Source organism: Mus caroli, chromosome 2 (genome assembly GCF_900094665.2).
Source record: "Mus caroli chromosome 2, CAROLI_EIJ_v1.1, whole genome shotgun sequence".
Lineage (NCBI taxonomy): Eukaryota > Metazoa > Chordata > Mammalia > Rodentia > Muridae > Mus > Mus caroli.
Genome location: NC_034571.1, coordinates 96760472 through 96832382, shown reverse-complemented (window position 1 = coordinate 96832382; position 71911 = coordinate 96760472). Strand labels below are relative to the sequence as shown.

General features: G+C 43.2%; 2 protein-coding genes and 2 long non-coding RNA genes across 4 annotated transcripts in view; 2 read left to right on the top strand and 2 right to left on the bottom strand.

Moving 5' to 3' along the window:
• The first annotated feature begins 18604 nt into the window (after positions 1-18604).
• LOC110289705 lies at positions 18605-21473 on the top strand. The gene is made up of 3 exons (XR_002377367.2): positions 18605-18755; positions 19048-19157; positions 21213-21473. It is a non-coding gene; the product is annotated as an uncharacterized LOC110289705 (long non-coding RNA).
• Positions 21474-31143: 9670 nt separating this feature from the next.
• LOC115032791 lies at positions 31144-31809 on the bottom strand. Its single transcript, XR_003838424.1, has 2 exons — positions 31642-31809; positions 31144-31537 (listed from the first exon to the last, which is right to left on the bottom strand). It is a non-coding gene; the product is annotated as an uncharacterized LOC115032791 (long non-coding RNA).
• A 116-nt stretch (positions 31810-31925) lies between these two features.
• Cat (catalase) lies at positions 31926-67563 on the top strand. The gene is made up of 13 exons (XM_021183656.2): positions 31926-32101; positions 43583-43754; positions 46008-46118; positions 47407-47537; positions 48575-48679; positions 50492-50617; positions 53096-53287; positions 53772-53924; positions 57949-58087; positions 60936-61066; positions 64259-64366; positions 66354-66437; positions 66695-67563. Exons 1-13 carry the CDS (start codon positions 32036-32038, stop codon positions 66758-66760), a joined length of 1584 nt encoding a protein of 527 aa, XP_021039315.1. The 5' UTR covers positions 31926-32035; the 3' UTR covers positions 66761-67563.
• Positions 67564-70570: 3007 nt separating this feature from the next.
• The window catches only part of Elf5 (E74 like ETS transcription factor 5), a 28627-nt gene continuing 27286 nt past the window's right edge, over positions 70571-71911 (bottom strand). The window contains exon 7 of the mRNA XM_021155866.1: positions 70571-71911. This exon is cut by the window's right edge and continues 73 nt beyond it. Coding sequence (XP_021011525.1) covers positions 71888-71911 — 24 coding nt within the window. The 3' untranslated portion in view covers positions 70571-71887.

The following is a 71911-nucleotide window of genomic DNA, read 5'->3' as shown; positions in this document are numbered from 1 at the left end:
GTTTATTCTAGTTAGGGTTAATATTGGTGGAATTCCATGGCCAAAAACAACATGGAGAGGAAGGGTTTACTTGGCTTACACTTTCATAGCACTGTGCATCACAGAAGGAAGTGAGGATAGAAACTCAAACAGGGAAGGAACCTGGAGACAGGAGCTGATTGATGGAGGCCATGGAGGAGTGCTGCTCAGTCTACTCTCTTATAGACCCCAGGACCACAGCCCAGGAGCGGCCCCACCCACAATGGGCTGGGCCTTCCCACACCAATCGCCAGTTAAGAAAATGTCCTACAGGCTTGCCTACAACCTGAACTTATGGAGGTATTTTCTCAGTCGAGGTTTCCCTCTCTCTGATGACTCTACTTTGTGTCAAGTTGACATGAAATTAGCCAACACATGGCTCTTCACTAGAATGCAACATAGTCTGGAGAGCTTTCCCAATAGCAACCTCTTTCACTTCTAGCCTACTCCCTTCTTTGTTTCCTGTGTTCTTCTCCCGCATTATTTCACTTCACAGAGGGCCTCACACACATTCCTAGGCATTTGACACATTTAACGCCTGACAAGTGTTCTGAGGTAGTTCACCATCCCTGGAGAAAACCACAGTTCTGTTGGTATGTGTATGAACAACATAGACTTTCAGTGAGAAGATGGAAAGAGGAACAAAGTCATGTTATCTTGGACAGGAACTGATGCCATTTGGGCTAAGTGCTTGGAGTATGGCCTACAAGGTGGAGGGTTAGAACTCTGACCAACAAACAGCATCCAGAAGTTGCTAAGAATGGCAGGATCTCAGGCCCCAGCATTGACCCACTAAATCAGAATCTCCCTTTTAACCCTTCCACCCCACCTCTAGGACTAGGTGATATCATTTATACCACATTGTGAGTGTAACTGCCTTAGGTCAAGGTTAAGAGTCTTGAGTTGGACTCCTCCAGCCGTGTTCATGGGCTATTCCACCATCGTCTGTTCCCTTTCTCTGCTCAGTAAGGACTCGAATATGCATCTGTGCTATCCCTCTATTCAGCATGTAACAAAATAGAAACATTTAGCCAATGTTTCTCCATGTCCTTCCCTATACTATTGGATCCCAACAAGTTATGCCTGTGAAGCTCCTTCCATTGCCCCTCGGCTCCAAGTGCCTCTCCTCATCACCCCTTTTCTTAGCTGAGGACTTATCTGTGTTTCTATTGAGCCATAGTAGGATGAGCATGGTCTTCCTCCATCACTCTCTGCTGGGATAAGGGTGGCATAGAGGCGTAATCATTCACTTCAAATGCATTGGCTCTCCATCCTCAAATTGTCTTGGGAGATGAGAGAGAAGACAAGGCTTTGAATAGTTATCTTCCTCTCTATTAAGCAGAACTCAAGCAGAGACTGCTCCACGTCAATCACGTCTTGGTAGTTTGCAGTAACTGTTTTCTTTTCTTACTACTATCCATCCTTTGAGACACAGCTTATTGCTGAATTATCATACCTACATAGTTATATTGTTCATCTTCTGGACCTCAAATGTCTCTATTTCTCTCCTATAGTCATTTTTAATTGCGTTTCTACACATACTATTTTAAAACACATTTGGTATCAACAACGTCTGTGTATACTATAGAATCAAATGATTCTCAGTCTTCAGAGTCTATGAGGGAAGTGCTCTCTATTCTTAGGGAATGAATGCTGTTGGTACTGAGTGGTTTTGCTTGACTCTATGGGAGAGGCTTTTGGGGGTGTTTCTTCCTTACACAGCTATCACTTGCTATCCAGGGATATCTGTTTTTGAGTTCACCATTTGAGTGTGTTGAGGAAGCTGGGATAACAAGGGAGAACTATTCTCATAACTCTAGAATCAGAAGCTCTGAACAGAATGCTGTAATTTTAACCATTAAAGTCTCTAATCCCCTAAACCATTTGGCAATCCAAAGTCAACCCTATGTAACTCCTGAGGGCAAAACTTTGATCCCAGCCCCAGCTTTGTCCTCCAGTTAAGTATGTTTAGAGTTTTCTGTGTTCTCATTGAGCAACCAGGAAAGGCTCAAAGGCTCTAGAGTGGAGGGATTACATAATGGCCTGTTTATTTTAAACAAGTCTATAACTTCTTTTTAAAAGAGAAGAATAATAATTAAGTAACAATCATTTTATTATTAAATCACTAAAGATTTTCTTAAAGTTTGCTATTGTCTATGAGAACTCAAGTTATTTGTAAAGAATCATTCCTTTCTCGTAACTGTAAATGTTCAGTGTATATTAATTTTGCTGTTTCTGTGACTAAATACCTAACAAGAGCTACTTGATATGGAAGTTCATTAAGATGTACGGATTTTCAGATCTGATTAATTTCAGTGTGTAGTATTTTTTATTTACAAGGTTTTTTCAAATAATGTATGCTATTTGAGGGAGGAAGGGTTTATTATTTATTTGTGTGTGTGTGTGTGTGTGTGTGTGTGTGTGTGTATGCATGCATGTACACGTGAAGGTCAGAGGTCAATATCAGGTATCTTTTTCAGCTTCTGTCTGTTTATTTTTTCAGGTATCTTCCTGAGCCTTGGGCTAGACTGATTGTCTAGCAAACCAAAGGGATCCTCCGATCTCCATTGCTGCTACCCTGGGATGGTCAGCATATGCTGCAGCATATGGTCTTTCAACTTTCGTTTGTTTTTAGAGACAAGGTCTCTCACTGGACTGAGACTCGGATATTAGGCTAGGCTGTCTGGCAGTGAGCCCCAGGGATCCTTCAGTCACCACATGCTCGGTACTGGCACTACAAGTCTGCCACTGTACCTGGTTTTTATTATGGATTCTGGAAAGCAAATTTGTGATGGGCTGGTGAGATGGCTCAGTGGGTAAGAGCACCCGACTGCTCTTCCAAAGGTCCAGAGTTCAAATCCCAGCAACCACATGGTGGCTAACAACCATCCGTAACGAGATCTGGCGCCCTCTTCTGGAGTGTCTGAAGACAGCTACAGTGTACTTACATATAATAAATAAATAAATCTTTTTTTAAAAAAAAAAGATCATCCTGTGTGCAAGGCCATCACTTTACTGAGTCGTGTTCCCAGCTGAGAAGGGTTTTCAGTTTGTGAAGGAAGCCAGCAGGGAAGGCAGGTGGAAGAAGGGTTGGGGGACGAGGCAGCTGCTCTTGTGGTTTACAGTCTGGGAGCAGAGAGAGGAGTGTTCAGTCTAGGGTGCCAGCCCAGCTGGTGAAACCATACACATGCAGGGAGTGTCTTCCCACCTTAGTTAAACCATCTGAGAAGAACCTCTAAGCACACCCAGAGGTGTGTCTTCTCGGAGTTTCTAAATCCAGTCAAGTTGACAATGGAGACTAACCATTGCAGAGTTTCTCTAGGAGTGTGTTGATGGTTTGGGGAGATAGCTCAGTGGATAAAATGCTTGTCATGCAATTGTGAGGCCTGGAGTCTGGATCCCTCTTATAAGAGGAGCTTTATCCATGTAAAAGATAGGAAGGCATGGGAACCATCTACGAGCTAGCAGTAGGTGCCTATAGGCTGCCTACCTCGTTTGGCTGATCAGTGAATTCTGAGTTCAATAAATAAAGAGAACCATTTATGAGATCCCAGTGATGACTTTGTGGTCTGTATGTGAATAAGAATATACAATGCACACAAACCACACATAAAAAAGAAGTGCTTTAAACTTTATAAAGTACTTTAATGCGTATTATTCTATATTGTCTTGGATCCGTGGTATTCAGCAGCGCTTTCTGCCATGATGGGAATGCCAAGACTACACTAGTCACATGGGCAGCACAGTGGAGGGACTGGGCTTTCAAATACAAACCCAGTATATATACAGGTTCTCATGAAACACACACACACACACACACACACACACACACACACACACACTGGTAATTAAAAGACTATCTAAAAAAAATGTAGAAACTTACAAATCCTATTAAAGGATTTATTTATTTGTTTGTTTGTTTTATTTTACAAAGGATACTTCTACCAGTGGACTAAATGGATGCTTGGGCAAAAATAGAGGATATCTACTATGAAACTAACTCCATGTGGTAGACCATGTACTCCAAAATGTAATAAAAAATTTTTAGTCCATTGATTGACAAACTTTGGTGGTTTTGTAAACTAAAACAAACAAGCTTTAACAGGATTTATAAGTTTTTACATTATTTTAGACATTGCTTTTAATCACCATAGTGTGTGTGTGTTTCATGAGAATCTGTATGTAGTATTGGGTCGTTATGTTACCTGAGTTTAGTTCATCTTTACTCAGAACTTTTCTCTGTCTAAATGATGGTAAAGTTTCCTTTGTACCAGATGTCAGCTTGCCTTCATCTGCTGAGAGCATGGCAGGTACTAAGTCTCCGTATGATTAAAGTGCTATAGCAAAATGACTTCTCTGCGTGACATTTTCACGTCAAGCCAAAGTATTCAGTGCTGTTGCCAAAGGTGACTTAGAGGTCTCTAGTGTTAGCAAAGCTGTACTTGGCCCAGTCACTCAAAATTAGCATATAAATCATACAAAATTTTATTTGTTCTTTAAGGAAGAGTCAGGAAAAATTCCTCATTCCAAGCCAAGAAAGCCATCAAAGTCTTTTTTATATAGATGTCCCACAGTTGTCTTAACATGTTTACTACCCTGATAATCTTTTGTTTATGATCTCTACAACAGGGGAATATGGTTTTATGGATAGCAATGAACAAGCAGTAATAACAACCAAACTCAACCAGACAAAAAATTCTCTGGGTACAAATGTAGGAGAGTGGCTGTCATATTGATGCGAGTGTATGCCAATCCCACGGTAGCCAAACAGGTTTGCTAGTTCATCTCAAGCCAAGTAGACACTGCTGCCATGCATATAAATAGAAACACAAATGCCTCATTGAAACATCATCGCATTCATTGGCTACCCGTCATGGTTTCTATGGATTTCTAAGTATTACCTTCAAAACAATAAAAGTACAACATTCAAAAGTCCTTGAGAGGATGTGCAGTCATCTAAGGGTCGGTCTGCGGAACCTCGGAGCCTGTCTGAGCAACTCCAGAATGATGGGAAAAGCACATCTGCACTCTGACTGAAGTGCGAGATGTGAGCTGTCTCTGTTGGGCAAAAATGGCATCACCTTTACATCAGCTCCCCCTCCTTTCTTCTCTACTCTCCTTGTTTCTTTCCCTCCCTCCTTCCTTCCTCTATCTGGTCCCATTCTACTTTTTCCTTCCTTCCTTCCTTCCTTCCTTCCTTCCTTCCTTCCTTCCTTCCTTCCTTCCTTCCTTCCTTCCTTCCTTCCTTCCTTCCTTCCTCCCTTCCTTCCTCCCTTCCTCCCTTCCTTCCTCCCTTCCTTCCTCTTTCTCTTATTCTCTCTCTCCTTTCTCTTCCATTCCTTTCTCTTTCTTCCTTCTTGCTTTAAGGTAGAGTCTCAAATAGTGCATGCTGTCTGATCTTGATTTTGAAGCCCAATTCAGCTACAACTCCTAATCCACTTCAGCCTAGCTCTTGAATGCTGGACTTACAGGCATGTGCCACCATGCCCAGCTCTGGGGCAGCTTTTTAACTTTGAAGTTGGGACTTGCATTCATGTCATGGCTGTTGTGAGAATGAGATAAAATGCTTCATATGCCACACCTGGTACAACTTGTAGAGAAGTCATGTCTAGGAGGCAAAAACATGTAAGATTACAAATCAAGAGACAGAGAAAGCAGGCTTTACAAACCTGGTCATGTGATCTTGGGCATGTGACAAATTTGAACTTCAGTTTAATATGGATATAGAAATGGTGCTAGGGCCCTCCCCACTGAGGGCTGAGAGAAAATGTGTGAACTGTGTCTTTCAGTGGCATACATATTATAGGTCGTTCCTTCCTCTCCCCTTACCTGCTTTTCCATCCTCCACCCCTTTCCTCATCCCTTGGTGTGTTTTCCTTGTGTTGCTTGAATGTCTCCTTATCATGCAAACTTTGTACTGAATCTTTTTCCTGAGTCTTAAAAAGAGATATTTTGTGCCAGGCATGGTACACTTTTAATCCCAGCACTCAGAATGCAGAGACAGATAAATCTCTATGAGTTTGAGGCCAGCCTGGTCTACAGACTGAGTTCCAGGACAGCCAGGGCCATACACTAGGACTTTGTCTGAAAACAAACAAACAAACAAAAGTAAATAAATAAAAAACAAATCTTTTTGAAACAACTAGTATGGTGGGTATGAGATAATTGTTATATAAATTGGCTTGTTCTGCTAAGTTCAATAAGTTAAAGAATATTAAATCCACTGGGTCCCTGAAGGGAATAGAGAAACTCAGCCAAGTTCAGTTTGTCTTTGGACTTCCAAATGTATTTCACAATTTCATCAGTCTATAATGTTTTTCAAACCTCTAGTACAAAGGTCATATAAAGTTCCTTTATTAATTCAATAAGCTAATAGGAAATAATATTTTATAGTTATGAAAGGTAAACTTTCATGAAGGTTTCCTTTTGTTGATTGATGCAATTATTTAATATTTGCCTTTTAATTGTATCTATCAATCAAAATTATTGATTGAAATATTTCCCATGTGTTCAACTTTCTGTTGGACTTTGATTTAAAAAAGTAGTTTCATGAAAAACAGATTTATGTCACAACTCTAGTCCAGCAGTTGGCAGGAATTCCAGATAAACAAAGTATTTCTTTTATAGGGGTGATCACTCTTATTCTTGCGTGTGTCAGCAGATACAAGCGCCCTAAAATGTGAAGTTGGGTTTTGTAGGAGAGGAAGTAGTAGGAGCCCAGAGCTTCATCAAAGAGCGAAGACCTGAGAGGGCGATGGGGAGAGTTCAAGACCTCCCTCTCAAATCAACTTTGAACTTAGACACAGAGACAGGGTCTCTTAAGAGTTGTTTTCTTTTTTGGGCTGGGGATTGCACCTAGGACTTCATAAAAGTGAATCATGGGTTCTACCACAGAGCTGTACCCTGGCCTGTAATCACTTTAAACTTGATAACATGGAGAGGGGATTGGATGATTCCCTCAAGTCCAGTGAGTTGCCCTCTGGGACAGTTGATTGACTAACTCTTGAAACTGGGAACTACAAACTGGAGGAAGACTAGAGCACACAGTCCATGGAGCAAAGATCATGACTGTCTTACTGGACATCAGGTGCCTGTTTGTGTAGATACCCAGTAATATTGTGTGGAACGTGGAACAACTGAGGATTGGCAGAATTTGATTCCTTCCCATTCAGAGATATATCTACCTAAAAATCTTAAGCTGTGAATCTAAAAGTTAATAACCACTACATTTTTGGGGAAAGCAGAAAGGAAGGTAAAAAATCTTCAATGATAGCTTCAGTTGATGGTAGGCATGGGGTGAAGATTCGAACACTCCAGCTTTATAGTCATAGGTTAGATCACATTGTACTATACCAAACTATACCTTCTGCAAACTCCTGAAACAAAGCAGAGGCTTTGTTTAAGTAGAAAGCATGTCTATTGTATAATAGACTTTTTATTTTAGGGAATCCTGACCTCTCTTTCCCCTTATTCTGGACATCTCCTACTGTCACCATCACAGTATGCCGGTGACAGATCAACCCTCACCCCAATATAGATAAAGAAAGATTTGTGCAGTAGGTACAAACTGTTTTCAGGTTGGAAAAAATTCATCACCAAAGATCCAGTTTAACTGGATGTTCTGGAACAAAGCTGCTCAATGGGCTGGACCCATCCCAGGAAGGGTGGGGAGACTTACAAATGCCATTCTGACCTCCATCCAAAGCAGGCATTAAACAAGAATGGAAGTGTTTCTTCCCCCAACACACATTTGATCCTTAAAATATATGAAATCCATTTAGTATTTAATAAGATTCTTTAGTCCACTATTGCTTTCCTTGCCTTGATCTCAAAACATTTACACTCAGTGTCCTTCAAGTTGGCTATGTACTTCTTACATTCCTAGCTAATGAAAAGCTGGAAATCAGTGCTGTAATTATCTTAGGAGGCCTTAAAATGCCTCATCAAGACCGCATCCAATCTTTGTATGATGTTTGGCAAGGTAGAGGTTGAGCGATCCAATATGCATGTTAACTTCTCAACAACATGACTCATAGTTAATGACATTGCATTTTTCCTTCTTTGTTTTCCTAATACCCACCTTTAGAAGTTAACATGCAGGTGAATCATTTTGACGTCCCATAAACTAACTTCCACAGTGACTCAAAGGCAGCTACCATCTCCCTTAGCACCAGCTTACAGATGAAAAGGAATTAGTGTGAGCAATATTCCTCAGGTCTTCAGTTCTATTCAGACCTTTCACTTAGTAGCATGGAAACCATTTCCTCAAGATTGCATTGCTAGGAGGCAGCAGAGTTAGCTAAAATCCAAGGATCATAACTTCCAACCCAGGGCCCATTAGTCTGTTCCACAAATTTGATCTACAAAGTATGATTTGGGAAATACTGTTGAGCCTCTCTTGCAGCCTCAACAGGTCAAAACCATCTCACTAGACAGCTGTTATCTGCATTCTTATTCTCACTCACTTGCCCATGTGTGGAGTTCTCCAAAGTTACCTGACACGATATTGCAAGAGATGGAACGTAAAGGCTGAGATGAGACTCTTTTTTTTTTAAATTAGGTATTTTCCTCATTTACATTTCCAATGCTATCCCAAATGTCCCCCATACCCTCCCCCCCACTCTCCTACCCACCCACTCCCACTTTTTGGCCCTGGCGTTCCCCTGTACTGGGGCATATAAAGTTTGCATGACCAATGGGCCTCTCTTTCCAGTGATGGCCGACTAGGCCATCTTTTGATACATTTGCAGCTAGAGTCAAGAGCTCCGGGGTACTGGTTAGTTCATAATGTTGTTCCACCTATAGGGTTGCAGATCCCTTTAGCTCCTTGGGTACTTTCTCTAGATCCTCCATTGGGGGCCCTGTGATCCATCCAATAGCTGCCTGTGAGCATCCACTTACGTGTTTGCCAGGCCCCGGCATAGTCTCACAAGAGACAGCTATATCTGGGTCCTTTCAGCAAAATCTTGCTAGTGTATGCAATGGTGTCAGCGTTTGGAGGCTGATTATGAGATGGATCCCTGGATATGGCAGTTTCTAGATGGTCCATCCTTTTGTCTCAGCTCCAAACTCTGTCTCTGTAGCTCCTTCCATGGGTGTTTTGTTCCCAATTCTAAGAAGGGGCAAAGTGTCCACACTTTGGTCTTTGTTCTTCTTGAGTTTCATGTGTTTTGCAAATTGTAGCTTATATCTTGGGTATTCTAAGTTTCTGGAGACTCTTAATTGACTCTTGCAAAAAAAGAAAAATTAAAGCAAGGCCCTTAGTATAATCTCACTAACATTAAAAAGTATAGTTGTTTTTCATAACAATAGGTGATTTATATTAACAATGAGCTTGTTATCTTACTATGAAACAAATAATCATGAAAGAACCTAGTGGGGGAACCCGAATCATGAACATCATGACCATTGTGATGTAAAAGCATGAGGTAGTTTAATGACGCAGCTCCGGGTGGACACGTATCTCCAGCAGGAGACAGAGGTGTCGACCATGAGGCTTGGAAGCTAGGGGTTTTTATAGAAAAGGGGTGGGGCTGGGGGAGGAATTGGCACGGTTTCACATGATTGGTCCATTTAAACATCAGCAGACTGTTAACATTTAACTTAGGTCAGAAGAGTGGGAGATAGGGAGGCGCCGGCCCAGTCCCGCATGTCATTCTCTTTATCTTTATGGCTAAGCAGCCTCAGGAATGTCTCAACAACGGGCCTGCCCGGGCATGTTCTGGCCTGTTCTGCTATGTTCTCAGCCTGAGGTTTCAAAGCTCACAAACAACTCTTTGGGCTATTTGACATACATTACATGAATCACAGGTCTCAAGTTTTATTTCCTTTCATTTGCATACTTAAAATTTCTCAGTCATCAATTCTAATTATATTAGGTGGATGGATAGATAGATGGATGAAGAGATATTCAATATCAAACATTAACCAAAGAAAGTCCTTTGTGACTTCCATAATTTAAAAAATGTCTAAATAAGTTCTGAGGTCTAGAGTTTGAGAATTGCTGCCCTAACCATAGAATTGTGTAAGGCATGGCCATACTATATCTAGAAACTCGCCCATCAAAATGCATCTCATTATTTTGCTTTGTACAATTTGTATCAGTCAGGAGCCTAACAAAAAAGAGCCTTAAAGAGACCATTGTGAAGGGACAATGTATAATGTATGAGCAGAGGTAAGGGATTGTGATGGTTTGAATGAGACTATCCTCCACACAGTTGGTCCCCAGTTGCTACTGCTACCTGAGTAGGTTTAGGAAGTACGGTCTATAGAGTGCATGAGGACCTTGTGCTCATAAATAAGCACTACGGAAACCAGGAATATTAAACATGCAAGGTTGTCTCCTTAATAGAGGAGATGTATACCTGATTTCTTCCCAGAAGGCTAGGAGTTGTTAATAGCATGGTGGTCTGTGGCATCTATAGGGTCAGACCATCTATGGCATCTATAGGGCCAGACCACATCAGGATCCTTTCTGCTCCCCAACTATTGTTTATCCCAGACTCTTTATCCTTAGACCTTTGTCTTTAGTTTTCTTTCTCAGTCAATAGAACCCATTCTTAGAGGTGCCACATGTACTTTATAGCCTCTATGCTGTATCTATGTGACTGAGACCATACCAGATCCTCCCCTAGGTCCTTAAGATATAATACCCATCTTTAAGGAAGAGGAAGTTTCAATGTAGTCACACCTTCAGTTTTATTGTGTAGATGGGATTTTGTTAGGTTTCAGAAACCTGGGACAAATAGCTGAGGTACCTTTTAACATCTCGAAGCAGATGATGGGCAGCTCTCCCTTCATTCCTCAGTGTCTGTGGCTCCTCCCAACTCTCCTAGCATCACTCAGTATTTGTTCCCCACCCCCTACTCCATCCCTCTACACACTTTTCACCTCTTACCCTAAACCTCTACCTACTTAGGGACTGGGCTTCCTCCAGCCTAATCCCAATGTAACTCAGCCATTTTGGCTACACCCTTCTCTTGGCTCAGCTGCCTTGGTTTGGGCAATTCTTCTCTTGTTCTCCCTCCCTGTCTTTCCTTTCATGTCTGGTTTAGTCTGCCAGCCATGTTCAGCTTGGATTCCTCTCTCTGCTTGCTTTCTCTCTTTTATCTAGAATAATAATAATAATAATAATAATAATAATAATAATAAACCTCCATATTTTAGGAGTGGTCATATCCTTCTTTTATTTGATTTTTTCCATTCAGGATTGGGATAACTGTTACCAGAAAACTGTTATTCCAAAATGGTACTGTGCTTAAATATGCCTAAATAAACTGCCACTGGAAGACTCTAGAAGTCTGACCCATTAGCACCTACTGAGTTGTGTTGACCGGATTTCCTTCTTGCCTCATGTGGATTGTTACTCTCCTGACTGGTGTTTGCAGAGTACCTCACATGATCTTGCTAGACTGGAGTATGTCACTGGAGTTGGGCTCTGAGATTAAAAGCCTTCTGTCGTTTTTCTAGTTCAGTTAAGGATGTGTTTCTTTCTTGGCAGTGAGAAAAGCAACTAAAATGCAAGGCACAGCATGGGTTAGTTTGATTTAGCCATTTTGTAATTTAAATTTCAAGACATATAGCTAGGAATATATAATTAAAGTGAAGAGTTCTAGAACCTATTTTAGCATGGAGAAAGATAGAGATTGTATTGGATCTGGAAGAGCAATCAGAAAACATCTAGCTGTTCTGTACAACATAAATTAAACTTTGGTTTATGCCTGTGCTGCAATTGATATTAACCATGCACAGGCCTCACACTGACAAAGGCAACTTAAGGGAGAAAGGGTTTAATTTGGTCCACAGTTCCAGGTAACAGCCCATCATTTCTGGGAAGATGAGGTGTTTGGAACATGAAACAGTTGGTCACATCCACAGTCCAGAGCATTCCAGAAAATAAATGCGCCCATACTTGCTTTTTTCCACTCTTCTACAAGCCAGGATCTCTTCCTAGGAGGTGCCATTCACTGTGGTTAGGTCTCTCCCCAGCCACTTAATGTTATCAAGATAATCCTCCACTGACATGCCTACAGGCCAAACTGATCTAGGCAATTCCTCACCAAGGCTTTCTTACTAGGTGATTCTAGATTGTGTCAAGTTGATAATTAAAACTAACCATTGCATTTAGCAACCAAGATTCATGATGAACACCAGCTCCATCTTGACAGTGATCCTGAGAGTTCATACAAGCATCATTGTGGAACACGTTGTTTCAACTCTCAAGCAGGTAGTTGATGGGGTTAGTTTTAAATAATGGCTGGTTTGTGAATGTCATCACATCTCAGTCTTAAGGTTGGCGAGTCATCTTGGACCCAAGAGTCCGAGGAAATGCTAATGATCAGATGTTTGTCCTTTAAAAGCTGGTGCCTCTGGTTCCTACTATGGGCAGTCTCTACTCTGCACTGTCTTGTTTGCTTGTTTTGTTAGAAACAAGGGCTGTCTGTAGCCCAGACTGGCTTTAAACTCATTGCCCTATTGTCTCAGCCTGTAGGTATAGTCCACATTACCATGTCTCACCATTCCCTGTTGCAATACATGTTTTACAGCTGAATTTTAATTGTAATGCTGGTAGCTCAAGTTCAGAGTCACCATGACTTGGCAAAAAAATACCTGAAAGCCCTACCAACTCATTTCTCTTCTATTTGATCTCGGGGCACTTTTTACTCTGCCAGCTCAGAAATGATGGAGACTCTTTGATATTTGTTTTGAGACTGTTTTGATCAGACATTGAAAAGTATTCAAGACACTACAGAGAAGTGAGAATTAAGGAAGGTACACAAAGGAAGGCAGAGAAAGATGAAGAACATTAGAAGCAGTCATGGAAGAGAGTAGGGAGAGCCAGTTTCCACAAATGTACTGCACTTAGATGGTAACAAAGCAATGACTCACCATCCATCCAGCTTGGCATCATGAAGGACCATTTTATAATAGATATTGCCTCTTCATGATCGAATTCTGCTCCTTTGCTTTATCTATAATAGCCTTTACTCAAGTGACAGAGCAAACCTTGATGCTTTCAACTCCTCCATCTGGTTCTTGATTTGTCTTTTCTGTAATCCTTTTAACCAGTCCACACTGTAAGGGTTTCCCAGGGTTATGTGAGCCACTCAGCAGATAAGACCTGAGGAGTCAGACCTGAGGAGGTAGTAGCAACTTAGAGCTGGTCACTCATAGTTGGCATGTGAAAAGAGGGCAGTGCTGAAGGATGGAGCTCCTAGCCCATGATATCTGATTGTATTTGCAGGTACATGGTGTAAGAAGTGACTTAGAATGTAAGACATCTAAACTAGTGTCTGCTGAAGAATTTCTTGATTTATGGTGAAAACTTCTCTCATGCAACTGGTATCTGAAATATGTGAGTGAGAGAAATACCTGGAGGTATTTCCTATTCTGAATATAATATGCCTTTTGTAGATACATTATTTGTTCTAAATCTTGAATGTGAATACTGTATGCCTAAAATTTTCTTGCTATTAGAAGATGCTAATATCTTTTGTCTAAAATGACAAAAGATTAAGCAAAACCCAGATTCGATCTGGGATGAAGTCACACGAGGAATCACATTGTCATCAAACTGTTTTTATTGGAGAAAAGACTGTGGCAAAAACCTGGTAGTATTCAAAGAAATTATTCAAGCTCAACATGGGTAGACTCAAGGCTGTTCTGTATGAAGATCAGAGGTCTTACTAACCAACTGAGGAAATTCATTGTAAGCATCACTTCCTTATGTGGCTCAGTAGGCAGATTATACTCCCCATGGGGAAGTGAAGGTGGATTAGATCATCATTATTCATCCTGGAAAACAGAGCAAGGATGAACGATGGGAAAGTAGTTTCCTCCCCTTTGGGGGAATTGAGATGTAAAGGAGAAGGGAGAAGTTCCTCTGGTGTAAGTTGATCAAGGTTCATTGATACGTGGATGGTGTTCATAAACAAGGATGGGGCCTACTGGCTGATTTTAGATCTCTGGTCACAATTTTAGTATGATTTGAAATTCTTGTAACTGGTGTATCAGAAGCAACTTCATTTTTATCTCTTGTTAAACTTCCTCAATGGCCCCTTCCCTACTTCTGGATGAAAACTGGAAGGCAGCCAATACTGACAGATATGAAATAAACAGTGGTCACATGAAGTTCTAAGTTCAGTTCCTTGTGATTGTGTTTTCTCTCTTCTTCCACTTAGGGCCTTCTGCAGGCTAGAATGTGTACTCTAGGGAAGAAATATATAATCATCTATTTCTCTCCTTTCCAATATCCCTTTATCTGCCTAGTGGTTAGTCTTATTGAACCCTTCTTAGAAATAAAAAGAGAAAGGAAAGAAACTGTGGATAGAAAAGTTCTTGACCAGAACTATTATAAGATTGTTCTAGATTCTCTGCATAAATCTCTTTCTCACTAGCACTTTCATGAAGTCATTAAGAAACCCCTGGTGATTTTTCTGTGATTCTTGTTCCCTTGGTATTGCTTTCAATTCCTCTAGATTTGCTAGAGCCAATGCTCTTCAGTTTTGTGTGGAAGATAAGTGTGTTGTGTTCCAATAGTCTCTACTATGTTACCCTAAATTGCATTAGTGTTCTCCTAAGAGTTGGAAATCTATTGCTCTATGTTCCTGGTTGTTAGGGGACACATGTCAAGCTGTCTGAGTAGTCCTATTGAAGTCTTTCTCATTGACTTAATTTCCTGTTTATTGCATTCCTCTTTGTGGGTTCTTCCCTGACCCATTCTTTTGCTAAAGTACATCCCCAACTTGTTCTCTCATTAAGCACCCATCAGGTTTTAAATGGCTTTATTATGGCAGTGCTGTTTAGCTGGGTATAAAAACTCATGTTGATCTCTCCCTTTAATGCTAGAAGACACACCTCTATGGTCTTTGAGAATATTTTCTGCTGAGAAGGGGAGTCTGCCATTAGAATATTTTAAATCATGCATCTTTGCATTTTGTTAGCTTTTAGATTTTTCTTCTTTAAGTGATATATCCTTTTTTCTACAACTTTGCTATATTGTGTTATGGTTAATCTTATTTTTATATTTCATTCTGTTGGGAACAAACAAAAGAAAATTATTCTAAGTACTACTATTTCATTTTCAGACTTGATTTAATCATAGGGAGAAAGTAAATTTAAGGTCCCAGGCCCTAGGGGAACCTGGGGACTTTCCTATAGCCGAGCAGCTTCTACTGTAAACAGTTGTATGAGTCCAGTCATCTCAGGAACAACTTGTAACGAGACAGTTATCTAAGTCCAGCCATGTTAGGGGCCAAATTTTCCATCTTGCTGGCAGTGTCAAACAAGTTCATGTTTTCAGGCCTAGGATCAAACACCTATCCAACTTCTCCAAATGTTTTCTTAATTGTTTGTTAACTGGTAAAGAATATAGAAATTGTTATCTAAACCAAGGTGCATAAGCTATAAAAATATATAATTATATATTATTTGTATATAATATAATATAATATAATATATAAAAATTGCCTATTATTCCCTAATTAACTACATGCAGCTAACCCATCCCTTTGTCCCCCTATCACTCTGAGATCTGGACCTAATGTCTAGGAGAATGAATTAAGGACTTTGAAGCCAGGTGCCCTAGATACATCCCAGTCTCTAATGGGTACTCTCTTGCTTAACCTATAATGTCAAAATACAATTGGATGGCACTGCAGTTCTCAATTCCCCCTTTCTTTGTGTTCCCATCCTTTAAAAATGTCGTATAATTTCCCTTCGGGGACACAGTTCAAATCCCAAACTGCCTTTCTGAGCACTTAGAAAATAAAGGTTTCACTGGGCAGTGGTGGCACATACCTTTAATCCCAGCACTTAGGAGTTAGAGGCCAGCCTGGTCTACAGAGTGAGTTCTAGGATAGCCAGGGCTATACAAAGAAACCTTGTCTCAAAAAACAAAAACAGAAAACAAAAAACAACAAACAAACAAACAAAATAAAGGTTTAATTTTAAGCTTCCATGTCTGAAGTGAGTTTTCTCAGCTTCCACCCCAAATGCAACACTTCTCTCTAAATAATATATGCTTTATAATATAAAAACTCTATGTCATTATTTCCTTCTGGAGAACCTAATAAATTTATTATATGCCTTTCCCATAATCTAGTCTTCATTTTTCCTAATTTCTCATTCATATTTTATTTTTAACTATGTTATGTGTGACTCTCTCCGGGTGTGTGTGAAAATGAGTGTGAGTACCCAAGGAGGCCAGAAGAGAGCACTGGATGCCCAGGATCTGAAGTTGCAGATAGTTATAAGCTGCCCAGCATAGGCACTGAGAACTGAACTTAAGTCCTCTGTAAGAGTAGTATACCCACTTAACCACTGAGCCATCTCTTCAGCCCTCATTTTCACCTCCTATAGGTGTATTTTTTTATTTAAAGGATGTTAAGTTGTTTGATTTTCTTCTCTGTTGGTTATTAATTTAATATGGCTTACAGAATTCACTAATTCTGGCCTTGATTTTGTCTTTGCTTGAGTGCATGGTGCCATGTTAACTGAACCTGAGCATATCAGAACTGTGTTCATTTGTCACAGGACCATGCAAAGCAAGGACATGGTTCTACCATGCATAGGTTTTCATTGACAGCACCATACAAGGAGGATGGCTTGTATATCTATTTCATCTTTTTTTTTTTACCTCATATAGCTGTATATTTTATTTACAGGATGCTAAGTTGTTTATTTTTTATGTTGGTTCTTAAATTAATATGAATTTTCTATCTTTCTAATATTTTTTAAAGTAATGGTATTGCTTCATTTCTTTCTTGAGGTTTCTAAATAAACTTTTAAAAATAATTTGCAAGAGCAGTTGACAATTGTATTTTAAAAGCATTTAATTAATTTTCTGTAATTGACTTTGTTACCTAGATCTTGCTATTCTTCACACCCTTTTTTTTTTTTTTTTTTTTTTTTTTATACAGCCCGGGCTGGTTTTAGATTCACTCCAGAGTGCTGGGATTTCATATATGAGCAACGAAACCCATCCTTGTTCTGGAGTTTTCTTTGCATATTCATCTGAAGTGGAACTTTCTTTTCTCCTTTTCTTAATGCTGATTCTATCCTGGCGAGCATATTTTGAGTCGCCTCCACTACTCTCAGGACTTGCAACTAGAGGATCAGGGTTCCTGTCCTGCAGTGAAACTGATGACAATGGATCTAGTCATTCAGCCAACTGTAAGTTTGTCAGCTTTTGTCTACAAGGCATTTTCTGCCTCCTCCAACTCCCACATACACACGGTTTACAAGGCTACCTTTTACTGTGAACAAGCTCTGCCCTATACCTTTCCAGTGTGAGACCGGATATGATTCTTTGCGGTGCATGGGGTACTTTCACTTTTATTAGCCTAAGCACTATCAAGTTACTCTAACATTGACCAAGAATGCCCCCATGGTGTTGAGTCCTCTCAAAAGGATCTTGCCAACACTCTATATTGGTAGATGAATGCCGCTAAATGATGGTGGTTTGTTTTCTGTTTTTGAGACAGGGTCTGCCTTTGCAGCTTGGGCTAGCCTGAAACTTACTGTGACCCTCTTGCTTCCTTCTCTAATGCTGGGGTTGTTGGTGCCCATCACATAGCTGACTCTGCTAAATGGTGCTTGATTGTTCAATTGTATCAACACAGAGAGCAAGGCAAATACAACAAAAACAATTTAAACATATTTAAGAAAGAAGAACACAGGAACCTGACATAGTAGCCACCACTCCAGAGCTTATGTATCTTGGAGGACAGAGATAAAAAAGAGTCCTCTTTCTTATCAGAAATGTCACCTCTTTGGTTGATTACTTTGGTTGCTTTTGCTGTGTTTTCTGGAGGGTGCCCCTTAGCCATTGAAAAATGTGGTACATCTAAAAATGGCTTTCAAGAGACAGATATGGTGAGAGCTTTATCAATTATAAGTCCATTCTATATTCCATGGTTTTAAAGTTTTGGGTGTCCTTAATGGCCACATATAGATGCTTCTGAATTCATGGCAGGATTCTGTCCTATTGAACCCAGTTAAGTTGAAAAGATCAAAGTCCAAAGTTTATTCACCCCCACAGTCTACCAAACATTCTAGCTGAGCAAATCAGAATAAGGTCAAATACTGGTTGTTTATTTCATGATGTTGTGGTTCCCGGGGGACTTCCAGCTGTGCCTTACATGGTGACAGGGGATTGCAGCATATCACTAAGCCTGAGGAAAGATCAAAATTCAAATATGGTTTCAATTAAATGCATATCTGATGCATCATCACAAAGCTAACAATCATAAATGAAAACATTATTTAGGGACTATTTGTAGTCAAGAGCCCTTCTATTTACCAAGCATGAGTTTCTCTGGAAATATATATCTTTAAAAATGTTCAAACTGTTTCTCCTTAACTTCAAGGTCAAGTAACCAATGTCTAGAAAGCTATCAACTCTGCAATCTAGTTTGAGAATTTTTCTCTTTTAAAAATTGGATGGAGCTTTGCTCAAATGCCAGTTCTCAGTTGGATTTCAGTTCTGCCTCATTATGTGTTGGAGATTGGCACCAATGCTTTGAATCTGCTTGTCCAGAAGCTAAAGGTCCTTGTGCTCAACTGGTTTTTGATCTGTCAATAAGGATGCCAGTGGCCAATGGTTGGGTACGGGGGGGGGGGTGAGAGACACTTAGAGTTGTCCAGGTAAGATGCAGAAAGGAATAGGAGATCACCATGAAAAGGATGGGATACAGGAGCAACAGTATATAAAGCCAACCAGCTACATAAGATTTTGGGTAAGTTGCCACTGACCACTTCCCCAATTGGGTCTGGGGTAGCAGGGGAAGTTTTAGGAGTACCTTGCCTTTGAGTTAGCCAAGGCACTTGAAAATTAACTGGTATGTGGGTATGTGTGTGTGTGTGTGTGTGTGTGTGTGTGTGTGTGTGTGTTTTCCATTTGCTAACCCAAGATAGCTAGCTCCTGGGTAGGTGGAGAGTGGTGTAGTGAAAACTCACCACTACGATTATAGTCTGGTATGTGTCAAATGAGTTAAAGGACTTCCCAGGTCACAGTGATATCTTCTTCAGTCTCCACAGTCACATGGGCCAATTCCTACTTCCTAGTGAAATTTTACAGAAATTTGGAGACTCTAATATCTTGCACAGTTCCTATTAAGAACACTCCTGCTGAATTTCAGGTAAGCATAATGTATTCTATCTTATTCTACATCAGTTGATTCCACATCTGGGGGATTACATATCTGTTGTGTAACCTGCCCAGCTTGGGAGCAGTTCTGTATTGGCTAAGCTTTATGTAGTTCAAGTGATGAAAAAAAAATTCAACTCAAGCTTATCTATGCAGAGAAGAGAAGGTATTGACTAATACAAATCATATATCAATGAGGTGATACCCAGGTATACCTGACTAGGCACAGGTCTGAATACAGATCATTGGCAGGTCTCGTATCTTAGTTTTATCTTGTATCCTCCCCAAGTGTTAATTTTATCCCTAGATTCCATATAGCATACGATTTGTGAATTTGTTTCTTATGACTTTTCATGTCTTCCTATTCTATTATCTCTTGTAACCTTTAAGTCCTGGAGAGCCCTTTTCATATCTGCTTTTTATTCTTATCTTAAAGGTAGCTTTGTGACTTTCTGACTGGTGGGTTCTTTATTCAGCTCCTGTGACGTTTTCTTTTTCCTTCAGTTTGGATGCCACTGCCAATATTCAGGAGTTGACTTATTTTTTTCCTCATTATTCTTGCTTTCAGGAGTGGTTTCTTGTCTACAGCATATGACTCTCTGCCAAGAGGACCAGGATACTTCTGGATTTTCTATATCTTCTTTTGGGTGTTATTTAATTAAGTCCCATTTCTAGATATTTTATGGAATGCTGTAATAATAGAAAAATTGTAATAATAGAAGACTTTTTGGGGTTGGGGGTGTTCAACACAATGAAATGAAGGCAGCCTTCCAGGAAAAAAGCCATTTCAGTAGATTATCTGTGGAGAATTTCTTTGGCAACCTATCAGGCTAAACGTTTAATTTAAAGATCCATGGATTACCATGGAATCATGGGATAACAGTCCACCAACAAAAGTTATTTATCATTGTGGGAAGATATTTATGATAAATGAAGAAATGAAAAGAGTAAGTTATTATTAAAATATGCATGTATATAATATTTATATATGATCTCAATTTATTTGAGGTCTTCTGTATCTAGGGAAAACATAGATATAAATAAAATAGAAAGATATATAGCAAAATGATACAAATATTAACACTCTATTTGTCTAAAGATGGTGGGATTTGTGACATTATTATTTGCTTTTCTCCATTTTCTAAGGCATGTGAAGTAAGGATATATAGGCTTTTAGGAGAGCAGTCTATCACTGAGCTGAAGGCCCAGACCCTACATTTTAATAAAAATATTTCTAATTACATTATTTGTTTACAATTGTGGCACATTTGTTTACATGTGGTGCATGTGTCATGTTGCATGAGTGGAGGTCAGAGGACAACTTATGGAGTTGGTTCCTTTCTTCTGGGTCCCAGGGATGGAACTCAAGTTGTCAGGCTAAGCCAGTAAAGGTGCTCTTACTTTACTCGCTAAGCCTTGAGATGATGGTCTACTGTTTTGTTTTTGTTTTTATTTTTTGAGATAGGTTCTCACTATGTAGCCCTGGTTGTTCTGAACTCATTATGTAGACCAGGCTGGCCTTAAACTTATAGAGATCTGCCTGCATATGCCTCCTGAGTGCTGGGATTAAATGTGTACATCACTATGCAAGTTTGAAGTGCAAACTTAAGGGTTCTTTAGAAAGTCAGTTGTGTTGGATGGTGTTTTGCTGGGGCAAACATGTGAAGGCACGTTTAGCTGAAGTAGACTCAGGTGAAAGGCTAAGGCAGACTGGTGAAGAAATGTTTACCTGAAGCAAACACAGGTGAAAGGATGTTCTGCTAAAGCAAGCATGTGAAAGGACATGTGATGAAGGATTCTTTGCACCAAGAAACTTCTGGTGTGTGCTGCAGTTTCTTGCCACTTCTGCGGACTCTGGCTGACAAGCAGAATGATGTCAGCAGAGACAGAAGCACGTGCTGAGGCAAGACATGTGGACGATATGTGATGTTTAGAGGGTATAAATAGGACTGATGGACAGTGATGGAGGCTGAGCTTGGCTTGCTTAGAGATATAGCTGTGCAAGGCTTGTTGGTCTCTCATCTTTGCTGAATTTTTTTTCGCTCAGAGAGGCACAGTGGAGAACTTTTCCAGCCATCGCTCCCTGGTCCCTCCTGCTGACCTGTGTGGAGGCTGAGGCCTGGCTGTTCTTGCTAGGTCATGCTACTGCTGCTGCTGACCCAACTCTACTGAATTGGATTGCTGATATTTCCATGAAGTATTTGCGACTGAATCGAACTGCTGCTGCAGACCTGTGAACTTAACTGCTGATTTTCTGACAACACAGATGGGAATTGCTCCAAAGAACCATTTCTAAACAGGTCCATTTCCCTCGTATTCTTTCTTTTTCACTACCTCTGGTGGGCTAAAACGAAGGTTAAAGCATTTAAGAACCATCATTAAAAATAAGTTTTGAAAAAATTAATTACAATGCCTGGCTCCATTCTGATTCTTAAAAGAAATATTTTTAGTGAGATTAAGACATTTCTGCCTCCCAGGAGCAGCAGCTGCAACTCCAGGAGTGATGCGGCCACAGTTGTGTGTCTACCTCCCTACGGTTGTCTTCCCTTTCACTTGAGACTAGCAAGTTCTAACTGATCCCTCCAGACTCTTGTTGGTTTTATAAGGCTTTTCTGGGGCTGGGAATTATCCCTTACCTTTCACCATACAAGAATGAGCCTCAATACTTGAAAAAAAGTTAAGACTTTTGTTGAAGAAGAATCAAAAGTGAGAGGGCTGGAGATACAATTTAATGATGGAGTGATCACTTAGATTCACCAGACCTTGGGTTCCATCCCCAGTACCTCAAGACAAACCAAAGCAAAGCAAAATCAAACAAAACCTTATTGCTGTGCATAGGAAGGGAGGCATCCATCCCCAGGGCTGTGTGTTAGTCAAAACAGGTATCACGGGTCATTGACTAGGAAACAAGTTTCAGTTAGATTTGAGGTTTTGGCAAACAGGGGTCACTCCAAGTCATGGTTCCAACCAGTTGAAACTCTTTAGATGCGGTTATGATGGAATGCCATATGATCTTCAGTTGTGCTATTTCCTAGACAACTGTTACTCTAAGAGGGTGTTGTCCCCTTATGCCTCTTCACAGGCAAAACTACTTTCCCAGTAAAGCAGTGTGTGCTCTTGAGCCAGGCCTTCCTCTGCCCCTGGAGAGCTGTGCTCCTCCTGAAGCCATCTCAAGCCCTGTGTTATCTACCATTTCCTGGGCTCTGCTCTGATATATGGTGGTCCTCCTAATACCAGACTCCTAGTGCTTGCCTCAGACGAGGGCTGAGATCTAGTCTCCATCAACATTTCAGTTTTCTCTAAACTTCAAATGTAAGTTATGGCTCAGGCTGCCTCACTCTGTGCTCACAAACTTCTAGTGCTCCAGGAGAAAGGCGGGTGTGCACAAAGTTTAGCTGTACCGATGCTGTTGCTGTCTGTCATTTCCTATGTACAGCTGTTCACAGGTGCAAAGGGGGGCTAAAATGGTTGGGAGCAGATGGTTTGGGTTTGGGTTCTTCTTCTTCTTCCTCTTTTTTTCCTGTTTCTATATTTTAAAATATGCATCTTGAAAGAGAAGCAAAGAATAACTTGGCTTTGGTCCTACAATTTATGGGCTGACAGACTATCATTTTTTATGGTATATATAATTTTTTGTGGTTACATATAATATATTTTAAAATAGTTAAGTCATGGGAAGGTCTTGCTGGTATGTTGGAGAGGCAGCAAAGAACAGAATAGAAGGAGAACATGTGCTTTTGCTGGTAACCAAACACACACTTCCCCTTTGCTTGTCTGCCCAATGCAAGGCTTTTGACCATGTGTCTTGCTGAATTCCCAGATCCTGTACCTGAGACCCACACTGCTGAGTCATGCTTCCAACCTTGATTCTCTCTAGGGGATTCAGTGTATTTTGGGCACTGTCTTAGTTAGGGTTTTTATTACTCTGATGAAATGCCATGACCAAAAAGCAAGTTAGGAAGGAAAGGGTTTATTTTATTTTTTATTTTTATTTATTTATTTTTTTAATTTTAATTTTTGTTGTTGTTTTTTCAAGAGAGGGTTTCTCTGTGTAGCCCTGGCTATTCTGGAACTCACTTTGTAGACCAGGCTGGCCTTGAACTCAGAGATCTCTGCCTGCCTCTGCCTCCTAAGTGCTGGGATTAAAGGTGTACTGCCCGGTGGTAAGGGTTTATTTGGCTTACACCTCCATATTGCTGTTCATCACCAAATGAAGTCAGGACAAGAACTCAAACACGGGAGGTACCTGGTGGCCGGAGCTGGTGCAGAGGCCATGGAAATGTACTGTTTATTGGCTTGCTCCTCATGGCTTGCTTAGCCTGTTTTCTTATAGAACCCAAGACAACCAGCCCAGGGATGGCACCACTCACAATGGCCTGGGTCTTGACCCACTGATCACTAATTGAGAAAATGTCTTACAGCTGGATCTCACAGAGGCATGTTCTCAACTTTGGATCATTTTTTCTCTGATGGCTCTAGCTTGTGTTAAGTTACACAAAACCAGCCAGTATAGGCACCTTCTGTTTGAGGTGGGGAGCAGTGGCCTTAGTCTTTTTTGGACACCATGATACTTTACCCATGACTATCCATCATACTATACTCCATGACTGACTATTACCACAGACACTCAGATAACAGGAGCACACGTTTGAGTAGTTTGTGTCGGTACACAGCAAAGTACCTTTCTGCTACATAATCAGCTCCATGAGTCAAGACTTGGGCTCTCAGGGTTTCTGTTCACAGACCAACAGACAGAGCAATCTCTAGGTCTAACAGTGTGAGCCTGCAGTGAGGTAGCAGCATGTTCAAAACACCACCAAAGTGGATAAACTCAGGCCCTGTAAGGATGACAGTAGCTGATGTTTACCAAGCACGCGACTGATTATACAGTAATGAGAAAGCCAGAAGCATAGGTTGATGGTCAAGTGATTTCATTCCTCAGGACAATGATATGGGATAAGTTTAGACTGCTCAGTGTCCGGGAGCTTTGGAGTTTTCTAAGTACTGACATGTGAAATCTCATTATACATAGATAGTTTAAGGGACGCCTACAGCCCTTTCTCAGTATAGCTCACCCGACTGCTTGTGTTTAAGACCTTCCTGCTTTTGAAAGTTCTCTCTTTATCTCTCAACTGGTTTCTGTGAAAATGGTTCAGGTGCAAGTTCAGATGTCATGTGAGTGAAGCTAGAGTTCAACTCACTTCACGCTCTCTCTTCATCTAGACACCCTGCCCTATATGTGGGATTCTTTGGATCCCATCTTGCCTCTCAGTCCATTGCCAAATACTTTATCGTTAAGGTATTGTCTGAGAAAATGCCGGTGAATGAATGCCTCAAGGAATATATTTACATTTTAGGAGGTGCATTTTTACTTTGATGCGACACTAAAATTGCAAAAAGAGCAAATCAAAGCAGTAAAGCAAGTGAACAACTGTTCACCTTTGATCTAAATTTTTGCATGTTTGCTTGCTATCTTTGTATGTGCCCAGTCATACACATACACATTATCTCTGACCCACTTGAGTCTGTAGACATCATTTTTTTTTAACCACCATAATTGACCTTTGTTTTCATGAGGCAACTGCTTTTGACATTTGGCACCATTAGGAGACGATTGCTTCATGTCACAAAGTCTCAGCATTGAATTTGTTTATGTCAGTCATTCTGGATCAGGAACGTCAAAAACGGGTCAGCAGATCCTCTTTACCTGCGAGAAATAGAGTCTTTTCCTGAACATGTTTTCTCGGGGAAAAGTCATTCTGCCACCTTAGAAGTCCAAGTCACCAGCTGCTCTTTGCTGTAGGGGAGGGAGGCTGGCTGGAGATCTTTTTCTTTCATACCTGCTGCTCAGCAAGGGTCTGCATCTCCAGCTGTCTTTTCTGGTTCCCCTTACGTCCCCCTCTCACGTGTGGTGTGGGCTCAGTAACCTCACTGGCCCTCACGAATAAATCCACTGCCACCTGTCATGCTTTCTTTCAATGCCATTATCCTGTGATCTTCCTTGACTGTGACTACAAAACATGGCTTCCTACAAAGCCAGGTTCTGGGTGGGCAGGAGGTGACCTAATGTGGGAAGAATACTCTAAGCATACAGGAAGCTCACCTTAGCGCTGCCTGTCTACTTTGGTGCAAGCAGAGAGCAGTGAAAGAGTTCTGATTTTATCTCCAGGGCCTTGTCTAAATTCTGACCTCATCACTAATTGTGGACGTGGCTTTGGGAGGTGAAGATCATTAGACTCATAATTAAATAGGTTAATACTGGAAACCCCCTGTAGCCTGGTCATAGTTGGAACAATATACATTTTTGTTAAACTGCTCTGAAAGGAAAATTCATGGTGTGGGAAAGTTTGGGCTGGCACATAGACAGTTCATTACAATGTGACCTTGTAGCTGTGCATGCAGCGGCCAGAGGCAGTCTCTTAGCTAGAGTGTTCCCTACAGAGATACATACAAAGTAATATCCTAACATAAAACTGGTTAGATTTTCTAAAGAGTAGAAATAGCCTATAAAAGACTCATATGGGAGAAAGAGCAATGACAATTCCTGTTAACTGAGAATACTCACAACTGATTCTCTTAAGTATTTTCTCCATAGCGCTCACAATAGTTCCAGTAGCTTAATGTGGCTGAAGTTGCCCATATCCTGGCAACATCTGACTCCCCATATCCTTTTACAGTAAAATGTTTCAGTTTTGCTAAACATGTGATGAGCTAGTGAGTACAGGTCCCAGTTTCCTACATTCTGGCCAGTGGGAAGGAGTGGAAGAAGAAATGAAGTGTGCGGTTTCCAGGCTGGTCTCTGCAAACGACTGGGCATGTGTGTCTTTGACCATGTTTCCGGTGGTTGGCATGCAATGAGCATGTGATCTGAACCTTGGACTAAGAGATGGACCGATTGAGTTAAGGACGGCTGGATTGCCTGGAACCTTCTGGCTCTGAGACATTTTGTGTGAGGGAACGAAACATTGACAATGTGTTTAAGCAATTTTATTTTGTTGTTCTTTTTGGTATAAGTTATAACTAATGTAGAAGGTGTTTTGAGCTCCACTTAAATGGAAGTTTAGACTAAGTAGCTTGGCTGAGGCAATATAGCTCAGTAAGTAAAGTGCTTGCTTTGAAAGCATGAGGATCTGAGTTCAATACCCTGAACCATGCTTTTATTTAAATTAATTAACTAATTAATTAATTTAATGTATGTGAGTTCATTGTCATTCTCTTTGGACACACCAGAAGAGGGTATCAGATCCTATTACAGATGGTTGTGAGCCACCATATGGTTGTTGGTAATTGAGCTCAGGAACTCTGGAAGAGCAGTCGGTGTTCTTAACCACAGAGCCATGTTTTATGAGGCCAAGTGTGGAGGCACATGCTTGCAATCCCAGTGCTAGGGAGGCAGAGACAGATAGATGCCTGGGCCTTATTCAAAGAGTTCCATGCCAGTGAGAGATCTCATCTTGAAAAAGTGAGCTGGAGAATTGGCTTAGTACACAAGGAGGCTTGCTCAAGCATAAGGACCTGAGTTCAAATTCCCAGCACCTATATAAAATGTAGGGTATGGCTGCTCTTTCTTGTAATATCAGCCTTGGGAGGCAGAGCCACGAGGATCCTGGGAGCTTGCTGGTCCACCTAAGGAAATGGTGAGTTTTGGAGTCCATGAAAGACCATGTCTTAAAAGAAATGAAGGGGAGAAAAATAGATAGGGCAAAATATCCTCCTCTAACCTCCATATGTGCAAACATGAGTACATGCATCCACACTCCAATACACATGCAACACACACACACACACACACACACACACACACGCATGTGCTCACACACATTATACACAAAACAGAACAAAAAAGTTGTTTCTTGTCTGCAGTGCACATCCACACACCTACACACCTAGGACTAAATAACTTGTCTGAGATCATGAATTTTGTAAATGGTTAGGACCCACACCCAGTGCTCTGACACTAATGTGGGATTTACCAGGTTCCTTGCTACTTTGCTTCTCCCAGTCCGTGAGGCACCACAGTACACCATTAATGAAGTCAGGCTTTCAAAGAAAACTGGAAGAAACTTTGCTTCTCAAAGTCCTGTTGATCTGAGTTTATGGAAATAAAGGACAGAGACACTTGTTCTCCCACAGACTAGCTATGACCAGTGGCTTCACACAGGATCTTTGTTTTTATAACCAACTGTTTATGTTTTTATAGATACCTCCCTCATGTTGAATACTCCACCCAACACTGGGGTTTGAATCCAGCATATGTGCCTTGCATATACAAGCAAGTGTTCCTACTGAGTTATATCCTGTCCTCTCAGTCTGTACTCAATTTGTTGATTTGCCAGTGATGTTGATTTTCTGGTTTCTGCATCTAGAGTTCAGCCCAGGGCCATGCACAGGTACACCACTTTACAATCAAAATACCTCAGACACTGGAAAAACAAGACAAAACAAAAACACAACCAACCAAACAACTCTAAGCTAGGCACACCATCCCAGCCATTAAATGTGGCTGTCTCACATGGCAGTTGAGGATGGCAGCTGATAGGAGGACGGTGACTAAGCAGAAGGAGCCAGAGCCAAAGTTAATTAAGCACAGAGGTCCTGGCAAATCCAACAAGGGTGCACCTCGGTTATAGAGAGATGTCTGCTTGCTCTCCCAGTCCGTGAGGCACCACAGTACACCATTAATGAAGTCAGGCTTTCAAAGAAAACTGGAAGAAACCATTTCAGATCTCCATGATGGGTGAACCATAACCCCCATTCTTGGTGTTGTATGTCATGCCTGGTAACTCTTCATGATTGAACAACGGCTCCTTCTTATTGCCTCTTGTGCTCGGGCTTGTGGCTTTCCTGGGTATGCCTGTGTTTGCCCCTTCCTATCACACACACCTGCTCAGTTTAGCTTTGTCGGTCTTTCCTCACAGACAAAAAGCTTAGGGCGTGGCTGCAAGTTGTGTGAATTCTGTACGGCTGAGGTGGTGGCTGAATGTAATATGAGAAGAATATCTCCATTCTGAGGAATTCAATAAAATATATAACTCAATTTGATTCTGGTTGGTTTTGAAACAAGGTCTCAAGTAGCCCGGGCTGATCTGGAACTTGGGTAGCTTTGGACTCCAGATCACCGGACCTCTACCTCTTTAGAGATAGGACTGCAGTCATGTGCCACACCTGGCTACATTCTGAAGTATCTAATACAATGTGTAAACTTAGTAATGTCTAGAATGTATCTCCCCACCTTTTAAATCTTATTACCAAACCATCCTCTGAGAGCCAGTGGGTGTAAGCTTGGCTCAGTGTTCCAGAGAATATGTTGCTGGAGCCTGAACATGTTCAAATAATCTGAACCAAAGGTCACTTCTGAAAATAAATCTCCAAGAAACAAACGTGAATACGGGAAGTAAGTACACTGTTATAGTAGAAAAAATAATGTTCATTGTAAGGGGATGAGCAAACAAAGAACCCTGCTTTGCAAATTGCGTAACTGTGGGGAGGGAAATTATATGTATTTTAAGATATAGAAATGAATTGGGAAAAACTTCATTCTGGAATGCTAAGTGCGAAAGCAGGACACGGGGCTGAAGGCGTGGTTCATTCAGGTGGTAGAATGCTTGCCTGGCAAGCACAAAGCCATCCTCAGGACAGCATAGACCAAGCATCATAACACACACCTATAACCCCAGTTCTAGAGAAGTGGAGGGTGGTGCTTTCAATAAGGGATACCCTACACAGGCTCATGTAGTTGGTGGTGGTGTCTGGGGGAAGCTCAGGAGGCTGAGCCTTGCGGGAGGAATTACGTCATTGGGGGTGGGCTTTCTGAGGGAGGAAGAACGTCACTGGGGGTGTGTGCTTTGAGACTATGTACCTGCATTCCTCAGGCAGTTCTTTTTCTGATGTGATCTCTCAGTTTTCTGCTCCTGCCTCAAAATGCCTGCTTCTTGCCAGTGCTCCCCAGCCCCTGCATTATCGATTCTTATCCCTCTGGAACCGTAAGTCAAATAAATGATGTCTTCTGAAAGTTGCTTTTGGTCATGGTGTTTTATCTCAGCAACAGAAAAGTAACTGATGTGAGAGTCACGAATACCAGAGGTTCGATGTCATCTGCAGCTACAAAGAGATTTAGAGGCCAGTCCGGAACACTTGAGTACGTGTCTCAAAAACAAACAAAACTAAGAAAAGCATATTAAGCTGGACAGTGGTGGCGCATGCGGTTAATCTCAGCACGTGGGAGGCAGAGGCAGGCGGATTTCTGAGTTCGAGGCCAGCCTGGTCTATAGAGTGAGTTCCAGGACAGCCAGGACTACACAGAGAAACCCTGACTCAAAAAACCATCACCCCCATCATCCAAGGCACACACCCCTCCCTTCTTTACCTCTGCTATTGAGGAAGGAAACTTTACCCATAGAGATCCCCCAACTGAATGTCTAATCTCTTCTCTTGGCCATTTAAGCTGGGTTTTAGATGTTCTGATATCAGGATTAATAACACTATGGTTCGTGCCTGTGTATTTTACTTCATTGAGCTCTGAACAATCAGAGAATAGCGTTTCCGAAACAGCAACTTTATTCAATGCCAACAAAATACTCCTGTTTATATGAATAAAACAGGATCAAGCTGGTCTGTTGAATTCAGTGCTTGGAATTACCTTGATTCACAGGGAACAGGTTTCAACTACTTGAAGCTATAGGAGATGTTTAGAGGTATCTCCACCTAAACTATGATTTGCTTGTAATCCTAAAAATGATGGGTAGGAATTCTGCTTAGGTAGCCAGTATAAGTTCATCGCCACTGTTGGAAGCACACACCTTATTTTAAAACGCAAGACACGACAAGATCAGAGCCTCCCTGATCTCTCCATTCTTTTTGTTCCCGTGGAAATAACTCTTTAGGGATCTAAGGCAACAGTGACAGAAACAGAGAAGAAAGAAAGAAGGAGACAAAGGATGAAGGCGAACACATGACTCAGGCCTCTTTTATTTCCCTTGTTCAGGTGTATTCTAGCTACAGAGAAAAGGTCTGCTTTGCTGCTGCTCTCAACAGTGGCTTAACGGGCAGCAGGCTCTGGAGATGAGTGGACAGGCCTGGAGTTTTGATTGTGTCTGTCGGTTATTGTTCAACTTTGAGCAATTCTTTATTTACCCTTCTGTGCCTCAGCTTCCCAGACCATTTAATAATCGCAATATTAGTATATAACATACAGTGTTGGTGGATCAACTAAGCAAATATGTTATAAAAAAAAAAACCCTAATAGTTGAACAGTCTCTGACGTACAGGAAGTACGCAAGGAGTTCTAACTTAAAATTGGTGTCACATTTAATTAATGAATTAACTGTGTGAGTATGTGTATATTTGCAGTAGTCAGGGACAAGCTTTGGGAGTCAGTTTTCTCTGTCTATCATGTGGGGCCTGGGTATATTAAATTCAGGTTGTCGGGCTTGGCAGTGAGTTCCCCTATCCACTGAGCCATCTTGCTAGCTCCATATTTCCTTATTTTTCTTTATTTTTTTCTTTTGGTGGTGGGGCTTCACATATGCTAGGTGAGTTCTCCATCTCTGAGCCATGTGTGTGTGTGTGTGTGTGTAGATATAGCAAAAGACACCAAGCAAATAGCACAGTGAGTGGTATTTTTTTTTTTTTTTTTTACTCTTGTGTTGAGACCAATATAGGAAAAATAACATCGATAAGATGAATTTGTGGCCCTTTCCCCAAGGGACTGCAAAGCTTACACGTTTACCAATTCTTGTTACCATATCTTTGTCAAATCATGAACAAACTTTGAAATGTCCTCAGTCACATGTCCACAAAATCAAGGTGGAAGCAGAGAATGTTTAATTTGAAAATGATGGCATCTACATATGTGTATCAAGGCGTTTAAAGACAAATTCTAGCAACTGAGAGAAAAAATTCAACCTATTGATTAAAATTCAAAATAAGCTGCAAAACCACCAAATATTTACAAACATTAGTAAATGTTTTACTTTCTAGTTTTTTTTTTTTTTTTTTTTTTTTTTTTGTGTCACAGAGATCAAAGTCTGGTCTCAAAGGAGCTATGTAGCTGAAGATGATCTTTGACTTCTGATCCTCTGGTTTCCACCTCGGGAGGGCTGGGAGTAACAGCCTGCAGTGCTGTTTATGTGATTCTGGCGGCTGAACTCAGGCGTTGTGCATGCTAGACAAACGCTCCACCATCTGAGCCACATCCTCAGACCCAGCATGGATCCCCCTCTCCCCACAGACAAAGCTTTTCAGTATTCTTCCGTGTCAGGGGAGAAAATGGAGGAGCCTGTCACTGCAGTCAATCCAGGCCACTTTGGCACGGTGGGCCAAGTCACAAGTCAGATTTCTACAGATTTCACAGAGGAGGAGATCCGCACCGATCTGAAGATAGATTAAACATTTTCTGAGTGTTTTTACAGTAAATTATTGGTATACAGCATGGTAAAAAGATAATGAGTGAGAAAGGAAGAAAAAGAACCACCCACCAATTAGTAGCAAACAAAGTAAGCAAAGTGAGAAAACTTTGCACAGAGGAATTGGACCTTGAGCTGTGACTCTCAGAGGTCAGAGAACACCGGCAGGGTCCCAGCACCATCTTTCGCTCCCCACCTGTCTCCCCAGTCTCTTCCCATCCGGGGGTCCACCTCCGGGAGCCCCCACTTCTCGCCCCACCCTCCTTCCAATCCCGTCCTTTCTAGAGTTCCAGTGGCCAATCAGGAGGCGGCCGTCCCAAGGGTGGGGGGCGGTGCTGATTGGCGGAGCCTGAAGTCACCACTCCAGCGGGCCTGGCCGACAAGATTGCCTTCTCCGGGTGGAGACCGCTGCGTCCGGCCCTGCAGTTTCACGCTCCGCAGCTCTGCAGCTCCGCAATCCTACACCATGTCGGACAGTCGGGACCCAGCCAGCGACCAGATGAAGCAGTGGAAGGAGCAGCGGGCCTCGCAGGTACCCCGTGTTCCCCAGAGCCTCACGAGAATGTGGGCGGCGGCGAGTAACGGCGCGGGCTTCCCTTGGGTGGCCTGCGCTGAGGCTGCACCACTGGCTGCGCTCGGGTGGCTGCTTTCTGTCCCACGGACCGTTCTATTCTGCAGAGAGGGGATGGGACTGCCGGCTTACAGCTTTTCGCTGGCAGCAGGGGCCGGGTGGATGGCTCCGAGTTTGGCATTTGTGCCAGCTGGGACATAGGTCACAGCTTAAGGGAGACATGGAGCCGTCTGGGCAAAGTAGCAGAGAGCTGCAGCTGTGAGCCAGGAAGTTGGAGCCAGCTCCTGCTTTATGTTTGTGAAATCTTAGATCTGCACGCATTGGTGTTTGGGAGGTACCCGAGCCTGTGCCTCCAGCATCATTCATGGAGACATGCAAAACATACAACATTCAACAATTAAATAAAAGTATTTTTACATCTATTATCTTATTGGCACTGGGGAGCATCAGACCTGGTATTTTAGAACTGGCAATGGCATTACACAGTAAAAAGTCGCTTTGTTTCACAGAACTTTGAGTGCCTGTATGTGCCATCTGAGCACCACCGTGCTGGACAGGGTGTACAAATATTCCCGTGAGATAAGACCACACCCTGGAGAAGTTTAGAGTCAACACCGAGAGGCAAGATGTGTAAATAGATGATTACCATTTAATTTTGATTGCAGACTAGCTGTGGAGTGTAGAGTGAGGGCTGGAGTTGTATGCAAGACAAGTCTGAGCAGATGACCATGTCTACATAGACAGTGGGGATTTCAGTAGACTTGGTAGGGACGCTCCTGGTCTGGGCAGCATCTTAGAGAAGTTGGAGTAGAGGATACTGCGCGGCCCCATGGCTTCTGGTTAGCAGGGCAGGGTGGGGGTGAGGGAGAGGGAGACTTTACCCCTTGCTCTTTCTCCCTTAAAACCCTGATTTTGTTGGTTAACTGGGGGATCAATGTTTAGTATTCATGGACTGAGTTTGGGAAAATGTTGATATTTTTCTCTAAGCTCTTGGCCCTATTGTCCTTCATTATTTACAACTAGATCTGTTAATTTTTTTTTCCTGAGTTCTTCAAGAGAACCAGAGAGACACAGAGTCATAATCAGGGACATACAGCTAGTTAGTGGTAGAGTCAAGATTAGAACTGAGCTCCTTAGAGCTGGGACCTGTTGGATACCCAGGGTTGCTAAAGCCTGACTCATGCTGTCATGAATACTTGTGAACTGAGAAGCACGTGTAGTGAGAATTTTAGAAAATAAAACACACGTGTTCTTAAAGGTGTCCTGTTTATTTTGAGACCAGTTTGTTTGGGGGGGAAATCACTAAGTTGTTGCTCTCTCCTCTTTCCATAACAACTCCGCACTCTGTGTAGGTCACCCATTGTTGGTCTTACTGATGTTTTCTTCCTCAATTTGTGCTACTCGGAATAAACATTTCTAGGAGGGGAACCCCCTTACCTTCTGGAAGGAAATTCGCAAGTGCTTTGTAGCCTAGATAAGCTGAAATACTTGATTATGAAAAGTGTCGAGAATTCCAAAATACTGAAAAGAACTGCAGTGTCCTAACTGAAAAGAAACAGAAGTGTCCACTTTCTATATTGCACAAATTAACTCTTTAATAAGATTATCCATCTCCCTATCCCTTCGTTCATCCAGGAAATTAGTGATGTTTTTAAAGTGTATCTCCTCAACAGTATCCTTTGTACCTGAGCACGTCGGGGGGTCGGGGGTGTGAATGAAGAGCATGGTGTGCATGGGCAGCCTTACAGTGATATTTACATAAAGTGAAACGTAGATTTATGTGTTCTGCTCAACAAGGTTTAATGCACACATAGACAAATGCATCCTGAGCCCGAATCAAGATATCCGCGGGTGGTCTGAGGAGATGGCTCAGTGTGGAGTGTTTTCTGTGAAGGTGGGAGGATGTGAGTTTGCATCACCACAATCCATGTAAACCCTGCCATGGTAATGTGTACCTTAGAGTCCCAGTGTTCCTTTGTGGATCTGGGAGACGGAGACAGGAGAACATCTAGAAGTGCACAGGACGATTAACCTGGTGTACACAGTAGAAAAACACAATAAACCAAGTGCAAGGTGAGGGCTGACACCTGAGGTTGTCCTCTGACTCTCACATGAATGCACACACACACACACACACACACACACACACAGACTTCAGTGTGCCCAGTGGAAATCGTTGTTCTGAATGTTTTAACTGTCGATTTATGAGGTTTTGTATAAAGTTCTTTTTGTTGTTCAGTGAAAATGCTTTCTTGTGCTGTGTATCAGCAGTTAGATTTTTTCCACACTCTGTGGACTTTGTTACGAGATTAGACCACTGTTTGTTTATACGATTGCTGGGCTCCTGGATTATCCCCAAGTTTGGATTATTATGAATAAAGCTGATATGAAAACTCTTTTTTAAAAAATTATTTATTTATTTTATGTATATGAGTAGCTGTCCTCAGACTCACTGGAAGATGGCATCAGATCCCATTTCAGATGGTTGTGAGCCACCACATGGTTGCTGGGCATTGAATTCAGGACCTCTGGAAGAGAAGCATCTCTCTAGCTTGATATGAGAACTCTTTTATACCAGCCATTTTATGGACCCACACTTCAATATTTCCTAGCTGGATGTGCTGGCACACACCTGTGATTCCAGTCCTAAGGGTGAGGCAGGGGGATCACCAATTTGAAGTCAGCCCGAGTTTCATGGCATGAAACCCATGTCCTAATAAATAAGACAAAACCTCAAACTACTGGGATTATAGGATTTACTGGGTTATAGGGCCAGTGTCTGTTTTAGGAGCAAACTGCACAGTCATCTTCCAGAGAGGTTGTACCATTTTACACGTCCATCAACAACATGGGCGTCTGGGTGCCTTGCTTCCTCTGTCAGCTTTTGGTCTTGCCAGACCTTTAGTCAGTCCTTGCCCTCTTGGTTTTAATTTGCTTTGCAGTCATGGACTGGAGATGTTGAGCATCCTCTCAGATGTCTGCCGAGTATCAGCTCCAGTGTAACCTGTTAGTGTCTCTTTCATCCTTTTACAACTTGCATTGTCTTGTTTATCTTTTCACCCTTGATTCATGGCCCTCGTTTTAAGTTCTGTCTTGTGCAGGCTAATTGCTATAGTCACGGTGTTCAACATATAAAACAGCAAAAACACATCAGAAATGTCTTCCTTTTTTGTGTGGCTCAGAGTGGTTTGAGGTTGAAGGAAACAGGGATGCTTTGCCTCTTATAGTTACTGAGGGCCTCTGCTGAAGGATGCACAAGGTTCTAACTGGAGAAATGGCTCAGTAGGTAAGAGCACTTGCTTCTCTGGCACAGGACCTGGCTTACCAGCACCCAATGGTCTGTAACTCTAGTTACAGGGATCTTTGACACTTGCTTCTGGCCTCTATGGACACTGTACCCTCATAGTGCTTATACATGCATGTTGACAAGACAGTAACACACACATAAAAATAAGTATCTATAAGGAAGTGACAACCCCGGCTAAAGTACTTGAGGCATCAGTAGTCAGCCACAGAAATGTCACGTGTATGGAGAAGGGTATTTGGGAAGATTTGGGATCAGGTTCACTTCTATTCTAGTTTCCTTAGCTGGACCTCTGTTACGGGCTAAGTATAGGGGAATCTGGGAACTGTGGTCTACCTCTGTGTCTAGGAAGTCACATTATGTTGTCTAAGGTACAGATTTCATATTTCATGGAAAGCTATCCATGTATCTTTATGAGTCAACAGACACAATCTCTTCTTAAAGACTTAGTTATATTGTTCTGACATTACAATATTAAAAAAAAAAAAAACTCGTACTGGAGCTGTAAATGTAGGAAATGCCAGCATTCTGTTGTTATCTCCTCTTCTAAGAACCAGATGCCCAGCGCCAAGTTGGATGGATCCTTCTTTGTCATCCGTACCAGAGTGTTGATCACCGTGAGAGCAATTTACAAAATGGAGTCTTCTTGTGGGCAGATGTTGCTGACCACTGAACTGGGAGCTTTGTGAATATTGAATATTGAGCACCGAATCCAGTGTCTTCACGGGCTTGACTTAGACCCACCTAAAAAACCCCTCCCAAAATATATTAAAGAGAGAATTCTGCAGGTATCCTCAGAAGTTTGCATGGAACTGAAATAGGAGTTTTGTCACCAACTGCTCAGACCACGTGGGCTCTTCCTTTGGGAATCCCAGGTTTAATAGTAAGTCACCGTTGCCCACTGGAGAATGTGAACGCGAGAGTCCTGACTATTCTGTCCCCTTGTCATGGGCTCTTAGCCTGCCTGTCTATAAGAGAATGTACGTTTCTGAGGTTAACCCTGATAACGAGCATGCCGATGCCCAGTGCCAGTGTGAGGGCCAGGAGAGGAATGGAGAGGGAGAAGCTGGCTGAACCTGGATGAGCTCTCTTGTCTCATGCAAGCAGGAGCAGAACTGCTAAGTCATGGTGTGTCAGCAGGAGAGACATGGGCTGAGGGAGGCACAGTTTTCTAAGTCGTTGTCTTAGCCAAGGTCTAGGCTATTCTGTGTTTTCTCTCCAGCTTAGAAAGCAGGAGATAATTCACACGTAGCATTTTTGTTATTAGTTTCCTTTTTTAAAAGTACCCCAATCCTGCAACTTCTACTAAAACAGCAAAGGCATCTTTTTCATCTGTAGATGTCCTGTCCTTCTTCAGCTCTTCAGCCTTTCTCTCCAGATTCTCCCTCTGTTCTCTGCCTTTTGAGAACTGGTACTAGATCAGTCATGGTGCTAACAACATTTTGATCTGGTTTCAAGAGAGAAAACACTTTTTTTGCGGTTGCTGTTTTGTGCTCTTGATAAGTTTGTACAGGATTATTCTAAACGTTTGTAATTATTGAAAACTAGCAGCCATGTGTGTTTTGGTTATCTATTAGCAACTACTGTGGCCTGTTTACTCACATACAAATAAGAGAGTGCAGCCTTGCTTGACAAAACTCTCTCATGTGTATAACTGAGGGACTTTATTCAGTCTGTCCTTGGAGCCCTGGCTTGGCAAGAGTATAACCTGACATTTATAATTTTTCTACAGAGAAAAAAACTTTTTCTTGGAATTAACAATGATCCGTTGGTTCTCTTAGAACCCCTTGCCATTTCCTTCTGCCCTGGGCCCTTCTGATCTGCATGTACTTAGCACCACTGGTCAGCAGTTCTTTGCTAGCTTGTCAGCCACTTTGGAGTTGTGCCGTGACTCCATGTGGTCTTAGTGTGAGGCCTATGGTAGTATCAGAATCAAAATGGAGCTGCTTGTGTCAAACTTAGTAATGGCAATCAAAAATCCTAACAAAGCCCAGAGACTGTGAAGGAGAGACCTCACACATATTTGCTTGGTAAGAGTCACGGACAGGAGAGTCAGCTTAACCCCAACCCACACAAGGGCCACTGTGCACTTACACAGAAAATCTTCTGTATGAACATCTGTCTGACAAATGGATGTTCAACCGTGGACCATTGCTCGCCTTGTTTACTGATCCTGACAGCTGCAGATTATTGTTTCATGGTGATTTATACAACCATCCTCCCTTTTTCTTTTAAACAGTTTGTCCCCTTTGAAAACACAGAGGCAACTATTCCATGTTGTGATTCTGTTATTCCAGAATAAATACAGTGTTCTTTAGAATCTATGTTCGTATTCAGATTAACAGGCCATAATGGCTGCAGATGGAGCAGCAGCTATGATGCTGTGGCGATGGCTCAGTATACTGTTTCGTTCTAGCACTTTCCATTTATGCCCTTCACAGACCATATAGATTCAGTGCTGGGGAGGTGGCTCCTGGGTTGCTCTGTAAATATGAGGGCCGGAGCTCAGATTCCCAGCATCCACATAAGTGCCAAGAGGGAGACAAGGCTCCCGGATTGAGCTGGCTAGCCAGACTAGTTGATTGGTGAGCTCTGGACTCAAGTGAGAGACACTGCCTCAGTGAGAAATGTAGACAGCCATGGAGGGATACACTCTGGCTTTCATACGCACATACATGCAAATGGACCAACACTCAAGAGAACTGACTACACACATGTGAGTCACACGTGCACGCACATACACGAACACACATACACACACACTTAGCTTTATGTTTTCTACTCTTAGATTTCACTGTCCATATGATATATTGCTTAATATTTTCCATATTTTAATATTGTATTTAGTTCCTTATGGCGTATCCTTAGTGGTCCACACAGTGTAATTTAGGCAATGAGTACAGCAGAATGAAAACTCATTTTTGCCTCTTGAGTACACATTGACTTACTAGCCAAGGCAGCTTAACCAGGATGAGCCACTTTACAGGATGGAGCATCCTAGTGTGAAGTCTTAGCTGGGCTCCAGAAAGCACACTTACCTAGCTTTAATTTTGTTTTAAAAAGATTTATTTATTTTATGTATATGAGTACACTGTAGTTGTCTTCAGCCACACCAGAAGAGGTTGTCAGATCTCACTACAGATGGTTGTGAGCCACCATGTGGTTGCTGGGATTTGAACTCAGGACCTTTGGAAGAGCAGTCAGTGCTCTTAACCGCTGAGCCATCTTGCCAGCCCTGGCTTTAAAATTTTAAAAATTTAAAAAGATTATCATTATTATTATTATTTTGAGATCCCGTGGCTCACCTAGAACTCCTATAAAGTCTAGTTTGGCCTTGAACTCAGTCCTCCAGCCTCAACCTGAGCGCTGTGCCACCATGGCTGGCCAAGCCCAGGGTCCCACCTTGAAGGCTATCAGAACATGACCCAGTGTTGTGGATTTATCTCTTTATTTGGTTCTTGAGAACCCAAGTGCAGGTGCTGATACAGTGCTTGAAGATGATTGTTTATTTGGTTTTTGAGACAGGGTCTCTCTCTATAGCCCTGGCTGTCCTGAAACTTGCTATGTAGACCAAGTTGCCCTTGAACTCACAGAGATCCATCTGCCTCTGCTTCCTGAGTGCTGGGGTTAGAGGTTTGTGCCACCACTCCCTGCCTGTTGCTATTTAAAAGAGGATACAAGAGACCAAATTCAGGTTAGGATTACCTGGCCAACATGAAAGTTGAGTTTTTAAATATTTCCTGGTGAGGACAAGCCTTCTGAGTAGGAAGCAGATTTTTAATCTGAACAGTTGCCTAATAGATATACATGATTTATACTTATATCTATGGTCTGGAGTAAACATGTTAGCACAGGAGACTACAACGGAGCATGGTGGGGGTTCACAGACACATAGCTGCATTATGGAAGCGCTCCCTACTGTTTCTCTGCCTTTATTTAACAACCCTCTCATATTCCTTTTATTGGACATCCCCCTCCCCCTTTGAGTCTTCATTGAAACTCCTCTCCCACACCCCAAACCCTACAAGATGGAAGATGTCCAACCAGTGCTGGAGGAGAGGGCCAGTGTGCCGAGCTTCTTAATGCTCGCCTTCAAGTTGCAATGACGGTGTTGTTTTGTTTCTGCCTCACCTATGTCCCCTCCATTTTGGGAATTTCATTTCAAACCTAGAGTCATCTCACCAGTAAATATTTCAGTGTGTATTTCCAGAAAATAAGGAAGGACTCAGCAGTCCCACTGTGCCAGACACCCATCCTCCCAAAGAACCAATATCTAGCCAGTGTGTTCACTTTCCTGATTGTCCCCTCTGTGGTCTGCCCAAGCCTGTCATCTCCAGAGAGATCTACACGCCGACTTTCAAAGGTGCACCACCAGACAGCAGAGTTTAAGCTGTGTCAGTAATGTATGTGTTTTGTGCTGACCACCTGCTGTCCTTTGGGGAGGCTAAGAGTGCCTGTACTTCTGGCCCTTGATGGGTACCTGGGTACCAAGCCTCTAAGACCATCATTTCACATGTGTGCCCATACCTGCTGCCGAAGAAGTAGATGTGGCCTGTGGGAGAGGGCCTTGGAAAGCTTGATTTCAGACTTTACTCCATGTGCCTCTTCTCTTGGCCAAATGTGCTTTATGACCAGATAGCCATGACTGTGGGTACTTGGGGCATTCTGGGAGTCGTGCAAAGTCACAGAGCCTGGGGGAGTGTGTGAGAGCCCTGACCTGGACTGTCGGGCTCTCTCCAGACTGTTCTCAGATCCAGGTGCCTGTGAGATTTGCATATCCCATTATGTGACTGTCACTTAAGACTCTGTCTTCTTTACGGACAAGTTACTTTCACATTTTCTTTCTTTAAAATTTCGTTTTTCATAAAACATATTTTGAGGCTGGAGAGATGGCTCACTAACCAATGCATTGACTGCTTTTCCAGAGGTCCTGAGTTCAATTCCCAGCAACCATGGGATCTGATGCCCTCTGCTGGTGTGTCTGAAGATAGCAACAGTGTATTCATACATATAAATAAATACATCTTAAAAAAAAAAACAACCCATATTTTGGTCCTATTCTTACCTCTTCTCCAACTTGTCCCTGATCCACTCACCGGGCTTCATATTCTTTCTTTCTCTTAAAAACAAAAGCAAAAACCAACACAAAGCAAAACCAATAAAAAAGCCAAAAAGTCAGACGCAAACTCGAAACTGCAAACAGTCACAAATAAAACAAAAGGCCAGGAAACAACAACAGCCCTTGAAGTTAATTTTGTGTTGGCTTCTCGTCTGCCCTGGGATGCTGTTGATGTACTCAGTGCTACTCAGTTAAAGACTCCGATTTCCCTCCTCCCAGCAGCTGTCAAGAGAAAACGGCCCCCCCTCTGGAGGTGAGCGTTATGCCCCTCCCATCCCTGTGCTGAGTGGTTGCTCGGTTTGAACTGTGCAGGTCTTGTGCCTGCTGTCCCCGTTCTGTGTGGCTCTGCCCTGTTTCTTCTGGAACTACTGTTGTCTTGGGATTACCCAGCATCCCGGCTTTCACAGTCTTCCTTCTTCTTCTTCCCTGTAGATCCTGAGCCTTGAGGGGAGAGGTTTGATGGAGGCATCCTCTTTAGCAGCGAGCATTCTCATGCTGCATGTTTTCCAGTTGTGGGTTCCTGTGATCTGTTGCTAGAAACAGCTCCTCTCATGAAGTTTCAGCGATGTACTGATCTGTTCCCAGCCAAGTGTGGTGGCTGTGGGGTCCTTGGTAGAGAGCGGGTTTCCAGTTCCTTTTGCTTTGTTTTTCCATATTGAAAATAGGAAGAAGTTCTTTAAAGTATTATTTGTTATCTTGTTTATTTATTTAATTTATTTATTTATGTGTGTGTGAAAGTCAGAGGGAGTCTCTCCTTCCACCTCTAGGTCCTAGGGGATGAACACAGTTGTCAGGCTTGGCAGCAGTGTCTTTACCCACTGAGCTATTTGGTGCCTTGGAAATAGTAAGGTTGTAGCAGGAAGTGTTTCAGGAGAGGCATGGCGGACAGCTAGCTATTGGCCAGATGTCAACATGTTAAGAGCCACTACCTTCTCAGAGCTAGCTCTTAAAATTGTCCAGTAGCAGAAATAGGTCTTTTAAAAAGTTCATTCTAAAGAATGTCTGCTTCTGGAGCTGGTGCACTGGGTCATCCAGCCTGACAACTGAGTTTGCTCCCTAGGGTCCTCATGGTAGAAGGAGGAAACTGAATCCTGCAAGTTGTCCTCTGCCGCGTGCACGTGTGTGTGTGTGTGTGTGTGTGTGTGTGTGTGTACAAATAGGAAAAGGACTTAGGTAACATCACTTATAAAAAGTTTTTAAAGTGATGTTTTGCTAAATTAAAAATGATAATAACAACATTGTAACAACAGTTACAAGTTTGAGGTCATCCTACTGGATATTCATCCTCTGTCCAAAGTTACCTAAGGGCCAGAGTGACGGCTCAGTGGGTAAAGCATTTGTCAGGAGGACCAGGGTTAAGATCCTCAGCACCGATGTAAAAGCTGGGCAGGTAAGGCAGCTATCTGTAATCGAAGGAGGCAGAGATGGGCTCCCTGGGCCAAGCTGGCTAGCTACACTTGTTGATCAGTGAGATCTGGGTTCCACTGAGAGACCTGCCACAGTAAATAAAATGGAGACCATTCAGGGAAGATACTTAAAGCAACTTTGAGCTTTGTATGCTTATGTGTGTGCACCTGACCCACATACATGCTCTCACACATGGGACATGCATGCACAAAGGCGCTCATATCACACACATATACCACACGCTCATGCGCGCACACACACACCACACACACACACCACACACACACACACATACACCCTCACACACACACCACACACATACAATACACACACCCCACATACCCCACCACCACACACACACCCACACCTCCCATACACTACACACACATACACCACACACACACACACACACACACACACACACACACGCTGTCCTCTGGACATGTGCATCACCTGTTATGTTGAATTCCTAACATTGGTCTCATGAGATTGTCAGAAAGTTTAAGTGAAATGACTCGTGCAGTCTATTCTCCAGTCCCATCAACTCATTGCAGTTAGTAAACCTTTTTCGCATGGTGAGACTATGATCTTCACTACTGTTATTGTCAAGGTAGGGGATCCGACCCAGAGCCTCACACACAGGAGAAAAGTGTTTGACTATTGGATAAGGCCTGCTTCTACTGTAGTGTTTTCATCTAAGACCATATATTGTTGATGGATCCTACGTTAGCCCTCTGTCCAGTGCTGCCCCGAACATCCCCTGAAGTTGAGCAATCTTCTTTTTCAGTCTTTGCCCCTGGGCTCTTTCCTGAACTGCAGGCTCGTGAAGCCTTACTTATCATGTTTGTTTTGGAGGCAGTTTTATGTCCTTGAGGCCACGTGAGGAAATCTGTTAATGATTTAGGAAATTTGATTGAGTGGTAGAACACTCGTCTGAGGGTTTGTTTATGAGTTTTATAAATTCCAAGGTGATTTCCCCCAGTGTTCTTCCATATAGAGAACATTAATAATATAACCCATCTTATAAGAAACAATTATTTTTAGCCAAAAGAAAGGCATTTCTTTTGTTTGTTTTTAAATTGCGAAGAGATACCACACATTGCTTGAGAGAAATGAGTGTCTGTCCATAGCACTATGTCTGAATGTCCCTGTCATGGTGTCCTATGTCTGAATGTCCCTGTCATGGTGTCCTATGTCTGAATGTCCCTGTCATGGTGTCCTATGAAAGTTCCATTGCGTGACAAACGTCAGCCCACGGGAAGCACCGGCTGGCATCAATTCTTTGAAGACCAACTGTTTGCTGTTAGTTTTGATATTGGGTATCAAACACATATGTTCTCTTTTGAGGGGTACCTATCTGGGATCTCACATGTGGAATCCAGCACCCATCTCTAGGAGCAGCTGAGCCCAGTAGCAGATATTAGCCACCTCTGCTTCCCAGAACAGGTGTCTTGGGAATTGCTGTTGACGTGTGACAAGGATTTTTGAGAGCAGATTTAGTAGTTCAGCACTTAGCACATAGGAAATTTAAGGACAAGGAGGAAGGTGTGCTGGTGTTAGTGAAGGGTTCAGCTGGACTGACTCCTGTACTTTTTCCTTTGTGTTCACACAGAGACCTGATGTCCTGACCACCGGAGGCGGGAACCCAATAGGAGACAAACTTAATATCATGACCGCGGGGTCCCGAGGGCCCCTCCTCGTTCAGGATGTGGTTTTCACTGACGAGATGGCACACTTTGACAGAGAGCGGATTCCTGAGAGAGTGGTACACGCAAAAGGAGCAGGTGAGAGCGATCCGTGTTCCTCACTCCTAAGCTGGCTCAAAGGATTCCCAAAGCACTTGACAGCCTTAGTAGAAGGAACCTTGTAGTTATCAGACCAAATCTCCTTTTGGTAAAACCCCAAATCTCCATTCTTGAAGAAATGAAAATTGTTTGTTAATAGAACAATAGCCTAGGTTTTTATATTCTTATATATCATTATACTATTTATTATTGCATATATTATAATATTATATAAGATATAATTATATCACAATATATAAGTAATAATATTTTATAAAGATTTATTTATTTATTTATTATGAGTACACTAGCTGTTTCCAGACACACCAGAAGAGGGCATCAGATCCTATTACAGATGGTTGTGAGCCACCATGTGGTTGCTGGGTATTGAACTCAGGACCTCTGGAAGAGCAGTCAGTGATCTTAACCGCTGGCCATCTCTCCAGCCCCAATATAATATTAATAATATGTAAGTTATATATCATATAATATATATAACATAGGCATAAATAATATAACATAATTTATATACTATACAAATATCTTTATATATTTATACATTATGAATAAAAAATTTAAAAATGTTTATTCATTTAATGTATAAGGGTGTTTTGCCTGTGCACCATGTGCGTCACTAGTGCCTAGGAGGCCAGAAGAAGGCATCAGATCCCCTGGAACTAGAGTCATGGCCATGCGTGTGTTAGATGTTGACGCTTCCTCTGGAAGAGCAGCCAGTGCTCTTAACTGTTGAACCACCTGTCCAGCCCCCAAACAGTTTTAACCTTTGAGAGCTGGGGCGATAGCTCAGTTTGTAAAGTGTGCCCTGCATAGCCATGATGACCCGAGTTTAGATTGCCAGCATCCATGTGTAAAAATAGCTGGTTACTATACTGCATCTGTAACCTCCGCACTGGTGGGCAGGTCTGGGGCAGGGGAGTGGATGGGAGCTCTCTGTTGGCCTAGCCAGACCAGTAAACCTCAGTTTCAGTGAAAGAGCTGTGTCAATCAATCAATCAATCAATCAAAGTGGAAAGCAATCAAGGACACGCAGCTTCCCCTCTGACCTCCATACTCACTCACATGCATATACATATACCCACATGTGTGTGCATGCACACACACACACACACACTCACACACACTCACACTCACACAGAACAAACAAAAAAAAATAGTAACTTTACAGCCATGTGTGGTGTGTGCCACATGCCTGTAATTTCAGCACACTTGGGAAGCAGAGGCATAGAGAGATGGAGTTCAAGGATATCAAGCAGTGATATCCTATCTGAATAAATCAGACTCAGAGCTTATCTAGCAAGCCTAGGGTTCACTCTCCAGCACCACCCATACTAATTAGTGACCTTTCACTACCTTTGGAAAGCGAATGCACAGACAGCTGCACAGCTGCAGCAGCTTCATTGAAATAGGCTCTTTTGGAATAAATACTGATATGAGCCAAAAAATAGAGCACAGTTATGTTGGAGTGGTGAGTTTGTGATGAATTTTCCTTCTCTTTTGTCTAGCTTCTGTAAAACTTTTATCTTCTTTTATGGTAGATGTAAAAGATGACATTGATGTTTAAAAGAATAGCCCAATAAGAAAAAGATTAGCAGCCGGATGGTGGCAGTGCCTACCTTTAATCCCAGTGCTCAGGAGGCAAAGGCAGGTGAATCTCTGAGTTCAAGGCCAGCCTGTTCAACATAGAGAATTTCAGGCTATCCAGGCCTACACAGAGAAACACTGTCTTCAAACAAACAAACAAACAAACAAGAAACAGAGCCTCATAGAAAGGATAGAACATCTTCTCCCTAGCTTGCTTCTGTGCTCTTCTGGTCAACCCTCCTAGCTTCATCTCTGCTTATACGTAACTTCCTGTTGTTTTGTCTTCTCCGTTGGCACTTGTTGTTTGGCGGCTGTTCTTCTAGTCCCTGTCTCCTTCCATATCGAACCTTGGCCCCCACCTCTACCTCAAGGCCCTCTGGGTCTTTGTCTTTGATCAGCCAAAGCTCCCCAGCACCCATCATCCCCTCTTGGCTCCCGCAGTGTGGCCCTCATCGGAGCACCAGTGACAATCAGGCTTTGCGTTTGGTTCCTAACGTTCTGTGTTCGATCACTTCTTCTCCCCCATCGAGTTGGAAGATCTCCGAAGGCTGGTGCTGGGTGCCTGTTTAGTTTCTCTTGTCACAGGCGCCCGGTTGAGGGCCTGAAGCCCCAAGTGATGGCCCTGTGCTGAGAGTTTCTCTTTCTCATTAGGTGCTTTTGGATACTTTGAGGTCACCCATGATATCACCAGATACTCCAAGGCAAAGGTGTTTGAGCATATTGGAAAGAGGACCCCTATTGCCGTTCGATTCTCCACAGTCGGTAAGTCAGTCTGTCTGCATGCCTTCTTTGGTTCTTTCAACCTATACTTTTAATAAACTCTCAAGAAAAACATACTAAGAAAATAGGAGATTGTAGCCTGTTTTATTGTATAGAAAATATCTGGAGACATGCAGGAGGTTACTCACTGTTCTGTTTGTTGAACCTTGAAGGGGCTACCACTGCAGTTTTCTGGCATTTAGAAAGAACGTTCTTCAAGCTATTGCCTCAAGAGAAATATGGAGTGGAGTTCTTCTTAAATAACCATTCTGACAACTGCTTTTTGCTGAGAATTCAGTGGAGAGCAACGATAGTCTAGATGATTTACCTATACAACCCTGTAGGTCTACTTTTCAAATAGATGGGATTAATCTATTGCAGAATGATGAAGACAGTTTATTATTATGTTACAGAATTAGTACTCGCACCTAATACACACACACATCTCCTAACACAGATTAGGCTTCTCTGTGCGTAAACAAACACAAACAAACAAACACACACACACACACAAACCATGCTATGCAAAAATGAATAAGATGAAGAATAAATCTGTACCTTAACTAATTTTCTTAGTACTAACTTTCTGACGATTCACTCTCTCTTAAAAGCTTTATCATTTTTATCTTATGTGTATGGATGTTTTGCCTGCATACATACCTGTGTACCATGTGGATGCCTGGTGTTATCAGAGGCCAGGAGGGGGTCTCAGATCCACTGGAACTGGAGTTAGACGGTTGTGAGCTGCCATGTGGGTATTGGGAATTGAACCCGAGTCTTAACTCTGGTTAAGAACAGCCATGCTCTTACTGCTGAGTCATCTCTCCAGCCGCACACAACTCACACTTTGTTTAGTACTCCAATCTTCATAATTATTGTCTTAATTACCTATTTAAATGTATAATCCTGTCAGCTGTTGATATATATCTTATCACTCTCAATTCGTTCTTTTGTCTGATTTCTAGACCCAATTATTAGGTAGGTTGTAGTAAAAATACCACAGACATTTAAGTATCTAACCTGCATCTAGGAATCCTGGACTTCCAGGAACCCACTTCTGCAGGAAGCAGATTGAAGGTGGCAGGTGCTACGTTTTTCTATGATTTATGTTTTCTTGGCTGCAATATACTTGGCTATGTTCCATTCTTCCATTTGAATCTTCCATTTTAAATACCTAATCTGCTTCCAGGAAGTGGACTGAAGATGGTAGATGCTAGGTTTCTCTGTGATTTATGGTTTCTTGGCTGCAGTATACTTGGGTGTGTTTCATTCTTCTGTGTGACTCTTCCAGCTGGAGAGTCGGGCTCAGCTGACACAGTTCGTGACCCTCGGGGGTTTGCAGTGAAGTTCTACACTGAAGATGGTAACTGGGATCTTGTGGGAAACAACACCCCTATTTTCTTCATCAGGGATGCCATATTGGTAGGTGATGGACTGGGTTGATTTGTATTGATGTCGTCCAGTTTTCTTTAGTGATTGGCATTTGAGGATAAGCCCTGGAGGAAGTAGAGAATGTGGATTGTTTGGGTTGCCCTCTGTCTTAGTTAGGGTTTTATTGATGTGAAGAGACACCAAGGCCAAGGCACCTCGTATAAATGAAAACATTTCATTGGGTCTAGCTTACAGTTGCAGAGGTTCAGTCATCATGGCGGGGCTTAGTGGTTAAGAGCACTGACTGCTCTTCCAAGGTACTGAGTTCAATTCCCAGCAACCAAATAATGGCTCACAACCATCTGTAATGGGATCTGATGCCCTCTTCTGGTGTGTCTGAAGACAGCTACAGTGTACTCACATATAAAATAAATAAATCTTAAAAATAAATAACAATAACAGCTGGGTGATGGTGGCACACGCCTTTGATCCCAGCACTTGGGAGGCAGAGACAGGTGGATTTCTGAGTCCAAGGCCAGCCTGGTCTAGAGAGTGAGTTCCAGGACAGCGAGGGCTACACAGAGAAACCCCGTCTCGAAAAACCAAAACAAACAAACAAACAAACAAATAAATAAATAAAAATTTCCCCCCAAATTATCTCTGTAAGATCAAGTGATAATTACCATTGGCCTTAGATTTGTCATGTCAAGATTCATTGACCTGGTGAGAATAGTCCAGCTTCCATTGTGGAGTCTGGAGAACAGGCTGTGCCAATAAGCAGATAGAGGATATTTCTCTGTGTGTGGTATGTGGTGTGTGTGTGTGTGTGTGTGTGTGTTTGGTGGTGGTAGTGTTTAAAGAGATACTTCAGCTCTGAGTGTATTTGACACTAGAGTATCCAAAGATGGTTGTATGTACTGAACAAATTTCATTTGAAAGTTTAGCAATCTAGTTTCTGGAATTGTGATGATTAGAATTATAATTCATAAAGGAGCTATAGACAATATATTATATAAGACACTATAATTCTTACACACTTCAGTTTGGGATTTTTATTTTTGCTTTCTCTCCCCCCTCCCTCCATTTAGTTTCCATCCTTTATCCATAGCCAGAAGAGAAACCCACAGACTCATCTGAAGGATCCTGACATGGTCTGGGACTTCTGGAGTCTTCGTCCCGAATCTCTCCATCAGGTGAGACCCCTTCTTCGCTATGGTATCGCCTGGGGTGGCAGGGCTGATTAGACCTTGTAATGTGCTCTTGTGCTTAGGTTGTTTTATTGGACTTGGTTTCTGGCTTTTTTGGGGTGCTTCTTCAGATTTTTTGATCACAAAGAGTTTACATCTAACATGATGCTTAGATGGTTGGAAACACTATCTATGAATGAATATTTAGGAGTCTTTAGGAATAAAGTCTAGTCAGCGGTCAAGCCGTGTGGTAGGGAAGTTAGGGAAAGCAGTGCTAAAGCTTTTGCTATTAAAATAGAGTTTAAGAGGCCGCCTGCAGCAGGCAGTAGGCGGCGGGTGGTGGGCACCACAGTGGACCACGATGAGCAAATTCGTGATGGAGAGGTGGGAAAGATAGAACACGGAGTGGTATGTGCCTTGTGGAGAGAGGCAGTCTGGAGACATGACAGCAGTGAGAACCAGGCTGATGTGAGTGGCCTGTAATGCCACCGGAGGCTGTGGTGCTGTCTGTGGTCTGGGCTGCCTCTGAGGTCCTTGTCTGGATATGTAGTCCTCCTGGAGGCAGGGGCCATGTTCATGGTCTGTGCTGTCATCAGAAAGCATGTGAAAGTCCATGATCCACGCTCTGGCTGTCTGAAGAGCAAGGAAGCCATGTTTGCAGTGACATTGATGATTGCAGAGGTATAGCTGAGAAAGAGGGACATGGAAGGCTTCTGTGACAACCCTACTCTCACCCCACTCCCCCAAAGTAACAGCCTAAAGAAGGAGACACTGAAGAGAACTCTTAAAAACTGTGAAAGGAAATTAGCTCTCGGCAATTGGAGGCTTCTGAGGGAGATGCTGTGGGAGGGGAAGGGACTCAGTTCTCTTTAAGGGACAGGTCACTGGAAGTTTGACCATGCTCCAGTGAGTATATGGGCAACCCAAATTGGACTTGTATTTCTAGTTTTCTTTTCTTTTTAATTAATTATTACTACTGTTTTTAAATTCTGTTTTTATTTCTTTGGGGGAGGTTATAAGAGTGAGGTCACGGAAGGACTGAGAAATGAGTATGATCTGGGTACATGATGTGAAATTCCCAAAGAATCAATAAAAACATCATGTTAAATGGACCATCTAGAGACTACCATATCAAGGGATCCATCCCATAATCAGCTTCCAAATGCTGACACCATTGCATACACTAGCAAGATTTTGCTGAAAGGACCCAGATATAGCTGTCTCTTGTGAGACTATGCCGGGGCCTAGCAAACACAGAAGTGGATGCTCACAGTCAGCTATTGGATGGATCACAGGGCCCCCAGTGGAGAAGCTAGAGAAAGTACCCAAGGAGCTAAAGGGATCTGCAACCCTATAGGTGGAACAACATTATGAATTAACCAGTACCCCCCGGAGCTCGTGTCTCTAGCTGCATATGTATCAGAAGATGGCCTACTCGGCCATCATTGGGAAGAGAGGCCCATTGATCATGCAAACTTTATATGCCTCAGTACAGGGGAATGCCAGGGCCAAGAAGTGGGAGTGGGTGTGGGAGCGTGTGGGGGACTTTTGGGATAGCATTGGAAATGTAAATGAAATAAATACCCAATAAAAAAAATAAAATGATGAAAGTTTGAACAACATGTTATAGTTTAGCTTCCAGATTTACTTTAGCATTCCTTCATAGAAATCTTGTCATTTTCTATAGGTGAAATCATGATAACCCGGGGAAGTTAGAAGGTGCGTTCTATGTGGAGAGGGAATTTTCTGGAAATGCATGGATGTCACAACTTGGGATACTTCAATTTAAACAGGAGGGTTTCCATTTGTGTTCCTTAGGTTTCTTTCTTGTTCAGTGACCGAGGGATTCCCGATGGTCACCGGCACATGAATGGCTATGGATCACACACCTTCAAGTTGGTTAATGCAGATGGAGAGGCAGTCTATTGCAAGTTCCATTACAAGGTACACGTTGTCTGGACAGAGGGTTCAAGGCTCTTCCTACAGAACTCTCCTTTCCTCTCCTTCAGGCCTGAGCAGAGCTCTTTCCTGCCTTTTTCTTCCTTCCACCCAAGGGCACAAAGAGTTGACAGAGTTGAATAGCGCCACGAATATTTTGTTGGCCACCAATCCAGAGAACAAATTCAGGCCACTCAAGTTAGAACTGTGTGTAGTTGGCTGATGGTTTCTTTCTTACATGTGGTTAGAGGCTGGGGCACATGGCTTCTGTCTTTGGTATGATCTTGGCTTATATTACAATATGCAATATTTTCCAGTGCACTTGAGAATGTTATCATTATTCCCTAAGCACCTCAGAAGTTTAAAAACTTCTGTTTCTAATTGCAGCTGCTAAGCTAGGAAGAAGGGAGTGGGTTAGTGACAAACGAGGTCTCCCTCCTTTTTGTGTATGTGGTATGGAACTGATCCCCAGTACCTTTTGTGTTTTGAGACAGGATCTCATTAAGTTGCCCAGTTAGCCTTGAACTTCCTCGGTAGCCCAGCTGGGCCTTGATCTTGCAATCCTCTTACCTCAGTGTCTCTGAGTAGCTGGGCTTTCAAGCCCACACAGCCAGGCTTAGCACCTTTCCCCTTTAACAACATCTCAAAGGCACGATTTCTTCTGCCATATTTTAATATTTATTTGAACAAGCTATTTGCGAGCATTAAATGGAAAAGTGTCTCCTTTACATCTTGGATCGATGTGAAAAAACCAATTGGTCTCTGGATTTATGATTGTCAAAGGGAGCTGTGTAAGGTCACTCAGGACAAGACCTGGTGACTGTGGGGGGATACTGAGCCCAGTCAGAAGCCTTGCAGGCAGGCCAGCCTAAACCCAGATCTTCACTGTCCCAGATAACTGACTTTGGACATATTGCTGGGAGTTCTTTTCATTTGTAAAATTGGGATGCAACTACAGCTGTCCACAGGCCGGCAGTGAAAAGATTGCTTATAGGTTTGTTCAGCAGAGAATCCTGCGATAGGTTGAAATGCATATGAATTCATTCATTCATTCATTCATTCATTCATTCATTCATGTGTTCAGTTTATTTTGATTTATAGGTACTTTCTTCTAAACCGAGAGATCTGGTTAACATCAGAACAGCTTTGTACTGTTACGACACACTGAACATATCGGGTGACCTGTGGGTGGTGGCCTCAGGTGACCTGCACGTGGTGGCCTTCCCCTTTGCCCCCTCCCAGAGTTGCTTTTGCTAAATGTTTTCATGACGTGTGGCTTCCGGAGTCTTTTGGAATGAGGCACACGGTCAGCCAGCTGACCAGGGCTATAGAGATCAGAGTACTGGGAAAGTGACCCAATGGTTTTGAGTGTGTTTGGCTTGTTTGGAAAGGCACAATGCTGATTTTTGCCTGCTCATAGAGAATTGGTTTAGAGTAGGTACAGTGAAGCTCATGGTAGCTCGATGAACTCTGATTCTATAATTTATTAAAATGAAACAAAAGCAAGACAACAGAGGCAGAGGGATCTGCTGATCACAATTCTAGGAATTTATTTGGGCTGTTTTAAAAATGGGAATTAGGTTATTTCCAGAATTCCTTGGTATATGTCTAAGGCAAATGATACTGGATGTCCAAGAGGCATCTGCACTCTTGAGTTTTTAAAAAAAATATCCAGAGGGAGGGAGAGGTGGGGGGAGGTGGTGGGAGGTGGTGGGAGGTGGGGGGAGGTGTCCCGGAGTGGGGGTGGGGTGGGGAGGCCCTGTCTTTGTGACTATGGGTGGAACTGTAGACCACAGTGCTAAGTGAAATGATCCAGGCATAGATAGACAGATGTGGCATGCTCTGCTTCATTGGTGGGGTTTGAGAATTAGAAGATGAAATTAGAAATCAGAGTCCAGAGAGAGTAGGGGCAGGGTGGAGGGTGGGAAAGGCTGCCTGGTGGTACTGAGTCATAGCTAAGAGGACCAAGTTCTTTTGTGCTGTTGTACCGTGACTGTAGTTAGTCACTGTACTACAGCTCTAAAAAACCTGGAAGGAAGGATTTGAGTGTTTTTTTTAAATGAAATGGTAAACATTCTCCATTACTATGCCTAGTTTTTGTGTTTTAATGTGTTAAAAATAAAGTGAACTTAAAAACCCTTTAATTTTTATTATCTGTTGCTTATTTTAGTGGATAAGAATTTTTCTTATTAAGACAGTTTTTTTCTGATTAAAAAGTAATAGTATAAAAATTCAGATGATGTAGAATACATAAAGTGAAAGAGAGGAATAATTTGACATCGAAAAGAATTGGTATAAATAAATCTAGTTTCCTGTAAATAAATTTATTAGTGTTAGTTCTGAACAGTAGAAGTGTGATTTAAGGAAAATGTCATTGTGTTACCCAAATGGGTTGTGCTACCTAGAATCCTTCATTGAAGTACTAGTTATGTTTTGTAACCGCTTTCCTAAACTCCATTTGAGCTTCTTTCTTTCACTCTGCAGACCGACCAGGGCATCAAAAACTTGCCTGTTGGAGAGGCAGGAAGGCTTGCCCAGGAAGATCCAGATTATGGCCTCCGAGATCTTTTCAATGCCATCGCCAATGGCAATTACCCGTCCTGGACGTTTTACATCCAGGTCATGACTTTTAAGGAGGCAGAAACTTTCCCTTTTAATCCATTTGATCTGACCAAGGTAAGTCAGCAGCAGCTGGATTGTTTCATAAGTGTCTTCCTGTATACTGCTGCTGCTGCTCCTGTTGTTGCTGCTACTACTACTACTAATAATAATAAATAATAATATAAATTATAGCCATGCAGTCACGGTGACAGGAGCAAGCTAGATAAGAGGCTCAGTAGAGCCCTTGTTCCCGTGAGTGGGTGCCTCACCTCTCCTCTTGTGTGGGAGGTTCACTGAGGTCACGTTGGAGCCTTCCTGTGTGTTATTAGCAGGGGACAAATTTTGAAAAGCTAATTTACTCTGTTTCTGCACCAGTGTCAATATTTACCACTTACTGTTATGAAATGATAAGGCAATCACCTGAAATTCTTATCAATTTCTATTGGGTTAAGAATTATTTCAACTGGCTTGATTACATGTGAAAGTTGGTGTTTTCATGGGGGCCTTCCAGGTCTGCCAGCTGGCTATCTGGTAATTATGAATCTGACATTGTTTTCAGGTTTGGCCTCACAAGGACTACCCTCTTATACCAGTTGGCAAACTGGTCTTAAACAAAAATCCAGTTAATTACTTTGCTGAAGTTGAACAGATGGCTTTTGACCCAAGCAATATGCCCCCTGGCATCGAGCCCAGCCCTGACAAAATGCTCCAGGTAAGCCAGTGAGAAGACATGTTCTGAGGCAGGTGCCCGTTTGTGCACACACGTACATGTGCATGCACTGTATAACTCGGCATGAGCTTTTATGAGGAATTACTAGACCTTTCACTTGAATTTTAATTGAGGTGCTTAATTCCTGTGAGGTCACTTGGATGAGACATCCTTAGGTGGTCATTCTCTAGTTACGCCAGTTATAAAACATGTCCATGGTAAAGTATCTAATATTTCAAGATGTGAACACTTGATTTCGGACAAAAAGATATAATAGTAATGACTCCATTTTTTAGAAGAAAATAAAATGGCTAGCTCAGCCTATAAGGATATAGTAAATTATTGGAACCATCGACAGCATAACCTATCCATTCCTATTCCAAGGTGGGGCTTGCATATTTTCTATCTATGAAAGCAACTCTATGGATGCTCTTTGTTAACCCAACTCTGTGATTAATGGCAGTGGAATAGTTTAATCACGTGATCTCAAAAGGCATTCAGTACCCTTGAAGCCACTTTCTAGGGTGTTGTGCCAAGAGGTCAAAGAGGGACAATTCTGCTTTGGACTAGGAATCAGTAGGAAAAAAAAATCGGCTTAATAATTGCCATGCACACCAATCTTCTGTGTGTTTAGACTATGACCACTAAGCAGGTTAAAGACCAGGCCTTAGATCAGACCACAGGGATTGAAGGTTGCTTCTTATGTAAGTTCTGCTTCCTGGCAGGTATCAGACTCCTTGGAGGGCAAGCTGGGGTTCTCTGTGTGTCTCTGGGTTACCTTTGCTGTGGCACTGGGGACATCTGACACTTCTTTTGAAAGTCAGTTTTCACTCCCCTAGTTGAGTAGGGCCCTGCTAGGTGTGTTTCTGCGGAACACTGGACAGCCGTGGTGTAAGGCAGAGAGTACTGTGACGGATGTGAGACGGGACCAGTGACAAAGTTCTAGGAACGAGATGGTGTTTGAAGGCTGATCTTCAGTGAGTGACACAGACAGTAGAGGGTACGAGGACAGGCACAGAGGTGCACTGCGTTGGGAATATTTAAACTGTAGTAAGTCCTCTGTCCTGAATGAGAGGAATCGAGCTCACCAAGACCGTGTTCGAGGAGCCTTTAAGTGTTGGACGTTGTGCAAGTGCCCATTCTGGGAAGACAGAAGGATTCTTCAGCTTTAAGAAGCACGGCTTGGGAACTGTCGGGTAGAGCAATTCTCAGTGATGATGGAGGAAGGAGCAGCAGTTAGGGACAGAGAGCGAACTGGAGTAGCGTATAGCTAAAAGCAGACATGTTAGCTGCTTGGTTGGCACTGGGAAATAGAGGAAGTCCAACTGTATAGCCTGCCCACAGCCTTCCCTGCTGGGTGGGCACAAGGGAACTGAACAGTGTGATCCTGGACCTAGCAGGGTGCACCAGGGCATGAAATCACCATGGCAGAGCTCAGACTATATAATATATAATACATATTGGTATTGAGAAAATGGATTGAAAAAATAAAAGATGACCCACAGTCTTCCTGAGAGTCCATTTCACCCGTGTTCTTTGGGACCACAGCCACACCCGGGGTCAGATAGCCGGTCAGTCACACAGTAACGCACACACTGGAACGGAATACCTGGCCCAGGGTGAAGCAGCCACAGCAAAGGCGTGTTCTGTGCAACGAAAGGAAACAACCGTAAGCCAGGCGCAGTGCTGTTATCCAGCCATATATTCTAATTCTGTGGTGCATGTGAGGAGCCGTGCAGCTGTGGAAGGACTGTTGGTTCCATTAACTCTTTGGTGACCCGAGGTCAAAGGTGGTTTGAGTGGGTGGGGACTGTAGTCTGAGGGGTCCTCAGGAAGATTATTTATGGAATACTAGGGCAGAGAGCTAGGTTAGAAGACTAATTATTCCTGAGGCGAATGAGCTCTGAAGCCGCGCAGTGGCCTTTCCTGTGTAGATGGGTAGTGTCTTTGGTTGCTTGAGTGGGGAAGGACTGTTTGGTCAGGTAGAGCAGTGGTGTAAGGGACAAAGCCTTGTGCAAGTCACTGTCAGTGTGAGCGCTCACTGCGCCCATCTCTCGACCTGACTGTGTCACCTCCACTCACTGACAACAGGGTTAGGGATGTCTACTTACTATAAGGTAAGCAAACCAGGGTGATGTGCTAGAGCAGTGGTTCTCAAACTGTGGGTCGCGACCCCTGTGGGGATCCAATGGTCCTTTAACAGGGGTCACCTAAGACCATCAGATAACACAGGTATTTACACTGTGATTCGTAACAGTAGCAAACATTATACTTATAAAGTAGCAATAAGAATAATTTTATGGTTGGGAGTCACCATAACACGAGGAACTGTATTAAAGGGACGCAGCATTAGGAAGGCTAGGAACCACTATGCTAGCGGCTCCATCCAGGAGCTGCCCATGACTCTGTTATCGTCTGTCGATGGTGCTGAGCAGATGGCGTTGGGCACAGTTTCTGGAGCGAGTGGAGGCAGCCAGCTCAGGTTGAGTCACACTTGCATGTCCAGACATCTAAACATTACCTAGATGATTTGGAATGATGGTGGGGGAAGGACTGAGTTAGCAGCAGTGTTGGCAGAGTCAGTGGGACTGCGTTAAGCACTTAAGCACGGCAGTGTGAGCGACTTGTTACAAGATAACTACTGTAGTATTTACCTTCTCTACCTCCGTGCTTAGTTTTCACTTTTTAATGTTCATTTTAAAAATGTAGTTCAGGGCTGGTGAGATGGCTCAGTGGGTGGGAGCACCCGACTGCTCTTCCGAAGGTCCAGAGTTCAAATCCCAGCAACCACATGGTGGCTCACAGCCATCCGTGGCGAGGTCTGGCTCCCTCTTCTGGAGTGTCTGAAGACAGCGACAGTGTACTTACATATAATAAATAAATAGGTAAAATCTGTCACGTGGCTCCCGTTTCCTCTCCTGGAGACAGATACAGCTGTTGTTATTAAAAAAAAAATGTAGTTCAATTTTAAAATTTTAAATCAATTTGAAGTTAGCATACACATTAGTGAGTTTTCACTATGACATGTATTGCCATTATATTTTATATACCCTTCCCCCTCTGCCCTCCCTCATCCCCCCCTCTGCCCTCCCTCATCCCCCTCTGCCCTCCATCTTCCCTTCCTTCTCCATGGTGCACCCCCCAAATCCCTTCAGCTTCTATGTCACATTTATTCTATTACCCCTCTATTCTCCCTTAAGATCTCTTTTTCCCCTCTCACAGTCTCCTTTCCATTTTTTTAAGCCTTGTTTTTTTGTTTTGTTTTGTTTTGCCGTCTCTAATTAGGAATAAGAATGCTGTGTAGGAGTCAGAGCGATAACGAAGGCAGTGGAAGAAGAATTGCTCAGAGTAAAACCTTGCATAGTGAGAAGAGCTCAGCGATTGGACAGCGAGGCCAGGGCAGAGCAAATCTGAGTGTTTTTTACTAAAAGGAATGTCAAGATGGTTCTCATCCTGCCTTGGGAAATATGGGGCGTAATTTGCACATCCTGGTTAGCCTCAGAGTCATTACCTGTGGCTGTGGAGGGCCAGTGGCTCCAACCACAGCTTTCTCTCCGTGCTTGTTAGTAAATCTCAGAATACACAGTGTCTAATTCCCCATACTGTGTGGGAGGCGCTGCTTCTTTGAACAATTTCCATACAGCTGCCTTTGGAGAATGGCGCTGTTTTAAGGGCAAAGGCTCAATTCTTCCCATGGAATAGAGGGCTGGGGAGATGGAGAATGACTTCAGGATTCTGTTGAAGTGAAATGTGAAATACCATGCCAAGGTAATGCTGTGTCCTGGGGGGTGGGTAGGCATTGTTGTCTAGGACAGACGTGAAGTGAGCGTTGGCTGGATGGCAGGGGTGGTTAGGGACGACTTCTTTAGGGAGAATGTGCTTTCTAAGTAGAAAGAGGCTTGACTCTGCCAAGCAGAGCTAGGCAGGGTTATGCAGTAGTCATGGACTTTGAATTTTAGAATGATGCTTATAGCTTCATTCCTGTTTCGTAACTGAGTATCCTAATGTCTATTATGTATTACTGTAGGGCCGCCTTTTTGCCTACCCGGACACTCACCGCCACCGCCTGGGACCCAACTATCTGCAGATACCTGTGAACTGTCCCTACCGCGCTCGAGTGGCCAACTACCAGCGTGATGGCCCCATGTGCATGCATGACAACCAGGGTAGGCCTGGATATATTTGAGTCCTTCCCTGTAAAAGCAGAGAGCATGAGGACTGGGTGGGCCAGGATGCTAGGCCAGTGGTTCTCAAACCGTGAGAACTTCTGTGCTGTGACATGCTCTATAGGCGCTGCCAGCCACCCAGATCTCTTTTGTTATGAAGTTTTGAGCTGCCCGTGGTCTCTCCTGATTTCTATCCATTTTATACACATCCCAGAGAGTTCCCTCCTCCAATTGCCCTTGGTATCTGTCTGAAGTGAAAGGCTAGGTGGAAGCTCTACTAACACAATGGCTGCTGTGGAGTGTGTCCAACCTAAGCTACAGAATGCACAGTTCCTCAAGTCACTCTTACCCTTCTGAGACCTTGGAAATGCAGAGGCACAAAGTCCACGCCTCTGCCTGGAGTTCTGGTGAAGCTGGAGGACCAGCTCTGACTGGAATTTGGAAAGGGTGGGGGGTAGAGAGAGAGAGAGAATTTCAAGGGCTGTGCTTTTCTTCCATGTCTGTTGCCCAAGTTGACTTTACCTAAGTCAGCTACCGAGATGACATTCTCCTGCATTTGAGTGCTTTGAGGGTTCATTTGTCAAGTGCGTGGCTTTCCCATCTTAATTACCTTCTTGATGCCAATGCACAGAAAGCCTCAGGTCTTAATTCTGGATAGCCAAGCAGAGTGCTTGGTTGATGTGTTTTCTTTTAATATTCGAGTTTAATGAATATCTTGGTTTTTTAATTTCATGCTGGGAGCCTGTGTTTAAGTATAGCTGCAGAAGTCGATCTCTGAAGAAGTTTGACCAGTGAAGTCTATTTGAAATAGTAGCTATCTGTACAAAAATCAAACATATCGTGTACTAGAGGGTACACCTCCAGTAACAAAGAATATGTGTACTCTAAAGGCAACTCGGGATATAGAGGACAAACACCCATTTAACAGTTCTAACACCCAGAGGCCAGGCCAATTGCATCTTTCAGTATTTCTTGCAGTGCTCTTTCAGGCGCCATTTTTACACATTTAGTTGCTTTGCACATGCTGTTTTGTGCTTGGCTGTCCTGTCCTTAACTCCCAGGCCTCCCTGGTGTTTACTGAGTGCGCATGCTTTCTGCCAAACTCCACTGAGTAGGTCTAGTATTTCTGCTCCCTTAAGACTCTGGAGGCATGGGCGTGACGTCATCGTCGTCGACACTTCCTGTGTCTAAATCTTGCCTTTCCGGTCTTCGAGACTTTGATGTTTTTTCCTTCTTTTGTGGCCTTTTTGTTATTGCAGCTGTGCCTGGCACCGACAGATGTCCCCGTTTCTCTTGAGCTTCGTTTATAGTTAATTAGTTCATGTTTACATCCCGCTGGCACACTTGTGAGAAAGTTGCTCTGGGGTTGACGCTGAAGTCCTCTGCTTGATCTTAGAGTGCGTTTGTGCTGTGCTCTGGAAATTCTCATGAAAGAGCTTAATTGTTTCCAGTTGCCGGAGCCTCCAAGACAACTCCCACTCTTGGGTAAAGGTCTATCAAAGGGTGAATTCCTAGTGAAGAAATATTGTGGTGGTTAGCTGTTGAACTCTTTGCTTGCCGTAGCCACAGCTACCCCAAGGCTACGTTCTGAAATGAGTAACTGATCGCCATAATGGTATATGAGCTTTTTTTTGTTTTTTCGCCCTGCATGCACCCTTGGTGCCTTGGTCACTGTGTTAGGTGGCATCTCCTAATTATCCATAGTGGAGAATCTGTCCTGTCAGAGAGCCACGAAGCATTCCAGTCACAGGATGCTTCCTGTGAGCCACTCCTTATCTTAGGCAGCGTTCTGTACAGGCAGTGTGAGCTCCCACAGTCAAGTTTCTGCTGATACCAGCCAAAGCGGCAGTGTGCCATGTGGAAAGTAAATATACCACAACAAGGGGCCAGTGAGGTAGCTCAGAGGGCTCAGGGAACCTGCTGCAAGCTTGAAGATCGGAGTTCACTCCCAGGGACCCACATGGTGGATGGAAGGAGAGAGTTTACTACCACAAGCTGTTCCCTGACGTCCGTGCGTGTTTTGTGGTATAAGTACACACCTGCACACGCACAGGAAATAAAAGTTAATAAAAAAAAATGCCAAGCTGAGAAAAAGAAAAGCTTTATTTTTTAATCTCAGAATCATGAAGGATGTATAATTATATCTGCCAGTATTTTGTCCAAAAAAATTAAGATAAATGAAAGCTAGCATATTACAAATACAGATTTTTTTAACTTTTCCAAGTGGGGAAAGTAAAAATAGAATTGAGGGGAACATTAGAATCAGCTAAGGAGAGATGTTCCAAAGCCTTAAAGGTGTGCGAGGAAGAGTTTTGTCAAGTTTCCTCATTGAAACAAACAGAAGTGCAGGCTTCTAGCCCTGCCCCACCAACAATGCACCAGCTATGAACATCTCAGAGCTTCAGATTTGGCCAGCGAATGAGGGGATAGAACTAGGTTGCTCTGTACAGTTGAGTCAACGATTAGATGGAGCCTACATCCAAATGAGACGGTCAGATCCCCCAGTGTCTCTAGGCCTGATCTCAGTGACAACTATGTCACATCTTTGAAGAAACTTCCTGGTGCAGGTAAGCACCGGGCGGTTTTATAGACAAGGACCCCTGAAATGTTGACTCGCATTTGAGATCTCTTTACTCAGGCAGCCCACACATGCCTGTGGGCAGAGCAGTGTCCCCGAGCCTGTAGTTAGACCTGAGGAGAGAGAATCATTTCCCAGCATGTGATGTGTTTACATCGGTACCTAATGTATGTGTGTATGTTTGATTACTGCTGTGGCCCTCTCCTTCCCAGATTGACGACTCACAGACGTTTATCATTTCCCTAAGGATGTCTCTGCTTCTTTTCAAAGGTGGTGCCCCCAACTATTACCCCAACAGCTTCAGCGCACCAGAGCAGCAGCGCTCAGCCCTGGAGCACAGCGCCCAGTGCGCTGTAGATGTGAAACGCTTCAACAGTGCTAATGAAGACAATGTCACTCAGGTAATGGCTTTCTTGGCTCCTCCTGGGAGCTTGGCTGTTTTTCTTGTCAGACCTCATTACCGAGTCCCATCAGTCTCATTATATAGCTCTGCTGGCCTCTATAGACCAGGCTGGCCTTGAACTCGTATGTGCCCTCCTTGCTTCTCTCTCTCTCTCAAGTGCTGGGACTAAAGGCATATGCCATCACATAGGACTTACTGGCCACTTCTTAAGGTGTCTGTCTTACTTAGGGTTTTACTGCTATGAACAGGCACAATGACTAAGGCAAGTCTTACAAATGACAAAATTTAATTGGGGCTGGCTTACAGGTTCAGAGGTTCAGTCCATTATCACCAAGGCAGGAGCTGACAGCGTCCAGGCAGGCACGGTGCAGGCTGAGCTGAGAATTCTATATCTTCATCTGAAGGCTGCTAGCAGAATACTGGCTTCCCAGCAGCTAGGATGAGTCTTAAAGCCCACCCCCACAGTGCCACACCTACTCCAAGAAGGCCACACCTTCCAATAGTGCCACTCCCTGGGCCGAGCATATACAAACTATCACAGTGTCTAATGCATCTTGAATTGAATCCAAAGAAGACTTAGCTCTAACAGCAAATCAGTCTCTATTGGCTAGAGCCAAAGAGCTGTCTAGCTACTCTGTCCATTTCACATATCAGGACTCGTTCTCAGCCCCCCACCCCCCAGCCTTTATTGAAATGATTGGGTGATGCTGGGGACAGTGATCTCCTGGGAATTTAAGAAATGAGCAAGTCTATTGGCAGAGGAACTCAGTTTCCAGGGACTAGACCTGGCGATCCAAGATGGCCACTGACGACCAGAAAGATGGTACTTTGCCAGCCTTGCACAGACAGGGCCTTGGGTTTGAATCCTAATCCTGGAAAACTCACAACAAAACTGGCATCGAGAATGTGTGGGTTCCGCTCAGGGCTCCTGGGCACCGGGCTCTGCTGTTCTAGGGGAGTGGGGGGGTGTGTGTTCACTTCTGCTTTCCACTGCTGGCTGCTTGTTCCCACTGCACCGCCTCCCCAACCCCCTTTTTTTCTCCTCTGCCTCTCAACTTCTGCTGTTTGGCCACGCCCACACCTGGCCGACTCTCTTTTCTGCTGTTTTTCTTCTTAGCTTTTCTCTTTTTGAGCACCCTTCACTCTACTCCCGTCATAGTTGAGAGAATCCGATAGTCTTGTTACCCCAGACTGTATCATTGGTCTCGGATCACCCTACTGCTAACTGCCCTGGCTCAGGTGCTCATCCTGTTTCCAGTTATGAATGGCTGCCCTGAGGGCTGTTCCCGTGGATGCTCTGGGAGCCCGGGTGTGGGCTGGGATTTGCTCAGTGTTAACTTCTACCACGCCCAGCCAGAGGATGAGAAGGTAGTTGCTCTGGAGTCCCTTGTGGGAGCTTTCTGTAAATTGATATTTAAATTCAGTTAGAACCGATTTTTATTTTCTCAGTTTAAAAATGTAGATTCCAAGTGAAATATTTATAAATACATAGCTGGATTCACTGTGAAGATGTTTTTGTTTGAAAGATGGGGGGGTAGTACTATTTTATTGTGGGATATATAGCACATTTAGGTAAGCCTTTTATAGTAGGTTATTTTTAGAGATATGGGTGACATCAATGTATTGCAGGGTAGCCTTGACAGTCAAGGGTTTGCTTGTATGAGGTCAAGATAGGCAAAGCAAACTCATACAACTCCTGTAGAAACGAGACTGCCATTTGTACGGTAAGGTTTGCTACGTGAGCTTTGTGTTGTGCTATGTTTTCTTATTTTAGTGAGAAGCTCTCTTATCATTATGTAGGACTCACATTTTTAACCAGCCATGATCCTGGTATGATGGGTTCAAAGCGAAGTGGTACAATAATAAAAGTCCTGTGACCCGTACCCAGAAAACTTCATGTTTTTTCCCTTAAAAAGGATTCCCTTGGCCTTGTGGCTCGGAGGACTTGTTCCTATCAGATCTCTCCTCTCATGAAGAACATCAGAAAGACAGATTAAAAGCTTCGAAGAGGGGCTGGAGAGACGGCCCAGAGGTTAGCAGCACTTGTTGCTCTTGCAGAGGACCAGGGTTCAATTCCCAGCACCCATATGTGGCTCACAGCAATCCAAAACTTCCGTTTTGTGGGACGTGACACCCTTGTCTGACCTCCCTGGGCACCGGGCAAACTTGTGACATATATTTCTAATACATGCAGACAAAACATTCATATACATAAAAGGAAATAAAATTTTTTAAGAGAAACGCTTTGGAGGACAAAGCATGGGCTTAATGACCAAGAGCTCAGAAAAGCTGCAGAAAAAATAAAGTTGTGTGTGTGCGGTAAGCTCTGTAGCTTGTTAACGAATCCCTGAAAGATTGGCAGTGAGCTCCCGTGAGAAGCTGGCTGCAGTGAACCACTGGGAATGCTTCCAGAAATTACTTTTTGGGCAGTGAGGTGGCTCAGTGGCTAAAGGCACTTGCAGCCAAGCCTGGCAAACTGAGTTTGATCTCTGGAACCCACATAGAAGAGAGAAGTGATACCCACAAGTTGTCCTTTCACATCTACACATGGCACATGTGTGCACAGGCTTCTCCACTTTCAGTAAATAAATAAATGTAAAGAAAAAAGCCATAGATGGCCTGCCTCCTCCCTCCCTCCAGCCCTCCCTCTCTCCAGCCCTGCCTACCTTCCTACCTCCATAGACAGACTGTATTAAATGTTTTGCAAAGGTACTGCAGCTCAGCTAAACACGTTGTCTCTATAGGTTCCCGTAATGAGATGGAGTCCTGGTAGCAAGTGGAGGTATTCGGGAAGTATGTGCCCTGTGTACTGCCCACCAGATGGAACATGCCCCTTGGAAGCATGTGGGTGCTAAGTGGCAGCAACCAATCCTGAGAAAATTGGACACACACACACACACACTTGTACACACATACATACCTGCACAGACACCCAGAGAAGAAAACCAGTTACAAGCTATTACCAACAAATGAATGCAAAAGAAATTAATTCAACACAGATGACAGTTTTCATTATAATTTTTCAGTGATTTTTAATTGTGAATTTCTAATGTAGACTCTTGGGAGAGTTTTATTCATGGAAAAATGGTTGATTTATTTATTTATTTATTTATTTACTTATTTATTTATTTATTTATTTATTTATTTATTTATTTATTTATTTATTTATTGCTCTCTTGTTGCTGAAAAGGTGCGGACATTCTACACAAAGGTGTTGAACGAGGAGGAGAGGAAACGCCTGTGTGAGAACATTGCTGGCCACCTGAAGGACGCTCAGCTTTTCATTCAGAAGAAAGCGGTGAGTCTGGCTTTGATAGCTAGAGGGTGACACCTGCTGGCTCATGGAGGTAGTGCAGCCATGTGGGAGAGCCCTGCAAGGAAAAGCAGTTTCTAGTTTACCTGAGCTAAGATGACTTTGTAGACCGTGCAGCAATTCTCAGTCAAAGTTCGATTGCCTTGTCTCAGCGTTCTGTCTGGCGTGATACATACACTCACTGTTACCTGGTTTTCCAGTGTGTAGACATTCAGTTGAGTTTAGAGTGAGTTCTTGTGTGTGCTGTGCAGTTCAGCTGTAGTCAGTTCTGCGTGTGACAGCAGCTGTGGCTCTGCTTTGTCTCCCGGAAGCTTTCAGAGGATGACAGGTATTGTTTCCGGTTTTGTGGTTTGAAGCCTGTATCGAGGTTCACCGTCAGGAGTCTGCGACTCTTCTTCAGACAGAATAGAGGCTTGCTTCTTCTAGAGCAAGAATGGAGCTATTCCCCGAAGCGGGCTGAGTCGAGGTGCTGCGGTGTGTCTGCTGACTGCTCGTTGAGCTACCTGGAGCCCTCTCTCTCTCTGGCTTCTAGTTTTTTGGGTTGGCCCAGAAGTATGTTCAATATAAACTGAGTAGCCTTTCTGTGCCGGTGTGCGAGCTGCTGCTACTCTGATCATTGGACCACTACCTGGAATGTTACAGAGCCCGGGTCATGAGCCAGCAAAGAGCCTGGTGTCTGCTCTGGGGGATGGGCAGGGCAGGTTTTATCTCTTGGTCCTGATGAGAGCAGGTAGTGCAGCCTGTGAGTAGCAGACCAGGGCTCTCATCCTTGGCAGACCCCTCACATATGCTGAAACGATAAAGGCTTTCTGCTTGTTCCTGGTGCCCCGCCTCCTTTTCACTGTTTGCTGGGGCTCCCCCAATGGTTGGGTGCCCTTCACGGGGTTGCCTGGCGTATGTGCACCATCTTAGATCGAGGCAGTGCCAAGTCTGCCCTTTCACGCAGATTACTGACTTGTTAGGTATCCACCGTGAGGTCAGCTGTTTATGGGCGGCTGGTACAAGTTATTCAGGTGTTTTCCCCGTAATATCCTATGAGGTCTGCCATATGCTTTCTCCCTCAATAAGAGGCTCTTGCACTTGTGGTGGTGTTTAGTTGTCTTATAGTTCGTTTCAGTTGTGACAGGAATCCCTGGAACTTGTTTCATAACCGCAGATTTAGGGGTCAAACCTGTAAGAACCCCTTCCACTTTAGATTTCACGCAAGATCGCTGGCACATGGAAGTCCCGACTGCTGTCTCAGGGTTCACAGGAGCCTCTGCCAAGTTGGTATTTGCTAGCATGGCTCACAGAGCGCAGGGAAATGCCTTATGTAGTATTATCTGTCCATCATAAAGGGCATCTCAGTACTCACCAAATGGATGAGACCCGTGAGCTCGATGTGGGGAGGAAGGGCTACCAGTTTTCATGCCTCTCAGCCGTACCAGCCTCCCGACACCTACCAAGAGGCTCCGGGAGCCCCGTCATACAAAGACTTTCATGGGGTTCTCCCTACATAGGCATGGCTGACCAGGTCATCAGCTATGAGGTGACTGGACACCATCCGTAGGCTCGGGGTGGGATTGGAAGTCCCACCTTCAAATCCTATGCTCATTGTGTCTGGTACCAGCTCTGTCCTGCTGTTCACCAGGCCTCCCATGAACCATCTCAGTGGTACGTGGATGACAGTAAATTCCACAGGCTTCAGGAACCATATGCCCGGAATGGAGGATAAAGATCAGATGTGTCTCTATGATACCACATATCTTGCTCATTTAGAGAGGGGGACATGGAAACTCAGATAGGTGAGGTGGCTTCTCTGAGGCAGCTCAGCCCATAGACTGGAGAATTTATACTGGACCCCCAAGGTCTTTCTCCAGAACCTGATATGACCTGTTGAAATGTCCTTCTTCCCCTGCCCAGTAAGCACAAGATGCTGGCAGTTCACACAGGGGTGAGGAGATGCTAATATGTAAGTTCCTTTTGACTCCAGGTCAAGAATTTCACTGATGTCCACCCTGACTACGGGGCCCGCATCCAGGCTCTTCTGGACAAGTACAACGCTGAGAAGCCTAAGGTGAGCCCTGAGTGGTGTGGCTGGGAGAGGAGCCCGTGCTGGGCTGGGTCAGATACAGCTTGGTTTCCAGTGCCATTATCGCCTCAGTTCAGCAGTTACTAGGCATTTTCTTTAACTTACTGGCACAACACATAACGCTTCATTTTAGCCCCCACGCAACATTGAATTCATTCACAGTGGATGGATTTCTGAGTCGTTTGAAGAGAAATCCCCAGGTTCCTAACTCACTGGTCTTGTGTTCTCTTCCCATGACACAGAACGCAATTCACACCTACACGCAGGCCGGCTCTCACATGGCTGCGAAAGGAAAAGCTAACCTGTAACTCGGGTGCTCGGCCTCAGCCTCCGCTGAGGAGACCTCTCGTGAAGTGGAGCCCGAGGATCACCTGTAATCAACGCTGGATGAATTCTCCCCCCGCCGGAGCGCAGACTCACGCTGATGACTTTAAAACGATAATCTGGGCTTCTAGAGTGGATGATAACATGCTTTTGATGCCATTTCCCAAAGGGAAATGAAAGGTTAGGGCTTAGCAATCATTTAACAGAAACATGGATCTAATAGGACTTCTGTTTGGATAATTCATTTAAATGACTACATTTAAAATGATTACAAGAAAGGTGTTCTAGCCAGAAACATGACTTGATTAGATAAGATAAAAATCTTGGTGAGACTAGTGTATTCTCCTATTACCTCATGGTCTAGTACATATACAATACACACACACACATACACACACACACATACAACACACACATACACACATTCATACACACACACATACAATACACACACTACACACACACATACACACACTCCTACACACACATGAAGAGATGATAAAGATGGCCCACTCAGAATTTTTTTTTATTTTTCTAAGGTCCTTATAAGCAAAACCATACTTGCATCATGTCTTCCAAAAGTAACTTTAGCATTGTTGAAACTTAATGTTTATTCCTGTGCTGTGCTGCGCTGTGGGGTGCTGTGCTGTGCGGTGCTACGCTGTGCAGTGCAGCGAATCAGATTCTTGTTTTCCCACTTGGATTATGTTGATGCTAATACACAGTGATTTCACATAGGGTGATTTGTACCTGCTTACATTTTTACAATAAAATGATCTACATGGAAGGACTGTGTCTGGTGGCTTTCAGCTCTGTATAATGTGGAATGTGAACTAGAGATTCCTAGCTCTCTCTGCAGTAACAATAGAAGCGCCAGCGGCCAGAAGCCTCCATGGTGTCTGTCTTTGGATGGCCTGCTGGCGCGCTGAGACAACAGTCAACGTCCTGACTTTGGAGGTTCTTCTATCCTTTGCTCCTTTGCTTGCTTTTCAGGAGAATTAAACCCCCTTGGGACTGGAGCGAGTGCTTCAGACGTTAACTACCTGTGCTGTTCTTACAGAGGACCTGAGTTTGGTACCCAGTGATTGCGTTGTGGGCTCACAGCTGCCTGTACCTTCAGAGAACTCTGAGGTCCCTGGCTGATAGATACAAACTGTCTCTTTACCACCGCTTACCCCTGTATCTGAGCAGACCTGAAACTGGTCTGTCTGTAGACACAGAAAGTGGGTCTACCCGTTTACACCCAACTCCTGTTGGAGAAGCTGCTTATAGTTCTCTGTATATTAAGTCTGTAAGATAAACTCTTTAAAAAAATGAATGCCATGAGCCAGTAGAGATGGAGGTTATTTGCATATGGGTTGTAATACAGTGTCGGGAGCTACGGTTCTGTCCAATTATAGTTTATTTTCTCACATAAGCTGGTAGTTAACAGCCATGTGTCCCAGTGTGGTCTTGTTGTCTAACACAGTGGTTCCCAACCTGTGGGTCACAACCATCGGATAGTATGTATTTTTGATGGTCTTAGGAACAGAGACACCTCTCAGTAGCAAAATTACAGTTATAAAGTAACAACAAAAATACATTTATGGTTGGGAGTTCCTAAGACAATCAGAAATACATGTTTTCTAATGGTTATGACCCACGGGGTGAGAACTGCCAGGCTAACGCTATGAAGTATCTTCAGTTTTTCCGTGGAAACATCTGGTGACTTTCAAAGATAGAAGGTTCACTTCCCTCGTCAGGTTTTATTTCCTGTCTCATTGTGGAGTATTGAGGTCACACCCTAATTGCTGCACAGTTGAATCCTAAGGAGGATGTGAGGATGAGACAGTATACATCATCAGTGCCTAGGCACATGGTCATGGCCACTGTATGGGCCAGGGGTTTCAAACAACAGTGGTGGTGTGCCAGCCCTGGGTTCAGTCAGCCCGATCCAAGCTGGTGTCAGCTGGGGACAGTTTGGCTGGTACAGCAACGTCACACATCTCTACTCTGCTGAGACCCATAGTGGGGTGGTAGAGTCAAGAATGCCATCACATCGTGCCCACTGGTAGTTCTCTGGCTGAGGCCAAGGCCATGGAATGAGGATCATTTGCTGCGTGGAGGGGATGTGAGTTAGAGCTGAGCAGCACCCCCATTCTACACTGCACTGGAGGACACCCTCCCCCACCCCCGCCCCAGCTCTCCACCCCCGGGACCTTCTCACGGTTTGTCCCCAACTCACATCCCACTTTCTCTTCTGATACAATTTTTATTTTCTTTTTATTATTTTTTGAGTGTGGATGTACCTGTGTGCACACACGTACAAGCGTGCATACATGCATGTGTGTGTGGTGCACGTATCGAGATCAGAGGACAGTGTTTGGGAGTTGGTCATCTTTCTGCCACAGGGGACCCAGCGATTGGCCTCAGTTCCCCAGGCTCGAGACAAGTGCCTTTGCCCACAGAGCCACTGTACTGGTCTAGAAATAAGTTGTACCTGTGTGGCTGTTTCTTGGCTCTTTGGTTCCTAAAGTGATCTCAGGGTAAGAGGGACAAAAGGGGAAAGGTCTCCAGAGCTTTGAAAGGTGTGAAAGGACAACATGAGTGGATTTTAAAAGCTATACTTTGTATTTTAAACAAATGTAAATGTAATGTTAGCACTGTAACAGCTTGCTGTGGGAAGCTGTACTGCAGAGCCTTATGAGTGGACGTATGCTTTCTCTTGTTCTATGGATGAAGCAAACTTGGCATGGCTGGTGTTTTGACCTTTTCTTATTTCTCATTGGCATTGTTTATATAGACTTGGATGATCTCCTGTTTTCTGTCCTTGGATGAAGGCTAACCTGGGCTACATCTTTACACAGGACACCTGCTTCCATGAGTGTGGTGGGCTGAGTGCTGGAACCCCCAAATGTACATCCTGGAAACTGCGAGTGTGCCCTTATTTGGCAAAGAGTGTATATACTGTAGCTGACCTCAGACACCAGACGATACAGTCAATTTGGGGCTTTGTTTCAGGCCTTAACATAGTACTTACCTCCAGGGCACAGGCTCCAAATTTAAAATGTCGGAAAAACCCAACACCAAAACCAACATGGACAAACAAAACCAACTAGAACAAACATGAACCGTAGCTGACCGAATCACATCTAAGAGGTGTGAAGAGGAGACCCAAGTGCTTGTCCCAAGATGCAACTTCAGCTCAGTTTCAAGAAAGTTATGCCAAAAAAGACTGAAAAATCTAAGGTTCAGATCTATTTGGTTTTATCTAGGGAAGTTGTTGTTGTTGTTGTTTTTGTGTGTGCCTAATTTCTAAATATGACAGTTCCCACCAAGAAATAACATATAACCTTAAAAGAAGCAAAGTATAGCACAAACATTCATGAACTTAAAACAAAAATGTATTTGTTGGGGTTGGAGAGATGGCTCAGCAGTTGAGAGCACTGGCTGCTCTTGCGGAGGACCTGAGTTCCATTTGCCATACCCACAAGGTGGCTCACAAGCATCCATGACTTGCTCCAGGGAATCTGAAACCTTCTAACCTCTATAGGCATCAGACACCCACTTGGTCCATCTACTTGTAGGCAAGACACTCATACACATTAAATAATATAAATCTAAAAAAAAAATGTCGTTGTTGGTCCTATGAGCCTTATTTGGTAGTAGAAATTTTTATAATATCTGAAGGTAGCAGTCAGGATTCTTACTTCTTAGATTTTGGAGTACCCTTTAAAATTCTCCATTCCCAGCTTCTAGAAAATGAGCCATCAAAGGTTCATAGGTTGCTGAATTGAACAAGACACAGACATTTGAACATGTTAAATATTTTTATTCACATTGTTTATAAACTATATCCACCTGAAAAACACACGAATCCAAAAATAGATTATTTTACAGTAATTCACATTTCTTTTTAAAAACAAGTTACTTTTGAGGTTAAATTCTAAACCTGGAGGTCTTCAGCCTGCATTGCTATTCAGTGCCGGTCACTAGGCAGTCCCAGCTCTGGGGCAGTTAGGGTTCAGGGCACTCCACCATGTTGCAGGTCATTAACACCTTGCATGCCAACAGCATGCAACAGCAGACGAGGAAATGTCAGTGCAGACTTTAACCCATGAACGTTGATTGATGTAAATTCACTGTCCTTACTTTTGTGAAGAGAATATGTTGGAGAGTTTGAGTATTCATCAGAAAAGAGAAGAGATTGATGCTGTGTTCAGCTATCATGGCTTGTTAGGACGTTCTCTGCTTGGTAAAGGTTTAATGTCTAAGCTTCAGGGAGAATCAATAAATTCTGACCTCCGAGAGAATCAATAAATTGAACACGCTGACGGTTTGAATCCTAGGCACAGCAGTGATTTAGGAATTAATGCACATGTCTGTTGACCAGGTCACTGTAGACCTGATGATAGCCACCAGTGAGGTGAAGGGGGTAACAATCTCGGTAGCAATTCCCAAGGTGACTAACTACAAGGATGTTAAGTTCAGAAGGACTGGCCGTGGATCAAGTGACTGTGGCTATGTGGTTGAAAATGGTGATCTGGTTAAGAAACTTATTAGTGACTTAGGCTACATCCAATTAGGTCCCAGTTTAGTGGCTTAGCCACTAAAATTTTTTTAATTAAAAATTCTTCTATGGAATATAACTGAGTTAATTTCAGATCTAAAGCAAGGAAGTCTTACATCTCACCCTTTCCTAAAAACTAACCACAGGCAAGCTGCCTCAGTTGACCACTCAGAACCCCTGGAACGGGAGGATCATGTGTCTTAATGGTGCAACGGGTCCTCTTTTGAAACAGCACCCATAACACTGGCTCCCTTAGCTCCAAACACTTCATTAAGGAGACAGTGTCACACCAAGTTGCCACAAGACCTTCCCTTCCTCCCCCTTGGGATGAAGACGATTGCTTAAGGGCTGATGCCATAGCCCCAATAGACAACAACTGAATTCAAATGTAAGCTGAGACATGCAGAAATTTTATCAGTGTGTTTGTAGGTTTTGAAGAGGAGGAGGGGGAGGAAGGAGAGGAGGGGGAGGAGGAGGAAGAGGAAGACTTTCAAATGTCTAATTTGATCTGATTGTTTCAAACAGCAGAAATCCATCAAATGAGCCTGGTGTCCGGTGTCGGTCAGAGTTTCTCTTCCTGCCACCC

Bases quoted from the DNA above. Each gene is read 5' to 3' on its own strand.
- Cat (XM_021183656.2), top strand. From the start codon at position 32,036: ATGTCGGACAGTCGGGACCCAGCCAGCGACCAGATGAAGCAGTGGAAG. The intron at 48,680-50,491 runs GTGAGACCCCTT...TGTGTTCCTTAG, and splicing joins GTCCCGAATCTCTCCATCAG to GTTTCTTTCTTGTTCAGTGA. The intron at 50,618-53,095 runs GTACACGTTGTC...TTCACTCTGCAG, and splicing joins ATTGCAAGTTCCATTACAAG to ACCGACCAGGGCATCAAAAA.